Source organism: Sciurus vulgaris (assembly GCF_902686455.1).
Source record: "Sciurus vulgaris genome assembly, chromosome: 13".
NCBI classification, from domain to species: Eukaryota; Metazoa; Chordata; class Mammalia; order Rodentia; family Sciuridae; genus Sciurus; species Sciurus vulgaris.
The window spans coordinates 86,983,125-87,055,213 of record NC_136474.1 but is presented as its reverse complement, the minus strand read 5'-3'; the positions used below and the strand labels follow the sequence as shown (position 1 = coordinate 87,055,213).

The 72,089-nt window shown below is 39.1% G+C and overlaps 1 protein-coding gene and 1 long non-coding RNA gene across 4 annotated transcripts; one reads left to right on the top strand and one right to left on the bottom strand.

Annotated features, from left to right (window-relative positions):
- Positions 1-21,611: 21,611 nt before the first annotated feature.
- Positions 21,612-71,644, bottom strand: LOC306643055. Of its 3 annotated transcripts, none has more exons than XR_013758809.1 (4): positions 71,515-71,644; positions 61,043-61,117; positions 29,325-29,411; positions 21,612-21,731 (listed from the first exon to the last, which is right to left on the bottom strand). It is a non-coding gene; the product is annotated as an uncharacterized lncRNA (long non-coding RNA). The 3 variants fall into 3 exon arrangements; XR_013758810.1 differs by lacking the exon at positions 21,612-21,731 and adding an exon at positions 27,526-29,118; XR_013758811.1 differs by lacking the exons at positions 21,612-21,731; positions 29,325-29,411 and adding an exon at positions 47,280-47,378.
- LOC306642910 (lupus La protein homolog) lies at positions 54,265-55,584 on the top strand. The gene has a single exon (XM_079108712.1). The coding sequence runs from the start codon at positions 54,367-54,369 to the stop codon at positions 55,573-55,575; it is 1,209 nt and encodes a 402-aa protein (XP_078964838.1). The 5' UTR covers positions 54,265-54,366; the 3' UTR covers positions 55,576-55,584.
- Positions 71,645-72,089: the final 445 nt, after the last annotated feature.

Genomic DNA, 72,089 nt, shown 5'->3' with positions numbered 1-72,089 from the left:
CACATTTCAACAAATAAAGGTTAAAATACCAGTTTATACCCAATAATAACCTCCCACACTTCACAGGAAAATTAACCACTGGAGCCTCAAAGTCAAAAAACCTGTGTTGCAATCATTGCTGGGGTTTTATATCATCATCATATTTTTTTTAATCTCAAAAACATTTGAAAGCTCTGTTTTCTTATATCTTAGATGTTGATTACACTGGTCCTCCCTCCTCATAGAATCTGTAATACGATTTGTTATTCATTTATTCTGTAATTTCTATGTTCCAGATGTTTCTTTATATTTATTCAAATAAAGGTTAATCAGAAGCAGGTTTCCTTTTCTATAGATCATAGAAGGAGAGATACAACTTCTGAAAAGTTAAAAAGTCTTACTAATAAATGACAAGAGTTGGGATTTATCTCAGCCGTTTAATAGCATAAACATAATCCAAATTGTAGTCAGTTGACTGGTCGTGGGGGAGGGGACTCAAGTATTTTAAGTTTTATTTTGCTCTATCGTTCTTAGTCCATTCTATCTTTTGTCAAAAAAATGAATCTATTGACTATTAATAGAAATTTACTCAAACAATGAATACGTTGACTCATATTTTAATGTCAGAATTTCTTGTGCTACAGCCTGAAGTTCTTGCATGATTTCAGAGGGTTGGATTCGATCATGCGTTCTGCTGATTGCTTCCTTTGCAGTGGAAGCTTTCTCATTTGATATGATCCAGGTGTTTATTCTTGGTTCTGTTGCCTGTGCTTCTGTTGTCTTAGCCATGAAACCATTGTCGGGACCATCACGAAACTGTTGCCAAGTGTGAAGTGCTCCCCTTCATTTTTAAGAGTTTCACATTAAAGTCTTTAAGCCATTTTGACAGATTTCTGTGCCCCACCTAAGGATCCAGCTTCATTCCTTATGTGTACATATCTGTTTCCCATCACCACTTGCTGAGGAGACAACCCTTTCCCCTGTGTATTCCTGACATCGTATTGAAGATAAGACAACATCTGTGCAGGCTTGTTTCTGGGATCCTTATCCTGTTCCTTTGCTTTATATGTCTTGTCTTGATGTCAGTACCATACTGTTTTGATGACAGTGCATTTCTAATATGTTCTGACATCGAGAAGCATGATGTCTCTTGCCTTGTTCATCCCTCTCAAAATCTATTTAGTTATTTAGAAAACAATCAATGGAGTGAAAAAGCAACCTACAGACTGTGAGAAAATATTTACAAAATATGTATTTGATAAGGGATTAATCTCCAGAATATATAAGGAACTCTGACAACATAATAACAAAATACCCAATAATCTCATTAAAAATGAATTAAAGGTATGAATAGTCATCTCTCCAAAGAAGTCGCAAATGGTCAATTTTTCAACATGGTTAGTCATCAAGGAAATACAAATCAAAACCCCAATGAGATATCACCTCATCCTCTCAGAATGACTATTAGCTTTAAAAAGTAGCACAAGTAGTGGCAAGGATGTGAAGAAATTAGAATCCTTGAACACTGTTCCTGAGAGTATAATATACTGCAGCCACTGTGGAAAATAGTATAATGGGTCCTCAAAAAATTAAAACTAGAGCTATGATATAAGTGAGCAATCTCACTTACATGTATATAGCCAAAAGAATTAAAATCGGGACGTCAAGGAGATGTTTGTGCATTACAGCAATATTCAAAATAACCAATAGCCAAGATTTGGGAAAAGTATTCGCGGATGGGTGATTAGACAAGGAACACATTCACACCACACACACACATACACACACACACACACACACACACACACACTGCAAGATTCTACTTACAGAAGGTATTTAAAATAGTCAAGTTCATAGAATGAGCATAATGGTAGTTTCCGGGGTGGGAAGAATGGGGAAATGAGGAGTTAACTGTTAAGTTCCATAAAGTTCCAGCCAAGCAAGATGAACAAACTCTTGTGACCTACTGAAGAAGATTATCCCTGTAGTCTTAAAAAGTGTGCTGTACACTGAAACATTTCTCTAGAGAGATCTCATGTTAAGTGAATTTATTACAATGAAGAAAATTGAAAATGAGAGAAATGAAATACAATCCTTACTTCTGCCCCTCCTACAACAAAAATTTCTACCAGTTCATTGAAAACTAGGTCTTGCCAAAGATTTTGCTTCAATATCCATTCTCTAGTCACTAAACATTCACTTAATATCTACTACTGAAGTATATTCTAGTAATGTAAAATGTGGTCATGAGATATAAAGTTTGGAAACCAGAATGTTCTATGGCATCATTTAGCTCAACTGTTTCACTCAACAAATGACAAAACTGTTTTTAAAAGTAGGCATTCATTCAATGTCATCTAGGTTCTAAACCTACGTCTAGACACAGTCAGAGTCCACTGGTTTGTAAACCATTTGTCATCTAATGCATCTCCTTTAGAGCATTTAATAAATGGCCATCATGCCACACACTTGATTTAGAGGTAAAGAATCTCATGCCGGCCAGATGATTTGTCATGAATGAAGGCTACAGTATTTTAGATGCTCAAGGATAGAATGACATCTTTCTTGAAACATACCTTTCTTGACACACCTACATGAAAATATTAGGATATCAAAGAATATACAAATAACTATCAGACAGGTGTAGGACACAAGCCTGCAATACCAGCTATTCAGGAGGCTAAGGCAGGAGAATCACATGTTTTAAGCCAACGTGGACAACTATATAAGACCCTGTCTCAAAGTCAAATAAAATGGGCTGTGGGTATAACTTAGTGGTAGAATGCTATTGGGTTCAATTCTCATTACCACAACACACACGTGCACACACACACACACACACACACAAACTTTTCTTTTTAAATTTTGTGTATGTTTATTTCCTTGTTAAGTACTCTAATTCTTCTAAAAAATATAAATCACATGTGCTTAAATTCTGCATGCTTCACAGGAAGAGCTATTGTCTACTGAAATATGCTCCTGACACACTGCAGAGCTGGCTCATCCACTGACCTGAGCACCCGTGACTCACTCCCTGGAATATGGTTCTGGATGGGAACCTTAAACGTTACCTTAAACGTTCACCAGACAGTCTAGTATTGCATTAGTATCATATGTAAACAAATATATACTTATGTAATATCCATAAAGTGTCTTCTGGGCAAAAGTATGGGGGGATAAAACTAATTTTCTGTCAAAGAGAAAGGCTGGTACATAGCTGCATTACAGAAATATCAAGCTTTTCATAAAAAGACAAACAATTTTCTGGGAAAAGTTTTCCTGTTATTTGAAAGCTAAATACAATTTTTTAGAATTAAAGAGAATCAAATCAAGTTATTTTTATGAGTTGTTCTTACTTTGAGTTTGGTGCCTTAGGCATTCAAACGTGGCATTCCACAAATTGGTACTAGCTTTTTAACACTCTGATTAGGAAGGAGCTAGAGCGTGAAGAAAGCATAGAAAAGACCACACCTTTGGGCTCTCAGCTCCACCTAGGGCCCCTTAACCCCACCCAACACACTCCACTGAGGTCTTCCTGTGAGGGGAAACAGGGCCATCTTGAAGCCGGATGACTACAAGGGAATTCAAGACCCTGAAGGGAAAGTACCTTATCTTGGGTATACACAGTAGGCCAAGGGATCCACCTAGGTTAAACTAGGTTACTTGTTGCAAGTTAACATGTCATTAGCATTGCCATTTGCTCCCATTCTGCCCCTTTTCCAGGGGCAAAAAAGAAACTATGCATGAGCAGTAGAGAAGAACTTATGCAAATTCAACTGTCAATCAAGGTGCCAATCAACCTCAAATCCACTCAGGTGAGAAGGGGAAGAAGGCACAGCTGGATAGCAGTGAACCCCATGGTGTGGACACCTCACAGCTGGACGCACCTGCTCCCCCACAGGGTTTATTTTCCCTTTCAATCAGTCTCTGCCTTGCCTGCAACCTTGTCTGTCTCACTCAGTTCTTTACTTGGGAGCCAAGAACCTGGATCTGGGACCCCTCAAGACCCTTGCCCTGCTGCTGGTAACACTTGTTCCTCTGTTTTTAGCATTTTACTTATTACCCGCTAAATTTCACTTCTACTATCCTTAATACTTACATGTGACTTTTTTCTGTCCAAAATGATTTCATGACCCCCATTTCCTCCTGAAATGCAATACGACATATATTAGATATGGCCCTTTTTCAAGAAATGGGATGTTCTGGAATAAATGACTTACTGAAAGTTAAAATTTTCATTAGCAGCGAAGTACAGATCAGACCAAATGCTCTTCCATATGGATATCCTACCTGTTCATGCAATGCTATCTTTGTTTCCCTTGATTTCCACTTAATCTTTAATCTTTCTTTTTACAGAAAATCTTATTAATACATCTTTATTTTATCTTTATTATTGATCTTGATTATTTTGAGGAGTATGTAGCTAAAGTATAAGTTTCAAAAAGAGAAAATCAATCTCTCACACAATATAAAATAATAATTTATAAAATTTTTAATTTATTAAGCCAGTAAGGTGTCATGACTGGTTGAAAGAGCATTATAGAAACTGGAGTATTGATGGGATGATAGGAGTCCTGGGTTAGATACAAAAGTGATGCTCATCATGTAAGCTGTAAACTTTGGGACCGATTGGTTACATCAGAGAGAAATTATTTCTATCCCCACTTAACCCAAATACAAAAATAACCTTATAGCTATACGCAGCGCATGACCAGCTAGTGAGACTATCTAGACAGTTTTCAGGCATCCTTTCCCACTTCAGTGCACTTAACATTCGCCACCCTCTCTTCTGTCTTGTGTTCGATGTTCACATTTTTTTCTACTAAGTATAATTTTAAAAACTATGCAGCTGCCCACAAAATTCAGGATCTGATTTCATGTATAGTAAAAAGATATGTGATTTTCCATCTGAAACCAAGTCAATGTATTTCTAATTGAGATTCCCTATTCTTTTTAGCAATTCATCTCAGATTCCATAAGAAATAGGGTGGGCAACTGAATGAAGATAGTTATTAGGTTTCACAGCAATGTCTTTGACATGAACTTTACATGCCACTGATAAATCACACTTTCTTTCTAAATCACTGAGAAGCAAAATAGACAAGGAGTGAAAGACTCCCTGAGTTAGTAAGAGACGCCCCTCTTGAATCCCACAGGTGCAGTAGCAGTGATAACTACACAGGAAGACTTCCCAATGGCCCTCTTTAAAAAGCCATAAGATGAATTAAGAATGTATGTAATCATTTGTATTTCTCTGATAAAACTCAATTCCAAAAAAAAAAAAACTTAGAGGTAATTGCTTGAACATTTGAAATTTATGTAATAAATTACTGATTAAAATTCACTGACTTTCCCATGTCTGTTTTTTTTTTCCCATATCAGCATCTTTGAAGATGTATTGATGTTGATAAAATGATTCAAAGCTTTGAATGCAATTCAACACAGTGCATGCGATTTTCAGTTCATTGAAGCAGAATTGAGCTCAAATATGTGGACTGGTATTTATATCTATAGGCAAGGGAAGGTCTTCCCTTTTAAGTTTCTGTGTACAAAGTAGTTTGACTACTCAGATGCATTCGTTTTAATCAACTTTGAAGACAAATTAAATCAGGAATGTTTGTTAAAATTATTAGAAACTTTTTTTTTTCTTTCTTTTGGTAAATCACTTCTGATAAAGAACTCAAATTCCTAATGGGCATCGCCGTATAATAGAATTCTGGGGTTTCTTGGGGAAAAGTGGAAACTGGATATACAAACAACCATCCCTAGCAGTGATAAGTATCTGGCAACACATGAAGGAGATATATTTCAGGAATGCAATCTAGGAAAAAGCTAAATGGCTTTTCTGTCATTCTAATGAGTGGCCTGGCAGGGGAGACTTGGACACAGTAAAATCTCACAGAAAATCCTACCACTGCCCTTGCCACAGGGATCACTGTTATTCCGGAAACCTCTTGTCTCTCCCCATGCCACTCCCAAACGCTCCAAAGCCCTCACTTACACTGGTTGCTTTCCACTATTTTCCCTCCTTCAGGATTCCTGGATCTTAGTTTCTTTCTGTGACATTTCTTACCACTCTTTTTTTCCCTCGGTACATAGTGAGGGTAGGAGCCAAGAAGAGAGAGGAATTCCAAGTGACTGATGTCAGGACCCTTCCCAGAGAAAGGAGAAGGAGTAGGCTATGTTTAAATTTAAATTGCATCATATTATAGTGTACTGTATTAAACAATTACATTGCGATATTTTATTTACTGATGTTATAATTTCTTTTTTCTCCTGGTTACCCATGGAACTATTCCAAGTTATTTATTTCTGTATAGCCACCAAGAAACACAAAAGCAACCAGAACATTGAAATGACTTCACTCCATGCTTCACGCTTAGTGATCATGAATTATCTCTCATTCCTGCTGTGCTGCACAACGATTCATGGTCCTTATCTTGACTCAGGCTGCTCCTTGTGCCTGGAAGCCTGGAAAATGTGTCCTACTTGTTTTTGTTTTTGTTTTTGTTTTTTTCAGCTAGCAAATCCAAACTCATTCTTCAAGCCTCTGCCAAGTCCCTTCTTGAAGAGGCCTGTAGGGGGCAGCCTGAGCTAAGTGCCTCCCAGGATGCTTCCCCAGCACCATGTGCACCCTCATCTAAGGACACATCACATGGTATTAGCGCTAGCTCTGTGGGCATGTTAAAGGAAACCACAGGACTTGATTTTCCATGTATGCCCAGTTCTTCCTGCAGGGTCAGGTGCATAGTAGGGGCTCAATAAAGTTATGTTGATTAGAAGTGAACTGAACTGGAAAAAAAGAAAAGGAAAAGAAAAACAGGACTAGAAAACCTAAAAGCAGAGGATGCTCTATTCATCCAGGACTGGAGACACAGCTGGAGCAGTCTGCCTATACTGAGGCTCTGGCAGGGACCACTGCAGACTCCTAGGAGCCAACCTCACAGAAGAGAGAGGGACAGAAAACAAAGAAAAGAGTCCGGAAGAGAATCAAGCAAAAGAACAAGAGAACATGGTAAAGGAAGGGTAGGCAAAGAGAAGCAAGAGAAAAAAAGAGAGAAAAAAGGGAAATAAAAGGTAAGGAAGAGAACAGTGACAAGTTGTACTATGAAGAGGAAGCATCAAAAAGGTAAAGGTGACTTTATAAGAAAGCGTATTATAGAGGTTTCAGAAAGCACAACACATACCCATACACAAAGAAAAAATTCACCTGATGTTATAGTGTTAATTATAACATCCATTTCCTTGTTGAGTAGCAATAATCATAATCACCAACATTTATTAAAATCACTTGAGGCTGCACTGTCCTGGATGTTCACCTGCATTATCTCAATTTCTTATCACATGGATCTGGAGGCAGGCTTGGTCACTGAACCCATTTTGCACATGGAAACTGAAATGTAAAAGGCTTAGTCAACTTAGGTCAGAGCACTAGTAAGTGGTGGAAGAAGGACGTGAAGTAAGAAGGACTGGTGGCAATGGCTCAGCTAGTCCATCAGCCACTATGATACTATTGCAGATTTATTAAAAGGTAGGTAAAGAGTGCTCAGTATAAATGAATGAATGAATCAATCAATCAATCAATCAAATCCCTAACATTGCATTTATTTTTAGAGAAAACAGATTTAAATGATAATTTTACTAATAATACAACTAAAGCAATCTCATGGAGGAAGATAAGCAATGGTTAGATATGATGTTTTTGTTACTTAAAAGTTTACAAGGCACTTATACCAATCCTGTGTTGTTCCTTAAGAGTCAAGCAGGAATAAAGTTGAGGCTAGGAAAAAATTTCCAGTTTTCTCTGAAGGCAGAAAGCACAAAAGAATATTGATATATTTACAATCATAATTATTTTAAAGATCTCTATGTTAGAAAAAAAATTCTTCACAGTTAGGAGGTAAGGAATTGGAGAAACGTCATTTGCCACACCTGTGCATTGGCCTGTTAATTATCCAAAGGGGTTGATGCAAGGTACACCCACACTTTCTGACCAACCCACATTTGGGAATGGTCTCAAGGGTCCTTAAAAGTAGGTGTGTGTGTTTTCGAGTAGCTGTTCTCCCTGAGCAGGTGGGCAGTCTGAGGATGTGCACAGCTGGTGATGGTAATGGACAGTCTGCAATCCTGGGCCTACTGCTTCAGGACCACAACTTCACCTGCTCCTAAAAGAGAGGAAGGCAAGTGGCCAGCATATAACCAGTGTCACGAGAGCACAGAGGATGGGCACAGGACCTGCTACCAGAGCTCCCAGGGTGGAAACTTTGCCCCAGCTTCTCTCCAGGAGTACAACCTGCTCCTTCTTATTGCAGCTCCCTCAGGTATCACAAGCAAAGGTCTATTTCTTATTGAAGAGTGAATTCTTTCTTTCTAAAATCTTCTCTTCAGAAACTAGGGACTTTTTCCTTTTGGTTCAGCTGCTTTATTTCTATTTATTTTTAAATTTTGAGATGCTATTGTGTGTGTGTGTGTGTGTGTGTGTGTGTGTGTGTACATAATGTATCATAAATCTTGAGGTGCAAATAGCAAGTGATACGCTGTCATGTATTTCTCACTCAGTGCAAAATATTAAAAGAATTTTAAGAACTTCTGCTATGGTCAGAATGTTTGTGCCCCCACAAATTCATATGTTGCAAATTTATCCTCAGTAAAGTGGTGTTGGGAAGTGGGGCATCCAGGTGGCGATCAGGTCATGCAGGTGGTGCCCGAGTAGAGGAGTAGTGGGACTAGTGTCTTTAGAAAAGAAAACTGAAAGAGTTTGCTCATCACATCTAACACAGGAGAATAGAGCAACCAAATGCCAACTCTGAAGCAGAGGACTTTCGCCAGAGAAGTTGCCAGAATCTCCTGGCAACTTGATCTTGAATTCCCTGCATCCAGAACTGTGAGCAACAAATTTCTGTTGCTTATAAATTACCCCATCTAATGAATTTTGTTGTAGAATCCCAGGCAGACTGAGACAACCCCCTACAAAAGAAAAGGGTAATAACTTTTTACAAAGTAAAAATGTTGATAATGAATGGTATCAATTCTTTTAAAAGTTCTTATAAGCTAATATAAATAAGCTAAAATTAAGAAAATACACTAGGCATTGTGGTGGAGTACATCATTAATTCCAATACTTCAGGCTTCTCAAGTCTAGGATGTTGGATTATTTCAGATTTTATCCCATAGAAGTGGAATGCATTTCCTTACCTCTCACGTTCAACTACGTGACTTGCTTTGGGCCATAGAAAGAGGTCAAAGTGGCAGTGTGTTGTTGGGGTGTAGCTCTTAGTGGCCTTTTTACTTTTTCTTCTATTTTGCCCTTGCTATTGCCCTGGTGTATATTGGGGGAAAGCAAGCTGTGTTCCCCACTATACTCTAAAGACTCCATACAGAACACTTCCATGACTCTGTGTGGGAATTTACCCCATACCAAGTAATTCTGAGACACCAGATGTCCCACGATCCAACTCAATTCTGAGGCTCAGCAGTTGGGCCAGACCCCCACAGACTAAGAGCTTAGCCCAGTGGGCCTGCCACCGCACATTCAGCTGCCAAGAGCAAGCAAATGGCTCCCAGGTCATCTGAAACTGCTGTCTGACTTGGTTACCAATTGAAGGTTCTCATGACCCACTTCCAAGGTTTGAGCTTTTGCTAGAGCCTCTCACAGAACTGGGGAAAATACTTCCGTTTGCCAACTGAACATGTCACCTCGGGTACTCAGAGGGTGCCAAAGACAGCCAGATGAAGAGAGGTGTAAGGTGAGGTCCTGCAGGGCCCAGGGCTCAGGAGCTTCTGTACGCAGGGAGCTGGACACACTTCCCAGGGTGGATGTGCCCACCTACAGGAAGCTCTTCAAATCCTGCACTTTGGGGACTGTATTGGGGGCCTCATCACATAGACACGATTTATTATTAACTCAATTTCCAGCCCCTCTCCAGTTCTGGAAGAAAGCAGGGGGAGGAGGGGAGCTGAAAGTTCCAAGCCTAGTCTTGGCTTGGTCTTTTTAGCGACCAGTTCTCATCCAGGAGCCCATCCACAATTGCTTCATCAGAGCAGAAGGTGCTCCGCTCACCTGAGAAAAATCAAGGATTTAGGAGCTCTGAGTTAGGAAGTCGGAGCCAAGACCAAATATTAGAATAAAAAGATTTTTGTAGCCCCTTTATTGCTCAGGAAACTATAAGAGATTTTAAATCTCTGTTCCATGAATGTGGAGCAGAGACCAGTAAACACATTTCTTATTTTTTCATACCTGTCAAGTTATCTAAGCCAAGAAGGATGAGAGATACATGGAGCAGAGCTGCTCCAAATAGTGCCAACCAATCCCCAGTCCTACAGAGAGGAGTGGTAACATTCCATGGCCACAGTCCAAAGCCAAGCTGCCCAGTCAGGTCCAGCTGAGATATGCCAAGTCAACCCATGGTGTCATGAACAGTATAAACAACTCTGGTCTTAAGTTGCTGAGTTTGGGGGTCATTTGTTACATGGTGGAACAAACTAAAACAGTTATCAACAAGCAAGTCACTAAGGAAGGATGATCAACACATTTTTTAAACCATGAAAATATGTTCTACTTTGTTAGTTACCTAACCAAAGAAAATGTATGCAGTGAAACAAAGTATGGTTAACTACATATATTCTGGATGCATTCAGCAAGTGCATTCACTTAGACCCCAGCTCTGCCACTTGATAGCTGCAAGACCTTGTGTATGTGACCTATCAACCCTGAGTCTCAATTTCATTGTCTACCTAATGAAAAAATAGGTGCAATTATCTCAAAGGGTTACTGCAAAAATTGCAGGAGCTTACCATCATGCCTATTAAGCATCAAACACAAAATAAATGAGCAAGTTTTTATAAATCTTATAAGATGTCAAAGGAGATTGACACACTGTTGGTTAAAAGTGTGGCAAAAGGTCTTTATAAAAAGTAAAGGAGGGCCTTTTAAGACGGTGGCAGTGAGAGTGCTACACATCTGTGTAAGTTCTGGTCAAGGTTAGAAAACCAAGTGCATGCGTTCTGGACACTGTACACAGCAACAACCACAAACATCGAGTTAGAATGAATGACAGAGGTCATGAGCTCTAGGCTAAGTGGCAAGATGCTCTCAGGTCCACATCTGTCACTTCTGAGCTGTGGGATGTTAAGCAACAGATTAAAATCACTCCATGGTTTTCAAGTTCTAAATAGGGAAAATGCAGACATGTTACACATTTGCCATTAAGAGTGAATGTGAGCTGCCAACAAGCAGTAGGATACACATAGAATAATACAATTCACATAAAGTTTGGAACCATGCCAAGTGAGCATGCATATTTATATGTATGCACACACAAAACATGAAAGTTCAAAATACTTACCAAATTCAGGAACCAAGAGCTCATTTCCTGACACCTGAGAGTGTAAATGAATGACTGCGGTCCCCTCCCTGGCTCCCCAGAGTTAGCAGGCCATTGTCCATTAGAGCTCGCCTGCCTTCAAACATTTTCTGATTAACAGGAAAAAATCAGTGCTGTGTTATTTTTTAAGAGAAACATCCCGGTCGTCTTTTTCATCCCGGAAGTGCTCTTTTTCAGCCACTTGTACGCTGTTACAGGGACACCATCACTGCAAAGCGGAAGTGTTTATTCTTGACCTAAGGTGATTGGTATACATCTCCTATAAGATGATGAAATAATGAGAGCAAAAATGCTGTTTCCAATAAAAATATGGGTTGAGTTTTATATCCGTGTCCTGTCATTTGCAATTGCCTTTGTCTCCTTAACTGCTGCCTGAGTACCGTACAAAGTCCCTGTGGTGTCATAGCCCTTCCTGGCTGGCTTACACAAGGGACCTTTATTTATGAATCACTCACTGAGGAGTTCACTAAATAAAAACCAATGTGTTTGTGACACTTTGAAGTAAATGTTTATTCTGCTCTATGCCAGCTGTCCAAGCAGATACTGAACTCAAATTGATTTTAATGACAATGTTAGGTTTGGATTTATGTTATTTCACTGGAATTTACTTAAGTAATTCAATATTTATTAGAATGAAAATAAGTCAAGTGAACAAATTGCTTATTTTTCTCGTAGAAGTCTCTGTCTTTTCCTCAAAGATAAAAAGTTTTTTCTCACTTATTTCTCTGAAAATATTCTAATTTAAATTTTTATTGGCAAGAAAATTTCCTAAGCAATTTTCTTGTTAATCCATTAATGAACGTGCTTCTGACAGATGGAACTCTTCTCGCAATTAATGTTATTTTTGCCTACAAATAATATCAAGTCTTGTCTCTTCTCAAGACAAAATGTTCCTGTTGCTCACTTGGGCTGATAACCTCTTGACTTCTTTCATTACAAGATTTCTTATAAGAGTGGCCTCTAACCCTTCTTTGCCCTTGGATCAGTCATAATCCTAATGCTGTTTCCCCTTCAATTGGGTTAGCTCTGCTTGGGGTCCAGAAGGATTTGCAGGATAAAATAAAAGACTCTCAGCTGTTTTACAGTAACATTAACAATAATGTATTTCAAGCAGAGACAGGTGTGCTGGTTTCTGCCCCAACCATGGGAAGTCCCTGACCAGAGTAGGAAGCTCCTCAGACCGCACTTTTCATAAATTTATCATCCAGGGCCTCTGGGATACTCTCAAAGCAGTTGTAGGTACCAAATAAATTAGAATAAATGTAGTCTTTCCTTATCTCATTTTCTTCTTCATTGGAAACATTTTAAGCATATAGAAAACATAGGCAAATAAAAAAGCATTCAAGTGCTTATAATCCAGACTTCTTAAATCAACATTTTCCTATATTTTTATCCTTTTTTAAGGAAATGGTATGTCAGATATAGGCGAAGTTCACCATATGCTCTTAGATTCCCTTTTTTGCCCTTTCAGAGTTGACCTGGTTCCTGAATTTGGTGAGTATTTTGAACTTTCATGTTTTGTGTGTGTATAAATTTGAATATTCATGATCACCTTGCATGGTTCCAAACTTTATTTGAATCGTATTATTCTATATGTATCCTATTGCAACTTCAGTTGCTTAGTATTAGATATTTTTAGATTTACCTGTGAGCTTATTTCAAATCCTGATATTTCAGTGCTGTGTGGTATTTAAATGCTACATGGTTTGAACACAAAAAAATTAATATGCCCTTCTCCTGTTGCTGGGGATTTTGCTGGGGATTTTAGTAACATTAGGTTTTTGTTATGCTGATAAAGCTGTGGTGAACATTTTTTGTGCTCATCTCCACGTGTGCAGCATGAAAATTTCTCTAGGTTACTTTTCTGGAAGTAAAATTGTTAACATTTTTTATAAACAACCACAACCTCAAGAACTAGAGAGTTCTTTACAGCAGTCGTGTGAATCCGCCCTGTCCCCAGCTGAGTTTGGGTTTTATGCTTCCTTAACCACACACGGATTCTCAGATTTCTTCTGGCTTTTATTTTTCACCTTCATGCTTATGATTTGGTAGCTTAATGCATTTGCAATTATCATCTCTCTGATGATAATGATGTTCAGCATCTTTATTATTAACTGATTTGTATCTCCTCTAAAAACTTATCATATCCTTTGCCTATTTTTCTGTAGGAGTTTTTTTTAATATTTCAGGAATTCTTGATATGAATACCAATCCTAGTATGAGGCTGGACTCTTAGTTTTATCTTTTACATTGGTAAAACTGCCAATATTGGGAGTGTCAACAAAAATAGTACATTCTGTCCTATTTTCTCTGTTCCCCTTCCCTATTTCTATTTGCCTTAAAAAAAGAAGAAGAAGAAGAAGAAGAAGAGGGCAGAGAAGGAGAGAAGATGACTAGAATGAAATCACTGATCCATATTTGCTACCCCTGTCCTCACCTTCCTTCTGACTCATGAAAATTAAGAATACCTCAAAGGCTTCTGTAACAGCCTCTGGCTGAGTGCAGTGATTTTAAATGACAGAGATATAAGCCAGGCAGAGAAAGACAAATAACTGCATGCTCCTGTGTATATGTGGAATCCAAAAAACCTAACTTACAGGAGCAGAAAGTAGAATTGGGGTTACCAGAGACTGTGTGGGGTGGAGTTGGGGAGGTGGAAAATAGGGAGATGTTGAACTAAGGGGGTGAGGTTGTAAAAGCCACAGGGGTGTGTTTTTGATATCCAACGTATGGTATGGTGACCATAGTTCATAATGATGTTTTGCATATTTCAAATTTGGTAAAAGAGAGATTCTAACATTGGATATGTAAATTAACTTGATGTTAATCACTACACAATGTATGCATTCACCAAAACATCATATTGCACCCCTATAAATATATAATTTATCAATTAAAGATGGTATTTTAAATAAAAAATAAGAAGTAGACTAGTTTTTAAAAAATGACTGAGAATCTCCCAGAAGCACAAACTCTTATTTCCACCACTCTATCATCAAATCAGGAAATAATGGCAAGAAAGATCCCCGAGTTCATTTAGACTGAACAACCCAGAATTCTGATCTGCCTACACCCTTCCCTCTCCACCACTTTTATCTTTCTTTGTAATACTTACAGCTATTGTCATCTATATTTTAGTACATATTAAGTGACAATGGCTGTTTTCTGTCTCTTCTACTGCAGGATAAGCTTCATGAAGACCAGAGTACCATCTTGCTTTGTTCTGAATTCATTGAAAGTATTAGGGTGCTTGTTTCATAGTTGTTTAATATATTGGGAGCCTACTATGTGCCAGCTACAATGGTTAGAATAGGTAAATTAGTAAAAAGGAGTTCCCACCCATTGAAAACTATTAGTAACTTGTCTACTCTCATACAGTCAGGGATAGGAATTGTATTGCCCTTTCTCCTGACCCAGTGACTCCATCTGTGTTTGAGTGGTACCAGAATACAGTAGCAAAGTCTGGAATTCATAAATGCCAAGGGCTTAGAGCACTAGATAAAGTGTTAAAGGTTGCAGATTTATTCAGAAAATGACAAAGCTGGGGATTTCAGTATCCTAATTCATGGACTGCATTAGTAAGGATAAAGGAAAAAGTGGATTGACCACGTAGTTAAAGGAGCTTAAACTTCAGAGACCCTAACCTATTGATCTCTTCCAAATCCATTGGGTTGGGCCCAAGTGATGGATTTGCACTGCCATTTATTTGTGTAAATGTTGCAAAAGTCATTAGTTTAGACCAACACCTCTTCCCACAGTAACGTTATCTATTATTACATTCCCTAACCTTGGGTAAATTGGTAGCAGCTGCAGAAATTCTTGTAATCTATTCTGAAGATACTGAGTTCTGAATTTTTTATTTTGGAAATTAGGCAATCTTTTTGGTGGTCTATAGTCACTTTAGTGTCTAGTAAAATGATCAGGAGCTGCTCTTAGGTAGTAGGAAGACTCCCAGGAATACAACTACCTGTCTAAACTCTCCTGGCATAACCAGCCCAGGTATAGCACCCACAACAGACAACTGACTCATGATATGTCCAGAGTTAGCATCGCTCTGAATGTCATCATTTCAACCCTGTACAAGAAAATGTGGAAGGTGGCAATATTGCAGCTTGTATGGAAAAAAAACACTGTAGATGTTTTGCTAAATGTAACAGCAATCCTTAAAATTTATATGGCAATACCAATGAAGAAATTGTAAAGCTAAAGCAAACTTTCCTAAAGCATCAAAAATAATTTTAAGTCATTTATAGAAAAAAATCTTAATTACCTTTTCACTTTCTTTATACATCATGATATGAGAAAAGTACAGTCATATGAACACACAAACACCTAAGCCAAAATAGAAAATAATTCTATAAAGAAGATAAGAAGAATAAAATGCTTATTTTCTTGTTTAATGATGTTTTTTGCACTCAGGCTTTTCTGTGTTTTTATTATTATTACTATTATTATTATTATTATTATTTTCACAGTGCTACTGATCAAATCCGAGACCTGACATGCTGGGTCAGCACTCTATCACTAAGCTATACCCTACTGAAAATTTGCAAGTGTTGAAACTTCTCACACATAATTTTCCTTTGTACGTAATTCGGTATTTACAAGTTTGCAATCTTTTTCTCCCACTCCTGTGTTTCTGCCCATGCCTGAGGGCCAGGAGATCATCTGCATTGAGGAACAGTGTCCACACTGAGCTACACTTCACAGACATGTTAGGGGTCTCAAGGCACTGTCAAGAACTTTCTTCAAGGCAATCTGAGAATGCAATTCTCTCTACAAGACCATACTCTCATCTGTGAGTCTACTACTATTAAAATATTCTGTAATCCTACTAGTATTAGTAAGGGATTTCTAGAGGTAGGGGATTTATTAGATTGACTTACATGACTAGAAACTCATTAGTCCACAATGGCGTCTGCAGGCTGGACAGCTGGAAGAACCAAGTAGCTGCGCAGTACTAGAGGCAGAAGCCCCAGGGCAAAAAGGATCAACGGTGCTACCCAGTCTGAGACCAAGGATTCTGGAAATTACCTGGAGAATCACTGTCAGAGTTCACTTTGGAAGAGTGGAGAAGTGAGAATCAGATATCCTCAGATGAAGAAAGCAGCCATCAAGAACCCATTCAAGAAGAGCAGAGCTTGCATCTACATCGGCTTTCTTGTTCTTCCAACTTTTATTTCACCCTAGCCACTATCCTATTGGGTGGTGCTACCCACACTTAGGGAGGGTCTCTACTTCAGTTCACTATCCCACATGCCAATCATTCCTAGACATGCCCTCGTTGACACACCCAGAAACCTCTTAATTATAGGTATCTCTTAATCCAATCAAGTCCACAATTCAGATTAACCTTTACAAGTTCACCCCTTGTCAACTTGATATCTAACATGACTCTTTACTCCATCCATCATCTCCAAATCAACACAACAACAGTTCATAATTCCACCTAACATAACTATCCTTCCTACAACCGAAAACATATTAGTTTTCTCCCCAGAATAGAAGAAAAAACTGAAACATTACTGATGTTAACTCAATCAGTACCACGTTACATGATGAATAACAGGAGCGTAACAAACATTTCCTCCTAATGTGTGTGTAAGTATGCACAAACATAGTCTTAACAGAATAGAGAAAAAATATCCTTGGCAATTACAATCCTCATTCTGTAGCTGGTCACATGATCACGGTTGGTGTTTATGATTGACTCCCTTCTTCTACTACCCATTCTGTATTCCCTCCACCTTCAGCAAGCACCTCAGCAGGTCTTGGCTCTTTACCTGGAGGTGTGACCCACACCTTCCATTCCTGAAGGGACTGAGACATTTGTCATCTTGCCTGGATTGGGTTGTTGTAGTTTCCCATCAATCTTAATAACAGGACAGGGTAATACGAAGAGATGTCCTAAGGGATCTCCTGCACTACAGGGATCTCCTTACCTCCATTGTGGAGTCCAATGTCTCCTTGATAATCTGGGTCGATCACCCCTGCCAGCACTGTATCTCCCTTCTTCCTTTATTCTCATCTGTGAGTCTACTACTATGTATCTACCCTGTGATCCCTTTCCTACAGAAACATGAGTTCTGTGTGTATAACTGGAAGTGACACCATAAGTAAAACTTACTGTCAATGTCTTTCTTGTCCTTACTCTGTCACACCCCATATCCAATGGAACTTCGCTCCTAACACGTGGATAACAAACCCTCCCTGGTTATGAAGGACTCACTAATTCTTAGGAAAACTTTCTATCTCTACCAATGACTTTAAATTCCAGATTTGTACAACACTAAATTTCACAACTGTACTTCCTCAATAAAAAAGACATTGAGTAGCAAAGGATTACAGAAAGAAAATGCAAAGGGAAAAGAATAATGAGAAAGAATTAATGTTAATGCATTAAGAAATATTCCCAAAATACCTCTATCTTTGCTGAATAGTGAGTTATGGAAAGAAAGAAAAAAAGTACATATTTACCACCTAACATGTGCCAAAGGTTTTGTATCATGTAGTTGCCAAAAAAAAAAAAACAAAACAAAACAAAAAAAAAACACTAAAATACAGCAATTATTTTTGATGTTACAAATGAGGAAGATTAGGCTGAGACAGTTCAAGTATTTTTCCCTACATCATAAATGAGAAGATAGCAGTGTATCTACTGATCCACCCCAATTGTGTGACACTTTTATAAAAGGAATTGGGATCAGTCTGAGGATACAGTAAGGGCTCTCCAGGTGTCTTAATATCTTGATCTGTGAAAGTCTTGTGGCCACACAGGGGTAGAAGCAAGAAAACGGTGACCCTGGGTGGCTGGTTGGTCAAATGTTCCTCAACTAAATAGTGTCCACAGCGCAAGCTCATGGTGCCGCCTCTGTGTGTGTCCCTCAGGGCTCCACGCGAATCTGCACATACTCACAAGAGAACCCAAGTGCCGAACAGCGTTCCAAGCCAAACAGACCTAACAGAAGCCTGGAAATGCCCACTGGTGGCACGATCTTCTCCAGGGGACAGGGAGCAATCTCCAGCAAAACAGCATCTATGAGGCCACCACAGAGTCTCAATAAATGGATCAAAAACCTACAAAAATGTTGAACATTTTCCCATGTATTTGTTGAACACTCGTATTTCTTCTTCTGTGAAGTGCCTGTTCAGTTCCTGTGACCATTTATTGACTGGGTTACTTGTTTTTGTGAGTGTAAAGTTTTTGAGTTCTTTATATATCCTGGAAATTAATGCTCTATCCGAGGCACAGGTGGCAAAGATTTTTCTCCCGTTCTATAGACTCTCTCTTCTTGATTGTTTCCTTTGCTGTGAAGAAGCTTTTTAGTCTAATACCATCCTATTTATTGAGACCTGACTTGACTTCCTACACTTTAGGAGTCTTGTTGAGAAAGTCAGTTCCTAAAGCTGACATGATGGAGATGTGGGTGCACAGTTTCTTCTAGTAGGAGCAGGGGCTCTGATCTAATGCCTAGGTCTTTGATCCACTTTGAGTTTTGTGCAGGGTAAGAGATAGGATTTAAATTTCATTCTCCTATCTATGGATTTCCAGTTTTCCCAGCACCATTTGTTGAAGAGGGGATCTTTTCTGTAATGCATGTTTACGGCACCATTGTCTAACAGGAGATAACTATTTATGTGGGACTCTGTGTCTCCTATTCTGTTCCCTTGGTCTTCATGCCCGTTTTTGTGCCAACATCATGTGATTTTTTTCTACTATAGCTATGCAGTATGATTTCAGGTATGGTGTTTTGACGCCTCTTGCTTCACTTTTTTTGCTAAAGATTGCTTTGGCTATTCCAGGTCTCTTATTGTTCCAAATGAATCTCATAACTGCTTTCTCTATTTCTATGAAAAATGTCATTGGAATTTTTGTGCAAATTGCATTAAATCTGTATAGCACTTTTGGCAGAGTGACCTTTTTTGGTTTTAACTTTATAGGCTTTTTAAAAATTTATTTATTTTGATTCATTGTACACACATGGTGTACAGCTGTTGTTTCTCTTTGTGTTGTACACAAAGTAGAGTCCCACCATTTGTGTAATCATACATGTACATAGGGTAACATTGTTTGTCTCAACTGTTATTTTTCCTTCCCCTCCACCCCTCCACCCCTCCACCCCTCTTTTCCTCTACACAATCCATCCTTCCTCCATTCTTGCCTCCCTCCCACCCCTCATTATGTATCATCATCCGCTTATCAGCGAGATCATTTGTCCTTTTTTGGGATTGGCTTATCTCACTTAGCATGATATTCTCCAATTTCATCCATTTGCCTGCAAATGCCATAATTTTATTCTTCTTTATCACTCAGTAATATTCCATCATGTATATATACCAGAGTTTCTTTATCCATTCATCAATCAAAGGGCATTTAGGTTGGTTCCACAATCTGGCTATTGTGAATTGAGCAGCTATGTGTATGTGGCTGCATCTCTGTAGTATGCTGATTTTAAGTCCTTTGGGTACAGGCCAAAGAGTGGGATAGCTGGGTCAAATGGTGGCTCCATTCCAATTGGTAGAGGGGCCTTTTGATGATATTAATTCTGCCTATCCAGGAACATGGAATATCTTTCCATCTTCTAAGGTCTTCTTCAATTTCTTTCTTTAGTGTTCTGTAGATTTCATTGTAGAGGCCTCTCACCTCTTTTGTTAGATTGACCCTCAAGATTTTTTTGAGGCTATTGTGAATGGGATAGTTTTCCTAACTTCTCTTTCAGTTGATTCATCACTGATGTATAGGAATGAGGTTGATTCATGTGTTAATTTCATATCCTACTGATTCGCTGAATTCATGTATGAATTCACTAGTTTTCTAGTGGAATTTCGGAGTCTCATAAATATAGAATCATTGGCTAACATGGATACTCTGAGCTCTTCTTTTCCTATTCATATCCATTTAGTTTCTTTCTTTAGCCTGATTGCTCTGGCTAGAGTTTCCAGGACTATGTTGAATAGAAGTGGTGAAAAAATTATCAACATCTCTAGCAATTAGAAAAAATGCAAATTAAAACTACACTGAAATTCCATCTTATTCAAGTCAGAATGGCAATTATCAAGAGTATAAGTAACCATAAATGTTGGCAAAGATGTGGGGAGAAAGTTACACTCACACATTGCTGGTGAGACTGAAAATTGATGAGACAACTCTGGAGATTACTCAGAAAACTTGGAATGGAAACACCATTGGATCCAGTTATCCCACTCCTTGGTATACCCAAAGGACATAAAATCAGCATACTATAGAGACACAGCCACGTCAGTGTTTATACCAGCTCGATTCACAGTAGCTGAGCTATGGAACCAACCTAGGTGCCCTTCAATGGATAAATGTATAAAGAAACTGTGGTATACATACAAAATGGAATATCACTCAGTCATAAAGAAGAATGAAATTATGACATTTTCTGGTAAATGAATGGAACTGGTAAGTAAAATGCTAAGTAAAATTAGCCAATATCAAAAAACCAAAGGCTGAATGTTCTCTCTGACATGCAGCTGCTAATAAATAATAGGGGGGAGGATGATTAGAAGTTCATTCAATTAGACAAGGGGGGATGAAGTCAAGGGAGGAGGAATGGAAATAGGAAAGGCAGTAGAATGAATTGAACATAACTTTCCTATGTTCACATATGAATACATGACCAGTGTAACTCCACATCATGTACAACTGCAAGAATGAGAAATTGTACTCCATGTATGTATAATATGTCAAAATAAATTCTACTATCATATGTATCTAAAAAGAGCAAATTTTGAAAACTCACTAAATTTACTGAAAAAGCTACAAATCATGTTCTTGGACTACTCTGAAATGAAATTGGAAACCAGTAATGAAAGAAAATTTGGGAAAAGCACAAATGCGTAGAAATTAATCAGTGCATACCTAAGTAACTGATAGAAAAAAAAATCACAAAATAAGTGAGAAAAAGTAAGCTCAACAAAATTGATAGCTAGATGGATTGGGAAGGAAAGACCAAGATTAAAAATAAAACTTAAATTACTAAAATCAAGAGAGAAAAGTGGAACATTACTGTTGACCTTATGGAAGTTAAAGGAATAATGATTAAATGGAATATTTATAAAAAGTATTATCCCAGCAATTTAGATAATCCATGAGAAAGCAAATTTCTAGGAAGATGCCAAGTACCCAAACCAAATCAAGAAGAAATAGGATGTCTAAGAGGTCAATAGCAATAAAGAGACTGATGTAGTAATCAAGAATGTCTCACAGAGAAATACACAGGCTCAGCGGCACCACTTATAAACCATATAAAACATTTTCACAGTAATTCTTGATGTATTCTTCCAGGAAATGAGGGAGGTAACTTCTCAACTCATTTTGTGGAGTTGGTATCACTCTAATATCTAAAACAATGACATCAGAAGTAATGAAAACTAAATACAATATCTGTTATGAATATAATTGCAAAAATCCAAAAAGAAAATACTATCAAACCAAATGATGTGGCATATTTATGGAATTATATACATGGTCAAATGAGAATAATCTCAGGAATGAAACTTGCTGTAGCACATGAAAAATCAAGCAATGCACTGCCACGTATTAAAAGAGCATAGGACAAAAAACACAAAATTATCTCCATTGATGCAGAAAAATATTCATTATGGAAATGGGTATTTTTTTTAACAAAACAAAGAACAGGAAATAGACAAAACTTCCTCAGACTCATAAAGGGTATGAACAATATTCTTTCATGTAGCATGACCAATGTTGACAAACTAAAATTTTCTCCTTATGATAAAGAATAAGACAAGGATGTTTGTTCCCATCACTGCTATTTTACATTTAATTAGAAATCCTAGCCAAGGTAATTAAATAAGAAAAAATAAACAACAGGTATCAAAATTGGAAAGAAATGGGTAAAACTATCTTGATTTACAGATCTTATAATCTTGTCATCTATAATTCCTAAAATATCCGCAAAGATCTAAAGAGCTAAAAAATAATTTTAAGAAGGTTGAGGGTATAAGTTAAACACAACATACATCAGTTTTATTTCTTGGCATTAGCAACAAATGATCCCAAAATGAAACCAATCAAGAAAACACACCAATGACTTCTTAATGAAACACAACTCTCTGTCTAGCAGCTTGCTTGAGAAGTGCATGGGCTCACAGGCAGAGAGATCTGAAGCCCTGAGATGTGAGGTCCCTGAAAGTCATCCTCAACCATCAGTAAAGAGGAACTGGAGGATAAATATCCGTTTCCTTGCCCCTTTGGGCCAATTCAGAGGCATGTCCACACTCTTTCCCAGAAGTCTCCACCGGCATCAGTCCCTGGTTGCCCACATGGTAACTTGCTCAGTAGAACATCTGGAACCTCTTTCTTTCCTCATCCTTCCCAGTCTCCTATCCACTTCCTTCTTTGAACTCCCCCAATCACTTCTCAAATAAATGATGTACACATCAATCTTTGTCAAATAAATAGTCTGTTTCTGAAGGAATCAGAACCTAAGATACCCAGTGCCACACACCTGGCTTTTACCTCCTTGTCAAGTCTGACTGTTCCTTTCTATCAAGCACGCTGTGCTCATTTAGAGAGACAGAATTGTATGGGGGGAAAATGCGGAACTGAATTTGAGACTGCTAATTCAAATCTTTTATCAAATCTATTTGACTTTGAACATGCCACTGTCAAAGCAAATCTGAGTTTAGGCAAGGAGAGAATTTATTCTCTCTCCAGTGGGAGGGGAATATTGCCAATAGGGAGAGGAAACTAGCATTAAGGAGAATGCTCTGACCTTGAGATACACAGCATCTCAAAAGTCGGGCAGAGAAGAGCTTTTCTTTTATAAGGAAGAGTAAACAAGGTTGAAAAGGACAGATGTGGGGACCTGGAACAAACCACAAACGTGGACTGAGCTGACGCTAGATCAGAAAGTGTTTGCCCTGGCATCTCCCTATCCCTGAAATGGGCCCAGGGGAAGGTTGGCCCTCTCAGGCTCAAGGTGGATAAAATTCAGGGACCTGGGGGAAGGAGAGAAGATCAACCTTAGTTTGATTAGCAAATACTTTGTTCCAATTTATTGTGGGGACAAGAGTTCAGCTAATCATTTATAAGGCAAAGGAAATCTGATGGTTTGTGTCTGGCTTTGTCATTGATAAACAAGGGGGTCATCTGTCCTACCCAAGTCACAGGAAGAAGGGTGGTTCTTGCATCCAGTGGGTTCCTAAATACAAAGAATAGGTAGGTTTTCTTAACCTTCAAGGTTGTCCAGGAGCTCAGGGCTCAGGTAACGGTCAACAGTCTTTCCTGTTAGCCCCTCTCAGCTTTATTCACAAAAAATCTGAAAAATGGCCCATGATTGGTGGTCTCCAAACCTTCTTTAGCAAGGACAACTTTTCTTAAGAGAAAGTTTATAACAATTCCTACATGCAAAACTGTTCCAGAGAAAGTCTCTGCTCTGGAAGGAGAAGAAAGCGGGGGATTTGCTCTGTGCACTGGGCTCCTGACCTGAGCACTCTGCATCCCTGGAACAAGCGAGAGCTCTCCACCATATCTAGCAACGAGCAAGATGGCCTGAAAATTCCCCTCAGCTTGCCTGAACTTCAGAGGACACTTCTTGACTGTAGGCACGGCATTCCTCTTCTGAGAACATCTACTTGAGAAGATTTGGAATTGCAAATTCTTTCTCTGCCCATTATAAATGTAGATAAATATTTTCTGACTCTTGCCAGTTATGCAATCCAGTAATTTTTTTTTTCATTTTTTTCATTTACTTTTGAAAAGTAAACATTGAGGGAGATAGCTTCTCTGTCTTCCAGTCTCTGTGGGAAGATGGGAGTCTAAAACATCAATAAGCATCAATTAGCAAACACAGGTGGCCTAATCACTTGGATCAACCAGTCCCCTAATGTCCTCTGGTACATTTCTCCTGGTTCCCTCCAGCTCTTAAATCCCTCCTCCTTCTCTCTCAGTGTAATTGCCATCTATTGCTCTCCTACTGTCTTGAAGACAGTCTTCCAAGTTCGCTTAACTCTATCCAGTGCCATTTTCATTTGATACCAACTATAGTTTAAATTGCGTGTTTTCTTTTCGCTTTACATTCTATAAAACTTGATAAATCAGTGATACAGTATGAGTCTTAGATTCAGACAAATCTGCAAATAAAGATTATAAGTTATTTTTACTCATTAAAGAAATAAAATGACTCAAATTTAGTGAAGAGGCTTAACATGAACAGAGAATCACAGAGATATTTTCTTCTCTCTTCTGAAATTCCTAGAAGTCTGTCAGCTCATTGTCGTTTGCATCACAATCTCTGTTCATGATATCTCAGGGTCACTTTGTGTCTTGCTACACTAAGTGGAAACTGAATCCAGGTGCTCACTGTGATAGGATGAAGGTTAGGGAATTCCTTTTTAAGGTTACTTTAGAAATAGGAACATCCGCTAAGTGGGTCCTTTCTCCATCCTCCCCAGAGAGCACATTCATTAAGACACTGATATAACCACTACAAGTCTAGCGATAGGAAACAAACAAACACAACAACAAAAAGAGAATCAGTCAATCAAAATGAACTGAGGAAGCAACGGGCAGTCGCAAAACGTCCTCTGAATTCCCAGAAGGAAAAAAAAAAAAAGTGTTTTGGAGTGTATCTAAAATAATACTCTGTTTCCTATTCAGTCCTTTTTGCCCAGGGTCTCCCCACCCCCTCTCCATCTTTAAGGACATTTGCATATAAATAGCACTCTTCATTTTCTTCTGTGTTCATCAGCCCGGGGTTGCTATTCCCCTCCTGAAGTCTAAGCCTTACTTTGCAGCATCACAATTTGTTGCTGTGGAAATGATTATGTTGTCACAAACAGAGGATTAGAACTTCAGGTGGAGAATAAGCAGCAGGAGCAAATGAACTTTTAATAAATGAAGGTTCTGGTTTCATACAAATACACCTAAGTCATGGAGGGAAAGGGGAGAGAAATCCACACATGATAGCTAGGCATTTCCAAACTAGAAAATATTGGGAATTTAGAAGTGAGAAATCACTCTGCCATGAAATCATAACTTGGGGGCTAAAATAAACATTCTCCATACATTAGTAGGGAGACATTGAGTTCCTTTGGATTCGGAGACTCTAAATATAGATCAAAGAGGCGGGGGGGGGGGGGGGAATACAAGAAGGAAATTGAGAGGAACCCACAGGAACATTAGCAATGCTGATCCCTAAGATAATTTGCAAAAATTAAAAAAAAAAAAATTGTTAACCATTAGTGTCAAAAGGGTCAGTGTCATTTAACAATATCACTGGGAAAGTCACTGCCAAGGTCGAGCTGCAACTCCAAATCAAATGATTGCTGTCCATTCATGGAGGCCTAAGAGCTGCTCCTCTACCAGTGAAAGCGGTTCACTTACCAGCCAGCCCGACCAAGCAGAGAAGGAGGACGGGAAAGGGTACAGGGAGCTCAGTGGCTAGAGGGGGCAAAGTCAACCACACAAGCTGGTCTTGCTATAGAGCTGGGGTCTTCCGAGAAATCGAGGCAATGCCAAGATCCCCTTTAAACCCAGATTCTTGGAATCAAGTCAGAAAGATTTCAGACAGGTTGCTCAAAGTAACAGGAATGAGTTTATTGAAGAAATAGGAAAAGGGAAGGGGATATGCTTAAGGGAGAGAGTGGGTCCTCTCAGAGAGGGGTTGGACAATATGCCATCCTGCATTCCAATTTTAGTGGGGATTCCAGAGAAGTTTCCAGAGAATCCCACCCTGGTCCAACTCCTGACTTTCGACTGACAGCATCAGACTTCCAAGTTCATATTGCCATGACAATTCTAGGTCCCCTTGGCCCATGATGAGCAGTTCTAATTGGATTACTAATCACTTTTAAGGTCTTTAAGGTTAGGACGAATTAGCCTTATCTTCTGGAATCTGGTCTGTGAAAAGGATCACAAAAATCTGTCCCTTCAAAATAACTTAGGTTCCAATGATTATAGCAGCTCAATACACAATAGCAAAACTATGGAACCAATCTAGGTGCCCTTCAACAGATGAATGGATAAAGAAACTGTGGTATATATACACAATGGAATATTACTCAGCCTTAAAGAGGAATGAAATGATGGCATTTGCTGGTGGAGGGATAGAGTTGGATAATATCATACTAAGCAAAATAAACCAATCCCAAAGAACCAAAGGCCAAATGTTTTCTCTGATATGTGGATGCTAATGCACAATAATGGGAGGGGGGAGGATAGAAGTATTTTGGACTAGACAGAGGGGAGTGAAGGGTGGTGAGGACATGGGGGTAGAAATAATAGTAGAATTAATTGGACATTATTACCCAATTGCATATATGATTACACAACCTGTATGACTCTATATCATGTACAACCAGATGAGAAATTATACTCCATTTATGTATGATGTGTCAAAATGCATTGTACTGTCGTGTACATGTATAACTGATTAGGACAAATACAGAAATAACTTGGGTTCCTCTTCTCTGTGTTATTTCCTGCCTGCATGTCCTTGCAGATAACAGGGAGTTTGCTGAGGAATGTGACATATCCTACCCACTTAGGCCAGGCAGGGCTGCAGGTAAATTGCCTCTGGGCAAAGAAAGCATGTAGGTGTCAGAACAGTGGGCCCATTTTATAGAATTATTCTCTTCACCTCAAGTTCCAACCATCCTCACCTGTCTGTCCCCTAACAGTTTGAGAACCATAAACAGCAGGTGCCCTCAGTCTCTGCTGCACGTTGGAGAGAAGCTCTTGAAGAGATGGAGGGTGGCTCACGATAGTTGAAGTCTCTTTTCTTTTCCCTATTACTTTCCTAAACAGTGAGACCTTCTCACATTTCCACTAATTTTCCAAGTGTATCAGTTGTGCACTGCACAATTGCTTTTGTGGGTTGGTGCAGGATCCCTTCAGGGAGTGGTGCTGTTGGCCCTGAATCTTACAGGGAGACAGCCATCTCTCCTGGGCACATCTCTCCCTGTTTCCATAGAATATTCATCTCTCTTATGAAGTTGGTGTAAAATAACTCTTATTTTCTCCTATTTGAATAAAACTATAATGCTGTCATCCATTCAAAGATAAATTTTCAATACTCAGCTCAAAAGCTAAGTGAAGCTGTGTCAAGAGTTCTAAAATGACACTGAAGCCATCTAAAGATAGTGGCAATCAGAGATCCAAAGAATGGAAAATCACATTAATTATTGGCCTCATGCTGGAAAACACCCATTCTCTTCTTGTCTAAAATTCTATAATCTCTTTACATGTAAAATGTGTAGGATGGGTTAAGGAGAGGCACTCTTAATTAGTAATCAGACAGTATTTCTGGTTTTGTCTATATATTTTTGTTGCGTTTTATTTTTTAAGAGGGAGGAAGGAATGGAGAATGAGGAAATACTCTTGCTCTTGGCGAGTATCCCTGGTGTGCCTGGGTCTTCCAGCTGAGCATCTTCCCAATACTGAGAACTGAACAGAGGAAAAAACTGTGACCCTTGACCTTTGATTCTAGGCCCCAGAACCTAATGCCTCCAGGTCTGGGCACCTGGCACCTTCGACAGCTCAGGTCTGAGTCTAGGGGAAGGGAAGCTGCCAGGTACACCCAGTCTAGGGGCTGGGTTGGAACAGGTGGAGGAAAGAGAGCTGAGGGCAGGTGACCCCCACCTGACCTCTGCCAGCCTGCAGGGAACCTGCTCCGATGTCTCCCTTCCCAGAGTGTCCCACGTGGCTCCTGACATTGAGCGTCACTTCCCCGCACCCAGGGAGCCTTTCCTGAGAACTTTGAGAGTGGTTGTGCTCAGATGAACGTGTGGACTAGAGTCTGCATTTGTCAGACATTTGAGAAGAGAGAAGACAAGGACTTGGCAGCAGCAGAAGGTGAGGAGAGGAAGAGGAGCTGGTCTGGTGTCCATCACAGCAGGCTGTTTGTGAGGCAAGGAGAAGGTCTCTCCAGAGGTTGTAGGAAATCAGGAAAAATCCCTCGGTCTCCCGACACAGGAACATGAAGTACTGCTCAGGGCAGCGTAGATGACAGAAAAGTGACAGTTTCTATCCATGTGAAAAAGCAAGTTAAACTCATTTACAAGGGTCAGTCCACTTCTTTTCAAACCAATTCAGGAACTGTATCAAGGACTCTGGTTTCTCAGCTGGCTTATTAGCATTTTTAGCAGGGAATGTCAGTCAAATGCAAAGCTGGGCTTTTTGTCTCCCTGCCTTCTTTGTGTCCTTTCTGCTGAACATGAGCTTGAAACCCTGGAAACAGGAAGCCCCTTTCAATCATAAGAAACTTCAAGAGTCAGTTTAAAGTGTAGTTTCAAAAGTAGGCTCTTCCCTTACCGTTTATTTTACAGAACCTTCACTGGGAAGGTAGACAGTCAACAGTGGATACCAATGGTGTTCACTTGCTCTTTCAACAAGTGCTTCTGGAGAGCCCAGGGAAGTTGGCCATCCTTCCAGGTCCTGGGGGAGCAGGTGAGGAAAACAGAAGACCTGCCTCTGTAGATCTCCATTAGAGTCCAGGACACCAACAGCCAGAAATACACAGAGAACATGGGCATCAACTTGAGGGTGGAAAACCAAACACACTAACTGGGGACCGTCATAGGCACTATTGCAGTGCTTGGTGACATAAAGGCTACAATGCTAAGATGCAGATCTGGAAATGCAACTCACCACCCCAAGTGCACAGCATGGCTGTGGGCAAGAGCTCAGAACTCAGAGCCAGACTCCAATTCTGCTCCCAAGAAGATGAGTCCTATTGGATAAGCTGTTGAGGCTCTTCCTTGCCTGTGGAATAGGTGTAATTACAACCCCCCTCCCCCACACTGGACTGAAGACATCATAAGAAACGTGCCTAGCACACAACTGGTTCCACGCACATTATTTACTGTTTGATAAAGACATTCTCTCTAAGTGCTCCCAGGAATCAAGAAGAAATTGTCGCATGTCTTATGCCTCCCGCCACCTCACTCTCCCCCCACCTCCATGCTCACCTCGTTTCTTCAGGTCTTCACTCGACTCAGGAACTACCATACTTCCTTCCTCAGTCGTGTGCAGCTCGTTAAAGATTTGGTGATTTTCTGAGAAAGTGAAGTAAATTAAAAGATTTAAACTAATCTAGTTTGACTTTAAAATACCACTTATACTGTGAGTTATGGTTTAGAACGTTTGGATAGTTAATGTTAACTGCTTTAATCTTTGTTTTTCAAAATCCTGGGCAATCCAGAGTGGGAAAGCCTTGCAGATCACCCTGTTCTCCTGCAGGTCTCTCCAAATTATTTATAATCCAAGAGCAATTGCGCTTGCATTCCTTGGGAATGAAAGGCAGGAGGAAGCCTTCTGGGGTAAAATAAAGCATATCTCAAGTGGTTTCCTGGTGCTCTGCCTTTGTCAGTAAGGGATAATTGTGCCCTCTCTCCACTCTTTAATGGGTCTGTCCCTTATCCAATATGCCATCCATCAGTGTTCAAGGAGCTGGAGGAGGACCCTTGTCCCTCTTCCTGCTTCCACAAATAAGCAGGAATGAGCTTTGCAGCTTTTCCTTGGAGAGCCCAGGGGGATTCTTTTACTAAGAATCACATCACCACCTGCACTGGCCACAGATTAATCTGCTAATATTAGCAGTCTGTGTCTCCCTCTTCCACCAAAAAGAAATACTTCATGCACTCCTTTGTTTCTTCTTACACAAATAATTGAAGTTATTTTCCATCCTCCATCTGTTCTATGATATAATGCTCTTGCTTAAGACAAGACATTACATAATTGTTCAGCAGGATGGTGTTCAGTGCTGTGTGTGTGTGTGTGTGTGTGTGTGTACTCTTCTCGCACATTCACACATGGATAAGATTTCATTTGTAATGATCCCTTTATAAAGAGCATAAGAGACATCTAGAAAAATGATCTTTTGGGGGATCACCAATCTTCCAATAAACATTTCTCTCTATTTCTCTTCTTTTGTTCTTCATAATTGAAGGCATTAACATGAAAACCAGATCTCTCCCAGCCAGAGCTCTTATGGCCTATGTGGACCAGCTACTGTCTATCTGTCACTTTAAGGACCTAGCTAGAATCTGCATGGAGCTGCTCTTTTTATTTTAAAACACCTTCTTCTGAGTGGCAACTGAATTACAGGGCCCCAGCTCCTAGCTTCCCACAGATTCCAGGCACACATCAGGGAGGCAGAAGAAGCTCAGTGAGCAGGCTCACTCACCGAGTTACCTAGAACTCTGCAAATGTCTCAGTGAACTCTCTCTTGGATGGAATTCCTTTGTCACTCCAATTGACAAATAGTGGCTACCCACTTCTGACACACAAAGGCAAAAGGAGGTGGCTTTGGTGACCTCAGTCACTGCAGAATCCTAGGCAACATTCACACAGACTGGGATGCACACCATAATCTGAGGGAGTGCTACCAGTCCTGTCTCCCCTTCTGTGCTCTTTCGTTCCACAAATGGTGTCAGACAATCCACACACCTATCTCTCCTCTCTCCTTCCCTCTCATGATGCCTCTTCTTGCAGGAGGATCTGATATTAGCAAGTTTACTACAGTGAAAATATAAGCTTATATTAAATTACTCCATCATTTATAAAGCCCTCTAATTGTGAACTAAAAGTTGTTATTCACTCAACCAAATTATCACATTCCACTTAAGTGCCAGGCACTCTGCTCCATTCCAGAATTTTTACAAATTACCAAAACCCTTCCATTCAAAACACTGAGTCACAAGCTAATAGAAATGTGATCTCCTTGTTTGTTTTCTTTCATAATTTCAGTACAGTGATCCTTGTTCTATATTTGACAAAGGGGTTTAAAGTCATGAGTTTGACTCAACCAGATTTTCAATGCAAATAGTTTTGAAATGGACAAAAATAAACATTCTAACTTAACAGTGACTCTGTGAGCAAGAAAAAGCCTTCAAATCAACCATTCTGTAATAAGTGAAGTGAGGAAGGAAAAAAATTGGTGTTATCCATCAGATCAAAAATGATGACTTTTATATGAACAGTTCTTTTGCATCTAGCAATCTTACATGAGATCTTATCATACTGAACATAGCCTTCGAGAGAAATTTTGTTCACTATTTTCCAAGCACTGAGACAAGTGCCAAGAACATCAACTTAGGAAAGAAATTGTCCTGGATTTTTAGAAATTTAGTATATATATGTTGTTATTTGGTTTTATAGTAACATGCAATGCTGATTGACTGAAATCTTTATAAAGTATAATAAGCTCCCCAAATACCACCAGCAGTCTTCCCTGAGGAATGAGGAAAAACACCATTGTCCAAGGAGTAACTTAGGAATGTCTTGGAAGGAAGAAGTCTGCATGGGATAGGTGTTGGACTTTGGGATCTAGTTCAGATCGCATGAGGCATGTCTTTCAAAGCAGTAAACTACCTGGAAGTGAGTAAAAATTGTGATGTAAGAGTTTAAGACCAGTGGACACAAGACTAAGGAAGCAAATGTTGATAAGCAAACTGTTTGGTAAACGAAATTTTATATACCAGGATTCCAATAAATTGATCTGTAGGAATTTCCTGAAGCAAACACTGAAAAGATTTGCTGGTGTATAGTCTTATCTTGCCCAAGCAAAAGTCCCCTGGAGCAAACCACCAGATCATATTAATTAAATTGCTCTACAATCTCATCTATGCTATATTAACACAGGTGATCTCAACTCACAGGTGCCTTTTTGATGTTCAAAGACACAACTGTTAAAGTAATAGACAGTCTTTTTCTCCTTTGTATTTTTTTAACATTTATTTATACCTTCAAAAAGCATTATGGAGTTCTGCTTTGTGAAAGTCACCATGGTCTGTAATGTGGAGAATGCAAAGGTGAATAAAAAAAGACCCTAGCAACAAGAAGCCTACGCAATAAGAAACATCAAGTTTGATATAACACAGATAAAAAATATAGCATCAAAAAAGTATAGATGAATGCCTAAAAGGAGAAGTTTCTAAAGAGAAGGAGCTGATATTATCTGAATGATTCTGAAAAACATTTTTCAGAAAGGTGATGACTTTTGAGAGCAGTTAAGACTGGGGCATGTAGAGATGAAGGGATGGGTGTCCCAAACAGGCGAGTGAGCTAAGCAAAGGTACAGACTTTTGTGAGAAACACAGTAGAAAAAGGGAAAAATTAAAGCCATAGACAAATGTGGGAATTGTAGTATCATGTAATTTGAAAGCGAGGCTAAATTTATTACATGCTTTTGTTTGATGACAAATAAGAAACAAGGATATTTAACTCATAATTTTATAGGGTTCCACAAAGATATGTTCTATATGTTCCATAAAGATCAATCTGGAAGCAGTATCAAACAGGAAGCTCTCTCCTCTTTCCAGAAATATTGTATATTGGACGATCTGAAAATGTTTCTACTGCAAATTTCCTAAAGATGTTAAAAATTATATAACGAATTTTCCCTCGGTTACCCAACGTGCAAGAAAGTAAAGGGAATCCACATGGACCAATAATCGATGGAGCTGAAGTAGCACCTAAAAATTCCTTGAGGGGGTTCCATGCACCAAGGCTGTGCGGGGTGGGGAGATGTGTGGGGGTTAGGGAGATTGGTGGGGTTGGGGAGGTGGGCGGAAGCCTCGAAGGTCTTACAACATGGCCAGTTAGAGTCAAGAAACGTTTCATATACATGCACAGGAAACCTGGGAAGCAAAGGACTCATCTTCCTCTGAGACAGCAGAACAACAAAGAAAAACCATGAGTCAAAAGGAATCAATGACAAACAGGCATACCTGTGCAAACTCTTGTCATTTAACTCAAATGGACTGCATACCATGATATTTTCACTGATGTTTGTAAAACCTATATTTAAACTAGGTGAGTTTGGGGATATAGCTCAGTTGGTAGAGTGCTTGTCTCACAAGCACAAGGCCCTGGGTTCAAAACCCCAGCACAGCAAAACAAACCAAAAAAACCCTACATCTAAACTAGGTGAAATGTACACATATAGGTAATCATTAAACTATATTACTTCTGTTTATATACCTTCTTTTTTTTTTTAATTCCAGAAAAACATAAGCATATTACAAGTACAGGGAATGATATGATAAAGTCCCATGGAGCCATCTCCAACTTTCAACAATGATCAATAAGTGGTAAAATTAACTTTATCTAAAACCCTACTCACTCTCTCCAATCCAGATTATTTTATCCAGTTTTATTTCATAAATACTTCATTATGTGTCTACAAAGTTTAAACTTTAAAATGTTCAGATTGCCATTATAACATAGAAATTTTTAGTAATTATTTCTTATTATCAAATATTCAGTCATCTAAATCTCACCCCACCCCCATTTTACACCTTTGGTTTTGCTTTTTTTTTTTTTTTTTTTTTTTTTTTACTTAGGGTTGTTTGATTGAGTAGGAACACTTTGATCACTGAGCCTCTCAAAATTTGAGCTCATGGTTTTTAAACACCCTTTCTCTCCTTAAAATTTGTTTGTTATAAAAAGTGGCATATACAGTTTCCCACTTTCTAGAATTTGAGGATGGCATTGCTGTGATGTCATTTCAAGGTCACTTGTTTGTTTGGGGAAGGATATTCCATAAGCAGCATTGCGAACTTCCTACTGAATCACATCAGGGGTACGCAGTGTCTTGGGTGGCTTTTGCTAACATGAACAGTTGGTGTAAGAATTGTCAGCTTGATTTATTCATTACAAAAGTTCCCGCTGGTTTTTACTTTGTTGATCATTGCTAGGATCCATTTTTACATTATTATTCTTATAGTTTTTCTATGCAAAAGAGAAAGGCCAAACTTGGTCAGCAAAAGGTTTTCATCACTCTGAGACACAGTCCATTGAGTAAGATTAAATCACTTCTTTATTATTTCTATTTACTTCTGATTTTCATAACAGTAAGTTTGTTTCTAGGATCCTCCAAAGGTCACCCAAGAGATTTCTATGAGGTAGGATAAATCCCATTAAAGTACATGATTTTGATATTTTTGAAGTTTCAATTCATGGGCTCAAGAATTCTGATTTTATCTTTGATGACTTATTTATTCTTTTGGGTAAAATAAGATATTCTAGACTCATTTGCTATATTACTCTTCCAAAACCTGAAACCAAAAATTTTTTCCAGAGAATTTAGAGGCCAGTATCTAGACCTTAAGAATGGTTATTGTGGGCTGGGGAGATAGTTCAGCTGGTAGAGTGCTTGCCTCGTAAGCGCAAGGCCCTGAGTTCGATCCCCAGTACCGCAAAAAAAAAAAAAGAATGGTTATTATATGGATGTGTCCTTGATTCTTGGCCTTTTCAGTGAGCACAGCTAGCATATACACACATTATTCTGCATAAAATAAGTTCACAGTGATATTTTTAACTCAGCATTAGAATTCCATGGATTTTTATATAACTTTGATCTCTTTGTGTTGCATTCTATTACTAAAATATTTGGCTACTAATAAATGTTTGGAATTTTATCAACATACTCAAATATAAATAAAAGTGAATAAAGGAGGGAGACTATTGACTGTAAAATAATTGAGAATATTGTTCCTTAAATGTTTTTCAGTGTTTTATCCCATGCCAAAGTTTAACATGAACAAGACTTTCCTGTTATTTTACTGCCTTAATATTTTAAATAAATAGCTTATTTTAATGCAAAAAATAAAAAATATTGTTTAAGAAATAGTTATTTTAGCAGTAACACAATATAAATTGTAATCATGTACAAATTTAAGCAATGGATCTGCATACTAGGAGCAAGTTTCAGTTGGGGAAGGGTCTTTGTTTCCACATTTTTAAAATCCTTTTGGTAGACAATTCAAAGTACATGTATTTGTCAAATTTATTCAATTTGTACAATCATATAAATTTAAGCATAGAAAATGAAAAGATGAAATAAACAAGGCACCACAAAAATAAATAAATAAACATATTTCAAATATGCATTTACTACATCTATTGGTGGTCTAATAGAAAGTCATTTTTTAGCATCAAGCATTATATCCATGGGTCCACCTGAGTATGTGCAGTAACAGAGGCATGTAGCAACCAAGATAAACAATGTAGACATTGAAGACAGTACAATATCAATGATAAAAAGATTGAAAGGAGTTAGACTCTAAAATTTGGAAGAAGGGAGAGGGTACACAGTAACAGAAGGAAAATCAGGAAACAGAATAACGTCATCAGGACAAGAAAGAATTCCCACAAGAGGGTACTCAGTAATGTCTAATGCAAAAAATAAATAAATAAATAAAGTGTGAAAATTAATTATCCATATATTTGATACCTTCTCACTCTCTCCAATCCAGACTATTTTATCCAGTTTTATTTCATAAACACTTCATTATGTGTCTACAAAATTTAAACTTTAAAATGTTCAGATTGCCATTATACTATAGAAATTTTTAGTAATTATTTCTTATTATCAAATATTCAGTCATCTAAATCTCACCCCACTCCCACCCCCATTTTACACTACTTTATTTTTTTCTTCTTTGAGAGAAAAAGAGATTCCCAGACAGAGGTTGGTTTTCAAAGCAATAATCAGGAAGCAAAAAAGCATACGCAGATTTTTCTTTGAAGCATTTTGGCAGTGACAGGAAGAAAGGAGATGCACACAGGTTTGATTTTATTTGATGGTGGGAAGAACAGAACGAGATTTCATCAGATCTTTAGACTTAAGAAAGACCCAGTAGGTGCACAAATTAAAGATATGAAAAATAAAACATAGTTACTGATGGAGCACTGATAAAATATACTTATTTGGATAATTTCCAAATTATCATGCATATTTTCACATCAGACTCCTAAGAAGAAAAAGGCGCAGTTAATAAGTTTTTATTACTGGAAATTTTATTTTTTTCCTTAATTCATATTAATTGTACATATTAATAAGATTCAGCGAAGCTATCTCCACACATCCTGAAGGTGTTAATACATCCTAAGGGTTTTACAATCATGGTGGCTACCTATTTACCTTGAACTTCATGTGAGTCCTAGGAATGGTGCACAGGTTGAGAAGGCGGGCCTCTCCAAGTTCAGGGACACCCATGAGTTATGTCTCATCTGCTGCACTTTTGTCAGGTACTCAGTGGTATGAATCAAGGATAGCTCATATCTGGGGATGTGAGACCAAGTTTGGGAAAGAGTCGCCTGTAGCACAGGGTTGACTGGGAGACCCAGTGCATGCTCAGCCTCCCTTGGCTCAGCCCTGGTCTGGAGGTGCACCCTTTGACAGGTGGGTTGGCTTTTTGCCCTGGAGCAGAGCCTTGAGTGGCATTGCTTCTTCTGCACAATGTCTGCTCTGTAATGTCTGCTGGTGCTGTATGAACCTGCAAGTTGTGCATGGAAAAGCTCAAGCAAATGATTAAGCAAGATAGATATTGCAGGTATTTATTCACAAAATTAACTATCTTTCCTTGTTTCTACTTTCCAATTCTTAAAAACTAAGCATTTATATCAACCCCTGGGGTATAGAAAGGAAAGGTGGAATATTAATATATATATTAATATTAGGGTTATATATATTAATATTAGGGTTAGGGTTAGGATAGAATAGATGATAGATAGATGATATATAGATAGGTAGATAGATAGATGATAGAATAGATGATAGGTAGATAGATAGATAGGTAGAATAGATAGATGATAGATAGATAGATAGAAAGAATAGATGATAGATAGATAGATAGATAGATAGATGATAGATAGATAGAATAGATAGATGATAGATAGATAGATAGATAGATAGATAGATAGATGATAGATATATATAAATTGCAAGTCCAAAATACAGACCCCAAAGGTAAAGGCTTGAAGATTTGGATAGAAAATGAGAGACATTAATTAAATCATTGGCATTTTAGACCCAAAGTAAGAAACATAATTTAATCATAAAATCCCTGCATAGCAAATATTAATGGAATGTATGCTGGGATAAATGATGCGAGGAATTATGAATAGGACTTGATAATGTTATGTGAAATATAGAGAAACAAACAAATATGTGTATTTAGAAAATAGAATATATGACAGGCTGGTGATAAGACAATTTAATTGGGAACAAATTAAACCTACAAATAATAAACCTTACACATGCACATTTTAAGGAGGGTGATAATTTTGTGTGCTGCGAGCCTGCTCTTTAGGTTTTTATAACTATAGTAATTTTAATTGTTTTTCAGAGCTACAGACTCAGGCAACATGTTTCTGTGACTGGCATCCCCTGGGTATAAACATAAAACCTTGGAAAAATGAAAATCTTGAAAGAAAGATTCTATTGATTATAAGGGTTAGGAAGTCAGCCCACAGGTTCTTAAACAGGAAAAGACTGTGTTATGGGACTTACCATGATGTGCTAAGTAGTAAGATCCTTTCAGACACTCAAAGAACAATGTCCTTCTCTCCTGTTCTCTCCTCTTTCTTGCTGTTTTCATCCCTCATGTTCTCTCTGCCTTAGTCTCTGTTGCTCTCCATACCTTGAGGTCACTCAGTCCTTCAGCAGGAAGCTTCTGTTTCCTCCTTCTGGGAGGCAGGGTAAGAGACAGAGACTCTGTTCACTCCAGGTGCATATAATCTCATCCTGGAAGACACAGACACATTGTGATCCTACTGGTTTGAGTTTCATGACCACTTGTGGGCCAACCTCTGGGATCAGGTGAATAGCATCGATACTCACCAGAGGATGAAGATGTTCACTTAATCCATAATAAAATTTCTCTAAATACTATGAACTTCATACTACAGAGATACAGCCACATCAATGTTCACAGCTGCTCAATTCACAATAGCCAGACTATGGAACCAACCTAGATGCCCTTCAATTGATGAGTGGATAAAGAAACTGTGGTATATATACACAATGGAATATTACTCAGCCATAAAGAATGACAAAATTATGGCATTTGCAGGCAAATGGATGAAATTGGAGAATATCATGCTAAGTGAGATAAGCCAATCTCAAAAAGCCAAAGGACGAATGATATCGCTAATAAGTGGAGGATGACACATAAAGGGGGGGAGGGAAGGGTTAATGTTAGGGTTAGAGTTAGGGTTAGGGAGGGGGTCAAGTATGGAGGAAGAAAGTACTGTATAGAGGGTAAAGAGGGGTGGGAGGGGTGTGGGGAAGGGAAAAAATAACAGAATGAATCAAACAACATTACTCTATGTAAATTTATGAATATACAAATGGTATGCCTTTACGCCATGTACAAACAGAGAAACAACATGTATCCCATTTGTTTACAATAAAAAAAAAAAATACTATGAACTTCTATTTAAGCAATTTAGTGAGAAGTAGGTTACTCATCATTTCTGAGCAGTGGCATTTGTCATTGTCTTTTGCTAGCCTGGCTAGTCAGTACCCGCCGTGTGTTTTAACAAACCGTCTCCTTCAGGAGCAGCAACTTGTTCTCCTAGCCTCCTTTGCAGCTATGATGCTGTGCATTGACCGCTATTCCAGTTTTCCCAGAATCCAAGTGTCTCCTGGAATTCTGAACTTTCAGACCTTTATCACCTTTAAACTTTTAAACTTACCAACTTTAAAATTAGTACAGTTCTGGGACAGTCACTTTGTCTGGGAGCAGGCTGATGCAGCTTCTCACACATGCTTACAGAACACTGTGTCTAAGGTGAGTGTTTCGCAGCAGTGCGTGGGGATGGTGTGAACGCCCTGAGGGGAGATGGCCAGGCCTCCAGGAGAGTCGTCCTGTGCAAGGTCAGAGGTTTGAGTTCTGAGTCAGCATCCGTGACTAAGCTGTCACCTTCAGTGGGGTGGATCTCTGGTGTGATTGGGAAATATTCTGGTTACCTGGCCATGAAGCCTAGATCTTCAGCTACCACAGGCATTCCATGAACTATAAATATACTTTAATGCATTTCTTTCCTTCATAATAGAGAGATGAATTCTGATTTTTGCAACAAAGAATCATGATCAATATACTGTGAAAGTTGGAAAATCGGTTCACCCGTACCTCAATTCCATCATCTGCAATTTGAGAATAAGAATTCCCTCCCTAGTTATCTTGCGAAGTTTCTGTGAATCTCAAAAGGGACAATATACGTGAAAATACAATGCACTATAAAATTCTGTAAATATGTTAGATAATTATTTAAGAATTCACTATACACAATGGAAAGTTATTCAAGCAGTCTGAGGAATAAACGTCTTCACTCCTTTGCAAAACGGATCTTGAACATATTCTTGGGTTGCCTGGGTAACACGTTTCAACCTGATAAATAGGTTTTGGTATTTTGATTGCATCATCCCTTGTAAACTTATACTCAAAGAATAAGACATACTTAGAGAAAAAAGGGGAAAGTATGTTTACTTTCTGTTAAAGCAGCTAGAATAACCCCTGACTCCAGTAAGAAAAATGCCATCAATGCCATTATTTTATCATGAGATAGTGGCATACGGGTTATCTTCAAGCTAAAAATTTAACTGGTTTTGTTTATGTTACTTGTATAAGATAATGCTATAAAGAACGAGATAAAATAATTTTAATGCAATGGGGAAGCCCATTTTAATATTAGTACAGCTTATACGGGGGAGCTCTTTTGTAAAAATAGACCATTAAGAAATGCTTAAGGTCAGGTGTGTGCTTCAGACTGCTTTGGGCCATCGTATCTGCCTTCTCCATTCTGCAACTCCTGGTGATCCTACTGCATGCTGGCCCCACTGGTGATCCTGATTCAAGCTATGGAAATATGGTCCAAAAGAATTTTTAAATGGGAAGACAATGCATACAGTGGCTATTGGTGGAAAGGTTTGCCCCGTGTACCATCATTTCGTTTGTGGAAACTAGCTTTCTTTTTTTCTCCTCTCCTCTACTAAAGCATTATTGTTATACATAGGAGTTGGATTCATTTTGACAAAATCACACCTGCATGGAATTTGCTTTACTGCATCCCTGTTCTCCCCCTCTTTCCCTCCCTTCCCCCTCTTCTCCCTCTGCCTCTTCTCTTTCCTCTCCTCTACTGATTTTCCCTTGAACTCTGTAGAAACTAGTCTCCTTGCCATTTGCGTATTTGTTGAAGGCGATGTTCTATTAATTGGGTATGACCATGCCACCTAGACACTGGGACGGGCCTGAACAATGTGTTCAGCACAGTCCTTACCCTATTCTCTGGCTGAGATGAACACAGCACTTAAGCTAGACAATTATTATTCTTGCCACACAGATTTTTTGAAAGATTTATCCATTGAGAGTTTCTCAAATGACTGACAAAGTTAGACATGGAATCTGGGTGCTGCTGGAAGCTCTGACCACCATTGTTTGAGAAAGAGGGTTTTCAAGGAAAGAAAATGACTTGCACGTGTTGAAAGAAGCTGAGATAACCTGAGAGACTCCCGGCTGCTGGTTCCAGAGATCCCTGATGACCCACTGAAGCCCCATCCTTCCTGAGATTGTCTTGGGCATCAGGTTAATGACAGCTGAGTCTTCCCAAGCCCAGTGGGCGTTGGAGTCAAAAAGCTTGTCGTTCCAACATTGCCTGTTGCTGACCATATGAACACTCAATCCCCAGGACTCATCCCCTCATCTGTACAACAGGGTCAGTATGTCCTCGTTAGAATATTATGATTGAAATGTGGTGTGAGTCCAATGTCTAGTATGGTGACTTTCCTAGCAGATTCCTAACCCGCCTTTGTTCCCTTTTCATCAAAATTACTTCAACTGGTTCTCAGCTTAGCTCCCTACCAAGGCATGCCCTCTCCCCCTTCAATCTTGTATCCCTTAACTAGATCGGACTCCTGAATCCAGGGGACTCTGAACATGTCATTCACCGGAACAAATATCATTAGTGTACTTCCCTGGATTTCCAAAACAACCAAACTTCTCAGTGTGGAATTTAAGACCACTCAACTTCCCTCTCCAGACTTCTCAACAGCCTTCCCCAACATCAGGCTGTACCTTTCAAATAAAACCAATGTCTGGGTAACACATAAGCATCTGTCATACTGCCTAACATTTCATAGAATTTATTAGCCTAAAATCCACTCACCTCTTTCTCTTCCCCTGTCAGAAATGGTCCTATCCCTCAACAGCAATCCCCCAAACCAGCAAACACATAAAGATAGTTGGATCATCTATGCAGCACATGACATGGTGCGGGTGACCTCTCCTCCACACTGTCGGAGTCCTCAGTTTGATTCTCCTTTTATATCTAGTCACATGTATATGTCTTCATTCTCTTTACTAGAGTGTGATCCTTGACATTAAACTTTACTCCACATAACGTACTGATCATTATTAGGACTTCAGCACAAGCTTCAAATCATAATTTTGCTACTTCCTACTTCATTTAACTTTACAATGTAATAATGATTTGCATTTTGTAAGTTTCTTATGAAAGATACATTAGGGTATACTCTACAATGCCTGTGAATATAAACTGTTCCACATTGAAAGATTTAAAATTTTTTAAAAAGATGCTTCAGTGAATGGTGTGTCTTTGTCTTACCAGAGCATGGCAGCTGCTGGGAGGATCTGCAGGAATGATGGAGTCCGTCAGAGCCAGGTGCTTGAAGAGCATGCACACAGTTTGCACCACTTCATTCATTCACCCCCTGACCCTGCATTCCTCCAACAGTCACTTGTTCGTAGGAACCAGGCGTCAACCAGACATTACGTTATAAGATAATCAAAACCACTTTAGAAAACCAGAATTTTCTGCCACGACCTGGGGATTATGATTCAGAAACTTGTTGACAGATTGAGTAAATCGATGGAGTATGCTAAACTCCATTTATTACCATTTATCAATAGGTACACTTGATTTCTTTATATACATTATCTCAACTTTTATAACAGATCTTCAGTTTGGTACAAATATCTTTATTTTGCAAAGGATGAAACGAGGTGGGCATAACAAAAACTTGTGCCGTGCTGTTGAGTGAAGCAGTCAGCTGACATCTGGGGAAGGGGCCATTGCCTCCAGGGACTGGCTCCTTCCTTCCTACAGTGCACCTTCTCAATGTGGGTCACAGTTTTTCAGAAACAAAGAGGCCAGGAAGCTAAAAACACCAGTTTTTTATTTGGTATGATGAGAAAAACAAGTTCTAGTAAAGTTGATAGAGTTGCCCGAGGTCTTCTGCTAGTGGGTAGAACTCCAAAATGACAGGGCCACTCTATGTGGAGTAATAGTGTTGGCATATGGATAAATAATGAATCGATGTCTGGATCAGCTCCAACTTTCTCTAATAAGTATGAACCGTTTGCTGACCTCGCTGTCTGCATTTTCTCATAAGCCACCATCTTCAGTCATCTGCATGCACCCAGGAAAACACAAAGGAGCTTCCATCTGCATGGAACATAGGAGCCCAGTGACCTTAGCCTGCACGAGGACATCACACCTGCAAGGCCCTCTAAAAGGCAAGTACAGGATCCATCTGTACCTGACAAAGCTTTAAGTGGCTTGACCTTTATAAAGTAGAGCTTAACTTTCTCTTTTAGCCTTTCCCTAAGAGGTCTTTCCTCTGGACTTGGAAGAATTATTCATTTGAAGGCTTAAGACTCCTATGGCCTCAACAGTAGTTAGGTTTTGAAATGTTTAAATATGAGCAATAGGTACAGAGAGCGACTGGAATAGCTAGCCGTTTGATGTTTTAAAAGGAGCCTGGAAGTTGTTTCTGGTCCTGTTCCCCAGCTACTCGTGTAACACTAGGCCATCTCATCAGAGCCTCTCTCTACTTAACAGGGTAATGACAGGGAGCCACTTAACCAGTAGGAACCGTTTTATTACTGCTTTCTTCCTTTCGTCCCTAACCTGAGGATTGCAAGTCAATGCAGACCTCTCCCGCGATGCAGACCATCTCCCTGGTCCGGGGGGAGTGATTACACAGAAAATGTCCTATCATTTCAGAATTACTGGCAAATTTCTTATTTAGACGATAGGGTAGAAGTTAAAGACACCTTGTAAAGTAACTGACACAATTTTCCAAACAGGAATGGTCATCAACAGAAGTTTCAAACAGACATGGAGAGACTTGAGAGAGCTTAACTACATAGTTATTATTTTCAAAAAGAAAATTTAGCCACTCAGTGGCAAACATCTGACCTTGGGTGTCTTTGTTTTACTCTCAGTGGTTTTTCCAGGGAAAAAAAGAAAGAAAGAAAGAAAGAAAGTCTTCATCAAAGGTAAATAGCAGCTCAGAGCTCTAAAATTGTCACACCCCTCCCCCATTTTTATTTGGTTTCTATATGTAAAGGTTTAAAAAAGGAATTAGACACAAAGCACCCTATTGGACATGAATGAGGGCTGATTTATTAGTGAATAATTAGCAGAGGGAGGGTTATGATTCATAAGACCCATTACAAGGATTGTTTTAAGTGACTTAACACACAATATATTAAGAAGAAATGGTTTGTACCGCCCAGGCACTGTGGTACAATACTACACGTTCAGAAACTCCTTTATTCAACAAGCAAATGTTCTGTAATGTCTCACACAGCATGGCATTTGGGGCAAGGGGTCTGCAGCCAGACTGCATTGGATTCCTCGTTCTGCACTGTGACCCTGAGTGCGATGCAATGACGTGCTGGGGTGCAGTTTCCTCATCAGCTACACAGGAAAGAAACAGCCCCATCACCTCACAGGCTGTGATGAGGATTAATTGTGTGTATTGGTCTCCTAGGGCAGCCGGAACAAGAGCCACAGATTGGGAGACTGAAAACAGAAACCTATGCTCTCACAGTTCTCAAGCCTTGAAGTCAAAAACGAGGGGTTTGGGGGGCCATGCTCCTCTAGAGCTGGGGAGGGTCCTGCTCTGTGACTTCCAGCCTCAGTGGGCCTGGCACTCTCTGTCCTCTGAATGCAGCCCTTCAATCTCCGCTCCCATACTCACATGCTGTTCTTGTGTACGTCTTCCCTGTCCACCTTCCCTCTGCGTCGCTGACTCATGGACACCAGTCATATTGGCCTAAGGGATTCCCATGCTCCACCATGACTTTCATCTTAACCAAATTGCAACAACTGTCTTCAAAGAAGGGCACATTCTGAGGTACCAGGACTTAAGACTTCACCTTTTATCTTTGGGAGACACAATTCAACCCTTAACCTTTTGTTAATAACTGAACCTGGAAAGTAGAGTAGTTAGCATGGGTGGAAGTCAATGACTTCTAGACCCAACCTGCATAAGTGTGTCTTAACCCTAAGTTTGAGCAGTGGAGGCCTAGAAAGGGATTGTGTGCCGCCCCTGATGGAAGTCTACGTTCTCATACATACAGTTTGGCTTACTCCACTTGCCTCACACAGGAGAGGGAGAAGCCTGTAAAAAGAAGAAGTAAAACCTTAAATTATTCCTTTCTTTTTTCAGTCTTAGCTGTGCGAGGATTACTTTTGATCCTGGGCCAAACCCTTTCTGTACATGCTCTGGGTCATCTCGGGGGTTTTATTCAATCCCAGCATTCTGTGCCGGCAGTGTGATGAATAGCATGCATGTTCCATGGATCTGCAAACTTTCTAAGTCATGTTCGTTGTGTTTGCTAATTTTGTTTTCCTTACTGTTCTTGGTTCCATACTGCCTTAACTTGCATAAGAACAATTATATTCTATATATTCAACCTCAATAAAATTAAACCTTTATTAATGTTTGTATGCTAATGACATCTATGAAAAACAAATGACCTTTGAAAATAATCATTTTTCTTCTTACTGAATAAATCCTAGCTGAAAATTATAAGACTCTTTTGGGTAAAAATAGATATAAAACGAAAAACCTCAAGTTTGACTTTTCCTGCTCTCTTGTATTGTAGAACAGATTCTACCTAAAGAATTATGATTTCTACTTAGGTGAATGAAATAATGCATTATTCTTAAGATATATTCTCAAATTTTATATCTCTTAGCTCAAGGGACATAATATTTCCACTTAAAATTTGCTAAGATGAAAACAAATTGAAGCATCCATCAAGATTGTTCTAAAGGTAAATTCTAAATGATGTGACTAAATTATTGCAGAAATGATGAGTTTCTATAAGTTTTTATATTGCAATTTAAAGTTTATGTTACTTGGTTTTTCATCCAGAAACTTGTTTCACACCCCTCCCTTTTCTTTCTTTAAAAAATATAAACATGCTAGAAATAAATAATATGCTTGCAATGTCACTCTTTGTCAAGACCCAATCAAATCTTCTTTTGTATTATTTAAATAGCTCTGAAAATATACCGTCTACCAAAAAAGTGGCCTTAATTGAGTTAAATTCAATGGATATTGTTGATTGAGTTAAATTCAATGGATATTGTTGACCACTTGTTAATTTTCAGGCAGCATGTTTGAACACTGAAAATACAAAGAAATACAATGAACGTCCTAGTCTGTCCAGGAGACAGAGGGAAACATAAAAGAAAAAACACTAACAACTTAGCTGGTCTATTTCCAGCTATAGCATCCTGTGTCTAAAATAGCTCATCCATGTCTAGGACCTTAAACTCTTATTTAGCAGCTTTAAAGTGGCAGAACCAGAAAAACCAAGAAATAAATGATAATCTTGCAGTTATTAAGGACAAGATACTTTAATACATAACAGATGAGTAACAAAATAAGACACCACTGTTGAAGTCCCAGATGGGTACTAAACACACACACACACACACACACACACACACACACACACACACACACACACACGGCAGGATTTCAGGGAGAGAAGGTACTAAGAGGAACTAAAGCAATTAAGAAAGCAGAGCTCAAAGGTAAAATTCTAGAGGGAGTGTAAAAAAACTCAGGGTTGGGCAAGTCTCAGGACAAGAGGAAACAGGGCAACAAGGTGAGATGCAGGAGACCCCAGGTAGAGCCGTGGGGATTCTGGTCTGACTCAGGTTGGAAGTTCACAGACAGGAGACAACTTGGCAGGTGTCATTGATATGAGCTGTCTCCCCAAAGCTTCTGTGTTATTTCTGGAATGTTCTGAGGTAAAATGATTGGATTATGAGAGCTGTAACCTAGTCATCCAGCCAGGTTTGAGTGGCCTCCCTGGGTGTAACTTCAGGCAGGCGGGTGTGGCTGAAGGAGCCTGGCCGCTGGGTCCATGCCCTGGGAGGGTGACCCTTCCCTGGTGCCTCTTCCATCCTCTCTGTGCTTCCTGATCCCACCATGATCAGAGCAATTTTCCTCCATGACGTGCTACTACGACTTTACCTCGGACCCAGAGCAGGCCACCTGTGAACTTGAGACCTCTGAAACCATGAGCCCCAAATAAACATTCCCTCCCCTAAAAGAGGTATTCAAGTCAGGTATTTTGGTCATAGTGACACAAAAGCCAATTAGCACAGGGGTATAAGAGGCTTAAAACCCTCAAGGGAGAAAATATTAATGAGCTGTTGAACAGAGGAAGAAAAAGATGACCTGGTGATTTCAGGATATTCATTATCTCTTTATATCAATAAAAGTGAATTTAACTATGTTATACCCACTTAATGTAAACACTTTACTTCCTTTAAAAGTACTTATGAGCAAAGAAATGTGGTAAACATAAATAAGGGAATTTTGGGGACCTATGGGCCTCCATTCGAATCTTTACTCCACCACTCAAGCTGTGTGATATTGTTGTAATTATATAATCCTTCATGTAATTATATCTGCACTTTAATTGTGTGTTAATTGGATGCAATGTGCCTACATCACAGAGTTGTCAGTGGGTTTAGCAATACCACCATGACATCTAACACACTCTATGGGACAGAGATAGCGCTCCAAGAATTATTAACAGTTGTGTAACTACCTACTCAATGGAGGTGGACACTGCACAGCTATCCAAAGACAGTGGAACCTATGGTTTTCAAAAAAAATTATTCTGAAGAGAAAAATGATCTTAAAATCTTTGCAAAAGAAAGGAAGAGTTGAAATTGTCATAACCTTACCCTGTGACATCAATACTACAGTATTGCTTGGTCCAGATATTTTTCCTAAATGCATGAAATATTTTTTAAATGCTGCAGTGGAGGTTGTTGGGTTGGTTCGACATGCACACAAACCTTGTGAACTCCTGAAAGGCTGTGAAGTAACAGAGCTGTATGCACCAGCACCAGCAAAATAAGTGGCAGCTCAAGGCCAGGTAACACTGAGGAGGCTAAGAGAATAAGCCAAAAAGAAGAAAGCCAGAACTGCAGAAACCATGTGTGGAAACAGCCTGCGTGAAGCACCACAGGGAGAGAGTTGTGGCGCAGAACTTGTCACAGTTGGTTTGCAAGGGAAGTGGCTTACTTAGCCATAATTTAGTTATTTGTTTGAATCCAAAACCTAGCTTGTACTACTGACCAAACAGTAGAAGACTTGATTTCTGTCCCTGGAGAGTAGGGGAAAAATGTTGAGTAGCAGGAAAAATAACATCCCTGAAAGAAGGGGTATGATCAAAACCAGAATAAAACAATAAGTGGAAATGGCATACAATGTTTTATGCCTCAGTGTGGGACGCAGACTTCGGCATCCAGAGTGTCTCAGCTACCCAGAGTGAATGTTGCTGAATTTCTTCACAGAGCAAACCAGCATGGTTGTGCAACTGCACTGATGTAACTAGACAGACAGTGAGAATGTGCTCTGGGCTGCTGACAAATCAACAATATTATTGAGCAATTTCGGTGTCCTAGGCACCCAACATAGTCCTCAGTGTACAGCAATGTGTGACTTGAATTGTGTGCCCCCAAAGGATATGTTTAAGTCCTAACCCCTGGAACCTTCACATGTGACATTATCTGGAAATAGAGTCTTCGCAGATGTAACCAAGTTAAGAAGAGACCATATGAATTAGGGTGAGTCCTAATTCCAGTGACTAATGTCCTTACAAGGAGAGAGAGATTTGGAGGGAGACAGGTACACAGGAAAGGCCAAGAGAACACAGAGGCAGCAAGTGTAAGGAAGGAAGACCAAGCCAAGGGAGTACCAGCCCAGCAAGACCAAAGAGTGTCAGGAAATCAGAAACGACGAAAGGCAAGAGAGGATTCTTCTTCAGAGTTCTCAGAGGGAGACATCCCTGTTGACACCTGAATTTCTGCTTCTAGCCTCCTGAACTGGGGGAGAATCCCTATCTGTTGTTTTAAGCCATCACCCAATTTGTGGTCCTTTGTTAGGGCACCCAAGGAAGCTAAAACAATTCTTGACAGAGCTTGCATTTAAATGGTGAGGAGAGGAATAGATAGTAAGCATGTAAATAATAAATATACTACATAACTTATTTCTGGCATTGGTGAAGCTTTTGAACAAAGAAAGAAAAGCAATGTCACAGAGGGCTCCTTGTACTGTCTTGATAGCTTGTCCTAGGATGGCATTTTTTTGGCATCAGGCACGAGACCATGAGAGGGAAGCTCTTTCCAAAAGAAAAAAGTAAATTCAAAATCTTACTGCCTTTGAAAAAGAGGAGGAAGACTGAGCTTGGGCCATCTGTGGATCAGAAACAAGGCCCACGTGGCTGGAGTGTGCTGAGGGGAGGTGGAAAGAGATGGAGTTTAAGAAGAATCTGGGGCCAGGCCACCAAGATCATAGGAAGGAGTTTGGCATCTGTATTGACTGCAATGGGACAGCATGGAAATGTTCAAACAGGGGAGATTTATGCTCTGTGAGATGATTTTGGCTGCAAGGTGGAAAATGGATTTAGGGGAAGAAAAGAAAAAAACAGAAGAGCCACACAGAGCAGTAGATGTGGTGTAAGCAGGACATTATGGAGACCTGCCTCAGACTGCTGCAGCTGTGGCTGATTTGTGAGACCAGCAAGGGAGATAGATGCCCAGGAGCACTTGGCTATAAAGCCCACGTGTGAGAGAGAAGGAGGGGGAGGGAGATAACATTTTAGAGTCAGTGATGTGGAGTTCGTATTTAATTCATGAGATTAGGTGAGATTTTCAAGATGCATGCAGGGAGAAAAGAAAGATATGCTAGAGCCAGGGTCTTCCAAACCATGGCTTGAGATCAAGAAGAGCCAGAGAATAAGAAAAGAGAAAAGAAAAATAAGGGGAATGTAGACAACAGAACCAGAAGCAGGGTGTGGGCATTTCAAATAGGAGATGGGAAGTAATCCCAGCAAATGCACTTGAAAAGCTGAGTATTATTTCTGGCCTTGGGAAGAGTTTCAGGAGAGGGACACTGTGAATGCCTGATGGGAGAGGTTGGAAAAGAGAAAGGGAGGTTAAGAAGTGGGGCCGGGCTGAGGAAAGGCCAGGACCCAGAGGCCTCATGTTAAAAATAAACTTTGGGAAGCTTTAGAGAAAGTAAATAATGCATCAGAATCGGAAGAGCAGCTCTGGAATCACAGGTCATACAGCCAGAGCCTAAGAGGGAAATCACACCCTCTGCCATCACCCCAACACCCTGCCCTGTGTCTCCCTAGTTTAGAAATTATACAGGCACCCAACCACATCCTGTCATCTCCTAGCAATTAAACAAAGCCACTCAGGAACAACCCAGCGTTTCAGAAAGCTTTCCCTTTACATTTCCCTGCCTGATGTAGTATCTATGTAATTGTGGCCTTTATTTGTCTATTAATATCGACCATGAGGACAAGCTCCTTTAGGAGTAACAAGAGCAGTGACCTCAGGCAAATGCCTTGTTTCAGGGTCCTAATGACTCAGGAAGTAGATGAAGATTCTCGTGATGATGCAAGATTACTTGAATTACGGATGAAGTTTGCCATCATGATATCGTCTTACATATCTCCCAAATCCCATTCCTACTATTGTCAGGGATCCAAAAGGCGGATCATGAAACAGTGCAGGGGAAGAGAAGATTGCCATGACCCCTGTAAACCTCAGTGCATGTATACCTTTGTGATGTTGTATTATTTTTTCCAAGTTTCTCTTAGGTTTATTGGTGCTAAAAAGACTCAAATCATTACCAATGGGATTGCCTATCACAACTTCAAGAACTATTACCCCTGCAGACAGTCCCAATGTAGACACCAAAACATTTCTTTTTTTCTAATTATAAAAGATACGTATCATTATTACCAAAATAGTTCATGAAAACTCCAAACATTTATTGACTTATTCCTATGGATAGTCATTGTTCTTAATGCCTATATTTAACAACTTTAATAAACCTAAGAAATTCGTAATTATAATTTATAAGGGAGAAAAGGGAGACACCAGGTGGGGGGTGGTTAAGGAACTTTCCTGGAATGGCTAATTTTATGTGTCAACTTGACTGAGCTTTGATATAAACATTACTTGGGTGTTTTTCTGAAAGTGTATTTGGATGAAGTTAACATTTAAATTGGTAGAATTTGACTAAATTATATCACTATCTGTAATGAGTGGGCCTCATGTAATCTGTTGAAGACCTGAACAGAAAAAAATGACCTCCCAGAAGACAAAAGGAATCCTCCAGCACATGAGCTTCAGACTTGAACTGTATCATTGGATCTTCCATTGGTATCCAGGCTCCTGCGCACCCTGTGGATCCTGGACTTGGCAACCCCCACGTTGTATGAGCCACGTCCTTAAGATATATGATTGATAGATAGATAGATGATAGATGGATAGATAGATAGAATAGATAGATGATAGATAGATAGAAAGAATAGATGATAGATAGATAGATGATAGATAGACATATAGATAGATAGAAAGAATAGATAGATGATAGATAGATAGATAGAATAAATGATAGATAGATAGATAGATAGATAGATGATAGATAGATATATGATAGATAGATAGAATAGATGATAGATAGATAGAATAGATGATAGAATAAATGATAGATAGATAGATAGATGATAGATAGATAGATATATGATAGATAGAATAGATGATAGAATAGATGATAGATAGATAGAATAAATGATAGATAGATGATAGATAGATATATGATAGATAGAAAGAATAGATATAGATAGATGATAGATAGATAGATAGATAGATAGATAGATAGATAGATAGATAGATAGATGATAGATAGATTTGATTTCACATATTCTATTGGTTCTATTTTTCTGGAAAACTTTAATGCATTGTTCAAAGTCACATAACTACATAACTAGTCTACAGTGGCAGTGGGCTTTTGACAAGGCGCTCCCTCTCTCTCTCTCTCTCTCGCTCTCTCTCTCTCTCCTCTCTCTTTCACACACACACACACACACACACTTCCTTTTTTATGACCAATATCCCAAGTGCACTGCAATCATGTACCCTTCCTCTCTATGCAGCTTTAGAGAATGCTGCTCTCCTCCAGCTGAGAGTTTGCTTAGGATGCAATTTAAGCAAAGAAGACTTTGTCCTTGAATGCAAATTCCTGCCCTCCATAAGGATGTATATTGATTGGAAGTGACTCATTTCAACAGCACCAGACTAAAAAGCTGTCCATTGGTTCCTCCTCTGAGGGCTCCACTTCCCCTGGAGTTTTCCTTAAATTATATAAGTTTCTCCATATTTCATCAATAAATTCCCTTTTGTGCTTAATTTTATCAGAATGTCTCTTCTACTGTTTTTTGGTTGTTGCAACCAGGGAGCCATAAATGACATAGGCATATATTAAGACTATTCTGCATAATAAAGGATTCCCTGCAGAACATGACTCTGTGGCTTTATAAATTGTATCATGGATACATAATATATTTAAGCCCTTCTCTAGCATAAGCCATTCAGGTTGTTTTTACTTTTTCCTTCTTTGTACACACAACCTCTTCCCAGATATTGCCAATATAAACATACAAATGATAAATGAAGAGATTGCATTAACTGACACCTTCTCTCCTATCTTTATATGCTCATGCAGGGTCACCTGAGCTTGGAAATCTGCCTCTGTCCTAAACCCTGGTGGTCACGAGGGTAACCCTCACATACTTACGAAGCATCGATACTGCTCTGGGCACAAGCATCGTTTGGGTTTCCACCTGCCATGCTCTGCTCTGACTCCACCATGCGGAATCTCTGCATGCCAAGTCCTTGCCCCATCGTCCCCACCGTGGGCGAAGCCACCTCTCAGAACACCATTGCGCGTCACGAGAGTGTTCAGTCCTTGTGCTCTCAAAGCCATCCGTTGCTGACTGACTTGCCAGAGCAATCGTGGTGTCCATGCTGGAGTGAAGACACTACGCAAATCTAGAAATGGAAAAATCCTACTTCTCATGCTCGGTCCCAGAGTCTCCTAAAGTTCACACTGAACAAGTTCAAGATTTTGGTGAATTTGGGGGGGGGGGGTGGTATTTTTGTGCCAATGACTCATTTATTCTCAAGCTAAAGGAGACCAGGAAGGGAGGACAAAACATTTTAGGTCTCCAGGGGGAAGAGTTGTGTGCACTTGGAAGAGCATATTTGATATTATGCACATGATTTTATATTTTGGGAGTCAACATGATGCCCCATTATCTTCTAAAATCATATCATAAAGAACAAAGCTGATAAAAAGGAGATTTCTTGGTTGTTGTTTAAATAGAAGTTATACTGATTTGTACCAGGAGGCATAATCTGAGCAGCACCAGGAAATACCGGCGCTCACAGCCACACCATGCACCCACTGCTCCAACCCACTCCTTTGCCTCTCCTCAAAATGAAGAGTCTGTATTTGTATCAACACATTTTTAAAAATTCCAAAAGATCAGGCCTGCAAATCCAGGAAATTGTTAAATTCCAAGAAAAAGAAACAATAAATTTTCAAATATATCTTATTATATCACAAAAGCACTTATATATTTAAATTCCCAGAATACAAAGACATCTGCAAACAATAAGAGAAAGTCTACATCTACTCCCCAGAATACCTTATTAATATCTTATTATATATTGTACAAGTACACTTTTATCCTTTTTCCCCTTTTCCAATCCAGAAGGAAGTACACTGCACATGTATTTGCATCTTGGATTTTTCACTTAATAGTCTATCTTGAAGGTTTTTCCATATCAGTACATATTCTTCTTTTATGGCTAGGTTTTCCCTAAATTAAAGTTGTATGCTAACTTTGTCTTTTTAATGATTCCAAACCTTGCACTAATATACTATCTGTAAGATACATGAGTACTGGGCTCCAAGGTATCTTCATATGTGATTGTGATATAATATTCCCTCTGTAGAGATTGTACCAAATCCATGCCAATCACGCTTATAACAGTGGACCTATCTTCCAATGAGTTCACCACATTGAGTTTCACTGAGTTTCAATTTCTCTTTCCAACCTGTCTAGATGAAAAATACACAATATCATTTTAATCTTAACTTGTATCTCTATTATGAATGTAGTTGACCTTCTTTTCCTATTTTAAGTACTATTTTAATTTCTCTTTCTGTGATTGATCTGTTTAGACACTTTTTGTAAAATTGGATAGTGAGAAATCTTTCTTTTGGGGATCAAACCCAGGGTCTAACGCATGCTAAGCAAGTATCTACCACTCTTTACATATTCGGGATATAAATTCTTTGTGATATAAATTGCAAATAGTATTTTCCAGTTTGTCCTTTAACTTTTGACTTGGTCTGCAGTATTTTGCTTTGGTTCTGCTTGTTTGTGTGTTTGTTCTACCTGAAGCTATTTTTTGAGGACTGCTGCCCACCAGGTCCTATCTCTATAGACATTTGAGGGTGACCTTCCTACCTCCCACTGAGTCAATTGCTGTTTCATCATCTACCTTCTCTCCACATACTGTGAATTGGGGTGACAGGTGTTTCCAAGGTTCATGGAACATGAGATTCTTTTTTGATTTTTTGTTCATGTCATTTCTGAACAGGTTTCAAGAAGTCAAGGGAGAGAGACTCCCCTCACCTAAAGGGTCTTTTTGGCTGATGGAAATATGATGCTTAACCCAAGATCTGTTCATCAAACAAAAAGAAATGTTATGTTTGTTTTCTAGAGGTCTTGTTTAAGATGTTCTTCCATTCTCTGAGGAAATTACATCAACTCTGGAACAATTTCCTTTATGAGAAATTGGTTTTAAACTCAGCTGTTAATATCCAAAGCTCTTAAAGAAGCTTACATTAGAAATGTTAGCACATTTTAGTAAAAAGATAATCCCCTCAAAGGAAAGTGGTCTTAGAGTGCGTTAGGCCAGCCGGCGGCGCTGCGAAGTGGAGACATCTGGTCGTTGTTAGTGAGCTTGTGGCGCGCTTGCAGGGCCCGGATCTTAAAGATAGCCACAATGGCTGAAAATGGTGATAATGAAAAAATGGCTGCTCTGGAGGCCAAAATCTGTCATCAAATCGAGTATTATTTTGGAGACTTCAATTTACCACGAGACAAATTTTTAAAGGAACAGATCAAGTTGGATGAAGGCTGGGTACCTTTGGAAATAATGATAAAATTCAACAGGTCAAACCGCCTAACAACAGACTTTAATGTAATTGTGGAAGCACTGAGCAAATCTAAGGCAGAACTTATGGAAATTAGTGAAGACAAAACTAAAATCAGAAGATCTCCAAGCAAACCCCTCCCAGAAGTGACTGATGAGTATAAAAATGATGTAAAAAACAGATCTGTTTATATTAAAGGCTTCCCAACTGATGTAACCCTTGATGACATAAAAGAATGGCTAGAAGATAAAGGTCAGGTACTGAATATTCAGATGAGAAGGACATTGCACAAAGCATTTAAGGGATCAATATTTGCTGTGTTTGATAGCATTGACTCTGCTAAGAAGTTTGTAGAGACCCCTGGCCAAAAGTACAAAGACACAGATCTGCTAATACTTTTTAAGGAAGATTACTTTGCAAAGAAAAATGAAGAAAGAAAGCAAAATAAAGTGAAAGCTAAGTTAAGAGCTAAGCAAGAGCAAGAAGAAAAACAAAAGTTAGCAGAAGATGCTGAAATGAAATCTCTAGAAGAAAAGATTGGATGTTTGCTGAAATTTTCAGATGACTTAGATGATCAGACCTGTAGAGAAGATCTGCACATCCTTTTTTCAAATCATGGTGAAATAAAATGGATAGACTTTGTCAGAGGAGCAAAAGAGGGAATTATTCTCTTTAAAGAAAAAGCCAAGGAAGCACTGGATAAAGCCAAAGATGCAAACAATGGTAACCTACAATTAAGGAACAAAGAAGTGACTTGGAAAGTACTAGAAGGAGACATGGAAAAAGCTGCTTTGAAAAAAATCATACAAGACCAACAAGAATCCCCAAACAAATGGAAGTCAAAAGGTCGCAGGTTTAAAGGAAAAAAGGGTAATAAACCTGCCCAGCCTGGGTCTAAAGGAAAAGTACAGTTTCAGGGCAAGAAAACGAAATTTGATAGTGATGAAGACCGTGATGAAAATGGTGCAGCAGGAACAGTGAAAAGAGCAAGAGAAGAAACAGACGGAGAAGAGGCTGCATCAAAGCAGCAGGAAACAGAACATGGGGCCGGAGACTAGTAGTTTAGTGATTTTTTTTTTTTTAATTCATTGTAGTTAGGTTTTAAGCTGCTTTTTGTCTTTGGAACCTTTTAAAAAGAAAACTGAATTAGGTCCACTTCAATGTCCACCTGTGAAAAAAGGAAAAATTTTTGTTTAACTTGTCTTTTCTTCTGATATCCAAGTGAGGGTATTTTGTTTTGTTTTATTTTTTAATGTATAGTTTTGTTTGTGTTCAGAAGATTCAAATATCAAAAGGAAGATTCTTCCACTAAATTGCCTTTGTAATATGAGACTGTATTAGTACAAACTAATAAAATATATACTATATAAAAAGACCAAAAAAAAAAGAAAGAAAGAAAGAAAGTGGTCTTAATCATGTTATGTTCTTTTACACCTGGACATGGAAAAGTGACCCATGCTCCCAAATGGGAATAGAACAATTCCATTACAGTAGCACTGAGGTGGGAAATTAAGTTGCATGTGCATTATGAAAATTTACCTCCTATGACCACTGAAGGAAAAAGAAAGATTATTTTGTATTCAAGTTTGAAAATCTTGCTTATCATTTTCTTTTTGGATACAAATAGTTCATTCCAAGGAAAGTCTGTCTATCTTGTAATAAGTCTCATGCAAAGTAACTTATAGGAATGTCTGATGAGCTTCATTGGACAGGATATAAAAATTAAAACTAAGCTCCATAAACCACAAAATTAGCTGCAATAATCACTAATATGTGGCCTCGTTGTTGCTTCTTATACAAACTGCCTTCAGTTGTAAAAATTAATACTGCACATCAAAGTTGGCTTTTTTCCAGGTATATGTCTCAGTTCTATTAATAAATAGAATTTTATCAGTCCTATTTAAAATTGTTTTGAAGATGACAACAAAGACATTTTAGAGAATGAGCAGAATATTTTACATCACTTCCTAAGTGCCACAAATAAGTAATTTGCTCTGCTTACAGGTGCATAGACTGAGACGGAATTATTCCCTGGCATGAGCATCAAACGGGTAGTCCAGTAAGAGCTGTGATTCAGGGAAATCTGCAGCCTAATACATGCATTAACCAGCTCGCCTTTTTCTAATAGATGTTACATCACTTAACACACCGTAAGGTTTATTCGCCGTTTAGCACTTATGGGCTTTTCATGGGCAATTCCCTCCAGCCTGTGTAGGAGTCACAGAGGACACTGCCCCACCTGCAGCGAGGATAAGGGACTCTAAACACAGCCATCTACAGACTCACTTGAGCGTTAATCGGCAATGCTTCTCCTCGTTCATCAGGTTCTCCTATTTTCAGGAAAGAGATCTTGTGACCAAAGTGGATGAGTATGATAAATAAAGGCGAGAGAGGTGAGGATGGGTTTCAAAGGGACACGTCCCAGTCAAAACAGCGCAGGACCGGAGTGGGCGGCACGTTGCTGGGTATGGTTTGAGCACCACTTGACCCTCCCATCTGCTTTGCTCAAAAGCTCAAAGGTCAAGACTTAAGAAAGGATGATTTCTGTGCAAGTTTAAAGAATGCTTGATGGATGCTAACTGTACCTGTGTTTAAGCTCTGAATTGGTCTATTTGGAGCTGGAATTGAATTGGAACAGAAAACCAAGCAGCTCCTTAGAATCATCAAAACCTAAGTGGTGGTTTAAGACAAGTAAATGACCTTGCCTTGACCTAATGACCCAAATCACGTGACAAGACACATTTTTCCATCTCTCTCTCTCTTTTTTTCCCTCCAGTAGGAAGGCAACAGTCTAGTCCCATGAGCTAAGTAGTATCAAATTAAATGTCTGAATTTTAATTATATTTTAAGCCCATTTCTGGCAGGCCTTGTAATAACAGTAATAATCATATTTTAGGGATTGAATTCGACTAGATTTTGGAAAGACTGTTTTCCTATCTCATATAACTTCTCTCTCCCAACAATGACAAAGCCTCCTGAGTATAAGGAAGATAATAAGAAAGGCAGAGGCTTCCCTAGAAACAGCCTGATAAGAATGCAGACAGGCAGCAGCATCCAGTAATTGTCCTCGTAGTCAAGACCTCATGGTCAAGTCCTCGGTCAAGACCGAGTGTCGCAAGGTTTAAAAATAACAGCGGTGGTCAGAGCAAGGGCTGTCAGCTTCAGAGAAGAAAGGGCAGCTAAATCTGGAAGGACAACTTGCTCTGGAAAAGACAGTGCGTGGAGAAGACGAGAGAGTGAGAAGGGCTGAGTTTCCTACAGAACACGGTCCTGCACGCCAGAGCCACCGACAGGCAACGCTGTGAAGTGCCAGGGGCCCCTGTGTGTGGAGAGGCGGTCCAGGATGTGCTGCTCCTGCCGCTGCCCCCACGGCGGGCCAAGGCCGCTTGGGAAGGTTGCCTCTAGTTCTAAGCCAACCAAACATTCGCAAATCCAACCACATAATGGACCTTGGGATTCCTCCTCCAGCTTCAAGAGCAGAACTCTACTCATAAAGATCAGAATTCACGTGCATACAGGCACACGTGTGTGTGTGTGTGTATCTGCATGTGTTCTAATATAAATACTATTGTTCATCTATAATATATATGCATACATACACATAAATACGCACACACACCTTGTTTTAGCCTCAGAAAAATAGAACTATTAATGTTCCCTCATGAAATGCGAGTGTAAGTGGTTTGTTAATGTAGTTATTAAAATATAGCATATGTGAGGTTTATTCAGGAAAAATAAGTCTAATTTGTTTTTTCAAGTTGCTCTTATGTTTTATTCTGTTAAGTGTCTCCTTAGGTTTGTGTATTCATATGTTTTCTCAAATCTTTCTGAAGTGTATTATTCCACTCTATCACTATGTAGACTTAAAAACAATACATAGAATCATTATCACATTCATAATATATGATAAAGTTTTAAAATAAAGTAATGAAATAACTTGATGTTTTAAATACACTTACCCCCTTCATCTGCTTGGAAATAGGTATTTTAAAATATAAAAATAAAAATAAATTTCTAAAAAACAAGAATTTCTTCCAATTGGATAAGTGACTATTACTTAAGTTTTCTGCACTTGAACTCAATATTAGACATAAGTGGAGAGATCTCGTCTCAGGTAATGATATACTGATACTGTACATTTACATATCACCATATATTTTCAAACATTACCAAATCCCATAATGCATATAGGAAAAGCATTACTCTCTCCAATTTTGCCATGAAGAAATAGAGGTCAGAGAAATTAAATGATTTACTAAAAGTTACAGAATGAGGCTGCAAAGAACAGGTATCCTAATTAATGTCTCCTGAAAGCCCTCTTCCTAAATACGATCATTCTATCATTTAAAACAAAACTCATGTTCCAAAACCACATATTAATGTCTAATACATGTAATTTTCTTATGATGATAGTTCACAGCAAGACTGAAGTCCAGAGTAATTGAGTATTTTGCTAAAATCTTATAAGTAGAGTATGTAGCATCGTATTCACTGATTTTTTTTTTTTTTTTTTTTTTTTTGGTAGAACGAAAGAGAAAGAGAGAGAGAGACCATCTAGGTATAATAAATAAATAATTACCAAATGAAACTATTGTTAGTGAAGTGAATAATACCTTCTTCACACCCTCCAGTTCTATAATCTTTAGTATTTACTTTATTCCTTGAACTTTTTACCTCATGATCTAACAGTAGATGCTGCATTTCCAAGCATTATGACAATATCTGAAGTCAGGAAATGGAGAAGATGATTGGTAAAGGAAGATGGCAGGAGAGTCAAAGTTCAGAGCTTTCTCCATTTATTTAGGGAGAAATAGATATTTCCCAGAAACTTCCCTAAGACATCCAGAAAATGATCTAAAGACTTATTTCTAGTACTACAAGGAAGATGTGAAAGGTGAATGTCTTTTTCCTTTTGTGCTGCTATAACAGAATACCTGAGACTAGGCAATTTATAAAGAACAGAATTTTTTTTCTCATGGTTATGGAGGTTGGGAAGTTCAAGACCTGGGCATCTAATGAGCAAGCAGGCTCTGCCTCCAAGATGGCACCATGAATGCTGTGTCTTCTGAAGAAGAGAAATTTTGTTCCTCACAGGGCAAAAGCGGAAAGACAAAAAGCTCCATCATTCAGTCCTTGACCCAGGCATTAATCCATGGAACTAAACACCTCCCATCAAGGCTATCTCCCAACTGCTGAAACTGGCGATTAATTCTCCAACACACAAATTTAGGGAAACATATTCAGACTACACCATGAAAACATTTTATAGTCCCAGTTTCATACTGGCAAATAAACAAGAGACTCAGGTTGGGAATGGTGTCCAGGTTTGGAACTTGTTATTGTCTCTTTGTTGTTATTGTTATTGTCTGTTTGTTTTGGTTTTTTGACGAAGTCTTGCTAAATTGCCCAGGCTGACCTCAAACTCATGATACTCCTGCCCCAGCCTCCTAAGCAGCTGGGATTATAGGAATGTGCCACTGCATCTGTCTCGTTCCTTCTCTTGTTCCTACTTTATCCCTTACATCTTGATGTGAGTTATTTCCTTCTGAGACACCTCTTAGCTCTTGGTTAAGAATTTCATTCCTCCACAATGTCTCGTACCTCAGTGACTAAACTCACCTCTATTTGACAGACTACAGAATTCCCTGACACTTGAGACTTCACATGGACCACCTGGGGCAATGGATTCTCATGTTTCTTCACAGATATTTCACTCAGAGTTTAGAGATACACTTCAAAATTAAATTCCCACAGTACACGATATGGACCCTTAATGGAGATCCTAATGAGATGATGAAAAGGAGACACTTGAGCTTCTTCAGGAATCCAAACACAGCCAACATCCATTCAAGCTAATATGGACCTAGTGCACTGGTACAAGCCTTGCATGAGTGCAAGAGAGCAAAGCTCACACTTTTACAGTCTGCAGGCTGTCCTCACACTCCAATTAGAAAATCTTAGTCAATAATGTCTTCCCATCTGGGCATAGCCTTTCCCCCCAAACTGAACTCATTCTGAGAGTTAGTTCCTCCAGTCACGTTTAAAGTAGACTATAAATATCTCTGTATCACCACACCACAGACCAGTGACCTGCATAAGAGAGACAGGGAGAAGAGCTATTACTGAGAGCTCTGACAGACTGTATAAAATAAGACATTTCCAGAATAATAACCACTGGATATTTGCCAAAGTACTTAGAAGTCAAGTAGACCTCCTTGATTTCATTATTCAGTCAGCAATTATTTAGTGCCTTCTATCTGCTGGGCACTGATTCATAATTGAATTATATCTAATCCCTGCACTTAAAAAGCTTAATCTGATAGAGATATATACTTAAATAAAAATACTTATTTGATCCTCACCATGACCTTTAACCCTGAGATCTGAGAAGGAGATACTTGGGTAGACTCAGAGAAAGCTGGTAATACAGAACCTTTGGACTTCCCTTGCCAATGGAAGCAGCCTGCCCTCCTAATGTCTTCCAGACTTTGTCTTCTTCTCACTCAGAGATGCTGCAGTAACGACCTCAGGGAAGTTTTCTTACAAGTGGATACTTATTCTTCTCAAGAGTTACCCCATTCATGCCGTTTTCCTTTGAACCTATAATGAGGATTAGATATCAGTGTGCTTCAGGGTGAGAAGTTCAAGGACTTATCTAGGAATAAATAACTCATCCAGTAAAAGAACTACAAGATTTTCTTAATTTATATTAGCTTATTTTGTTAATTAGGGTTGATGTGAACCCACAAAATATGTGTGGAAATAAATTCTAAGAGAATTAGACTTTGGAAGACAGAATATTTATTGATCAAATTTACTGGTATGTGCACATTTATAAGAGCTTCTGAGTTTAATGTGTTGATCGATGTGTCTGCTTGTGACAGTTCTCTTGGCTGGTTGACTAAAACCTGGACTTATCAGTGAGTTAAAATTAATGAGGCTGAGATGCCAGATCATTCCTGGAATAATACAGATAGAGGAGGGATCTAGGGGTTTAAGGAGATAGGAATGTAGAAGTGGACATACCAAACGAAATCATACACACACACACACACACACACACACACACACACACACACTTTCCTAGCAGACCCTGAGGACACTTCTTCCATTAGTGCATTGAGAAACATATTAGTGAAGGAACATAAGCATTTCTACAAAACTCTCTATTCTGCCTTCTGTAGGCCAAGTGCTGTGGTATGGAATTACCAGCAATTCCATCAGTGACATATCTCCCTGAGTAGCACAGAAGGAGTGCTTATCCAAGGTGGAGTACACAAAAGACAAAAAATAATAGTAACCACATCTCAGCATGTAAGGATCAGCAATAGTAGCCCACTGATCAGAGGGCCCGAGAAATGTGGTAGGTGAAGAGCCCACTAAAGTGTTGATCTACCGAACCTGGTGACCTCAACACCAGTGACCAACTATTTACTGAATGACGACGTGGACTGATACATAGGGGCAGCAGTGGGAAGAAGGTCTCCACGTCATATTGAAAAAATAACTGAATTTTGAGGTCAAGAGACCTGAGTTTTCATTTCAGCTCTGCCACCTGCTGGTGGCATGCCCATGGACAAATCACTTTGCTTCTCATACCTGTGATTTTTGACTTAAAAATTGAGAATTTAACCAGATGCTACCTAGCTCTAAATCTCTGTATGAAATGAAGTGCTTCTTAGTCCTGTGCATTAAACACTTGAAGTTGCTCTTTCTTAAAAGGAACCTGATATTTTAAGATTGGTTTGTTTGTGTGTCAGTCACTAGCAATCCTCTTTGTCCCCAGCCCTGTGAAAGATGGGCATATTTGGGACAAGATGTATGTCTTCTGGCTGTCTTAATCTCAGGTAGGTAGGTAGCTGGGTGCTTCTTCTCGTAAATCTCACTGTGGCTCTTGTGATCTTTCTTGGCTGACTTTTTCTGAGCTCAAAATTTGCTTTGGGGACAATTCAGGGACATCATGACTGTATCTCCTCAGTGAGCCCTTCTCCTTTTCGGTCCCCCTTGGAACTGCAAGGGCCTGTGTTTTCTCTGGCTAGAATTTCCATGTGGTACCTGATCTTTGTTCCTAACACTATAACAGCATGTTCTACTAGCATTGCACAGGTTGGTATTATAATAATTTACAATTTCGCCCTCCTTTCAAATGATGTATGGAGGATTTCCTGAATGAACAGTGACTGTAATTGCTGAGGATATTGAGCTTTATCAGCCAATTACTGAGCACAGATGATTGCTTTCAAGTATTCCTCGCAGCATACTTGAAATAAAAAGCAACTGGCCCAGTTATGTCAGTGAATTTCATTGCTTCCACCCGTGGGCTTGAGGGGGAGAGAAGCAAAAAAACCTTCGCACCAGAGAAGATAAATTCAGCCCGTACAGCCTTTGCTTTCCAATTCCTGTTCCCCATCACCAGCGTTTTTACGGAACCTCCAGGGCTGGCGTGTTCTGCTCTTTTATAATCCATTTCTTTAATGGCAATGTCAGGCAAAGGTCTTAGTAAGGAAGTCTTTCGCTTGTGCTCTTTAAAAGGGCAAAAGCAACAAAATAGTTTTCAGAGAAAGAAGAAAATAAGTAACCCCTTTCTATCATTTCTTTGTTCCCAGTCAGAAGAGTGTGGAGGTTTCTCAGCCTTTACTATCAGTGCTTAACAATGGACTAACTCCGTGTGTTTGCCGAAGGGCTTTTCCTGGTCCTGTTGATGTGGCTTAATCGTTCATCTGTAGTCTGGCTGTAACGACTGTAAGCACGGTGACTGAAATCAGTAGATGCTGTACTTTATTACTAGACAGGCATGCATCATGCTCAGTCAGCTTATCATCTGATCTTAGAACATCCTGGAAAATATGAAACTAGGAGACTCAGTACAGGGGGAGATGAGGAGTGTATGATTAACAGGGAGTTTACCCAGATCCAATCATCTAAGCCACATATGGCAAGTAAACATTCCCTTATTGGAAATTCAGATATCTACGAGGGGAGCTAAAAAGCACAGGAAGTGCAATGAGAGGGGACTGAAGTATTCACCAGGAGCTCTCCAAGATGTCTGTGGTCTTGGAAGTGAGTCCCTAGGAGGCACTTGCATGGAGGCGAAAGCCTCAAGATGCATGTTACAGCAACTGAGTGTTAGTGAACTGCCTTCGGCAAGAGTACGGACTGCAGATCCAGCAGGAGAAGAACGTCCTCTGAGTAGCAGGCCTCTCCCTGGTTCCCCCGACTCTTATGGATAGCTTCATGAAACACTAAGGAATGTAATTCTGAAGAGGACCAGATGATAGCCCTATCAGCTGTTTTGGTCTAACCTGATTTTCAAGACATCTGTAGCCTTATGTGAGTTTTCATTGATTTAAGGAAATTCTGCATCTTACCAAAAGAGTCAATAAGAACTGTTCAATTTTGAAAGAATAGTTTAAAAGAAAGTAAGAAATATTTATCTGATGTAGAAGTCTTTTAATCTCACATGTGTGTATGCATAAATACACATTTGCACATCCCACTAATGGACAGATCTCCCATATTCCTGTTGAAGTCAAGCACCTTGAAAAAGGTATACCAGCTGTTTCTGCATCTTTTCTTCCTATTTAGACCTCAGCCAGCACATTTAAGCATCTTCCATCCCATTATCTTTTGAAATTCTTCTGGAAACAGTGACCAAATGTCTCCTAATTGCCTCACACAAAGGCTGTATTTCATGATCATGCCGTAGCCCCCTTAGCAATTGCTTACGGTATATTATATAATTAAAGAATATGCGAAGTTCATAAACTCAAGAAATATTAATACACTTATTCACGAATCCACTATTGTCAATCAAATAAACTTTGTCCTGAGGTGGACAACTGGATCTACCTTCTTTATATCAACACAGTGTCTTCACCTCAACTTCAGACTGTCAACATCTGTAACCAACAGCTCACCTTGTATACAACTGGGAGAACCATTTTTCCTACCAACAAGAAAAGAATCAACTCCAAAGCTGGCATTATAAATTCAAATAGCATTTACATCTCCCTCTGCATATACAAATATCACCATCCTAAGACCAATCTGCTTTCCAAACTGCTTACACAGTTTTACTCTTAAATATATTGTGCTTTATGGAATTGCCCAATAGATCTCTTAAGGATAGTAACATGCACGATACATGTATTTGTTTCTTAACAATGCTGAGAGTGTATCCATTCCTGGCTTCCTCCACGGGGCAGGCTCACAGCTCAGCACATTTTATCTTACACACAATACATTCTTGGCTCGTCTCTGCAGCCCTTTTTATAACCACCATTTCTGTTTTATCTCTGCCTCTTCACCCTATAAGCCACTTTCTTCACATTTTTCATTGCAGACCTCTCCCAGGGGTCAGCCCATACCTGGTTGAAGCCCCAAATCTGCCTCCCAGATTTTTTTATTCTACCTTCTCTTATAGAGCTTAAGGAATCTCCTGAAAATTAGGACTTTTTTCTTAAAATTTTCTTCACCCAGGGCTTTCACATTTTCCCTCTCTGGAAAATTTCCTCCAGGCCCTCTCTTCATTGTTCTCTTTTGGTTCCCTGTTCCTCTCTCCCTGGTTCCTCTTCTTAATCCTCACTGTTACACAGAGAACTACCGTCCTCTGGCCCCAGTGACGTCTGCTCTCCATTATAGAATTAAAATCAAGATTTTTCATATTGTACAGGCAGTATATGCTTATTATGAAGTACAGAAAATGAAGGATAAAAGTATAAATCGAATCAAATACAGTTTTATTGCCCAAGAATGATGCCTATAAATATGGAACCTGATTTACAGACATAGTATCTTTCTTATAAACATAGCATTACTTGGCTTCGATGTGGCAATATATCAAGAGCTCAGTGAATGTCCATGGAGCCGCCCACATTTCTCAGCCTCCTTGTAGCTCTGTGGGACCACATGATAGCTTAGTTCTGTGTCACTTCCAGGCTGATGCATCAGATGCAGTGCATGACCCTCTAGCTTTCCCATTTACAGATGGAAAAAGCTCCCATCGGCTCAGCAGCTTGGATCTTTGAGTAATTATGTGAAGCACAGGGGCTCCACTTCATTCCTTCCCCCAGACCTACAACGTCTACGAAACTGGAGCCCACTGAGACATTCAGCTGGGGAATAAACTTTGGAGACACATGGATGGTATCTTGAGTCATAAGACGAGATGAAGGAGAATAAGGGAAGAAAGGAGGACTGAGGATCCCAGGGCTAATATTAAGGTCAAGTAAATGTCATAGAAGTCAGAAAAGAAGAATAATAAGCAGTGAGGGTAAAGTAGGAAGAAAATCAAGGCAGCAGTGTCCACAAAGCCAAATGAAGGACACATATCAGGAAGGAAGGAATTTTAGTACGAAATGCTGCTGATGCACCAGGTAAGATGAAAGTCAAAACCAGTCCATTAGCTCTAGCAGGGTGGAAACCATTAGCTGCCTGGCAAGAGCAGTTTGTTACAGCTTGGTGGAGCAAAAGCCTGAGCAGAGGGTGGTCAAGAGACAACCGAATGGATTCAGAGGAAGATTGTAAGCAGCATCCTTGTGGAAAATTTTGTTGCAAAGAAAGAAAATAACTTTTTTTTTTCTCTTTAAGATGGGAAAGCAATAACATGAATTTATGTTGATCTGAATTTTTCAATATAGAACAATGAAACTGGTGATGTAAGAGAAAGAGAGGAAAATTCTGATAATGAGGTTTGTGAGTGGGAAAGAGAGAAGGAGACCTAATGAATATGTAATAAATTCCTTTTAGGGAAATAGAGGCTGAGTCTGAAGGAGAGGCGGTGCCCAGGGGAGGGTCATGGCCGGGACTCGGTGGCAGCCACGGTTTCGCTCGGTTAGCCAGGTTCGCCTGCACAGAAACAAGTGTTGATAATGGTGTGACCCCACTTGGCAGGGGCGAGAGAGAAGCCATTGTCACCAAACTCTAGTATCAGAAGGAGAACACAAGTATCCAAACCAAATGGGTGACTTTTGTGGTATTCCATCATTTTCTCAAAATCAGATGGTTTTTTCTTTGTTTGTTTACTTCAAATTAGACGGATAAGCAAGACTCAACTATAGGAAACTCACTTGAAACATAATGACTTAGAAAAGGTATTTCTACATGTGTTTATATGATTTAGATTTTCTGTTTACAGACACTGAATTTCTCTGTAAGTACTGCTTTAGAATTGTTCAACACATGTGGGTATACTATGTCTTCATTTACATTAAGATCAGCATACTTTCTTGACTTCTCTGGATTCCTTCTTTTAAACCCCAAATTTTAAGAGTAAAATGACAAGAAAAATACATAATGCTAACACTAATCCAAAAACTCTACATATCATGCCTATATGAAGATAAGAAAAGTCAATTTCATGGAAAAAGGAATACCAGAGCTAAAGATGGTCTTTTGAAAATAATGAACAATTCAAATCACCAAAAGTACAGAAGTCATTAACATTGAAAATTCTCATATCAGAGTTTCAAAGTACATGAGGCAAAACTAAAAGAACTGCAAAGAGAAACAAAAGATTGACACTAGTACCCAGAGATTTTAGCAGTCGTCTTTCAAACATTGATAGAACAGGTGAATAGAAAACTACTAAAGTAGAAGTGTTAAAACAGTACTAGACACAGGTAGACTATTCCAATCACCAACAGCTGAACATTCTTTTAAAGTGCTGAGAACATATTTACCAACATTAACCATATTTTGAATGATGAGACAATTTTCAATAAAATTGAAAAGGATTCAACTCATAGCAAGTATGTTGTCTGACACTAATGGAATTCAGTTCAAAATAAAATTAAATATCAATAATACAAAAATAACTGAAAAATTCCTAAATATTTTGAAATTATCCCATTTGTAAGTAACCTATGGATTAAAGAAGAAAGTTAAAGGAAAATTAGAAAGTATTCTGAACCTAATAGAATTGAAAATAGAATATCAAAAGGGGTGGGTTAGGTGTAAAGCAGTCATAAGAGGGAAATTCATTGAGTGCTTACATGAGAAAAAATGTTCTCCAATCAAGGACCCAGCATCCACCATAAGAATCCAGAATATGAAAGGCAAATGAAATGCAAATTATGTCCTTGAATTTTTCCCAGGAATGAGATATGGGTCTAACATCCCCACATCAATCATTATAAAGGCAAGTATGTCCAATTAGGTCATTCTACTGTTCCAGGGACAGACACAGAGCAATGAGTAAAGCCCTTGTTTCATTTCAGGAGATAATATTTCCATGAAGCAAAAGCAGAATGTACAGTTTGACCTAAAAGATATATATGATTTTCTCAACCCAGATCCATTTACCATATGATAATAGAAAATCCATTCTGGAATGTAGCATCAGGTGGGTGAGAATCTTAGCTTTGGGATGGTTTTCATCCTTTCCCGTGTCCTCACAGATATTGTTGTAGAAAACTGGGCTAGCTGCCTCTGGCCAGTTGACCCACTGACCATATTAAATCAAAATTCACTTATCACCAATTCTAAATCATTTATTCGAATTTCTGTTTCATCACAAACAGACCAAAATAAGGACCATATTCTATACATATGTTGGTGCCATTAGCATCCCACCCATCACCTGGACAAATAGCAGTCACACAATATTTTTTTTTAAGCAACCAAATTGTTTTGTTAAGTTCAGGTAACAGTGTGCTACGCAACAGTCAGGTTGAAACACTAGAGCCAGATGAAGCTGAAAATCCCCAAAACTAAAGCACAAAATAGAAACCACTAATCCCCTGAAATTTGACAGAAGGCAGAAAAGGTTTCTTTTTTCTCATAGCTTGAAATAAACCAAGAGGCTGCTGTGATCGTTGACCAGTAGCAAATGTGACCCTTTAGTAGGAGAGACCTAAGAGGCCCCCAGAGCCACTTTCAAACCTATTGCTGTGGCCTTGCTCACCACATTGGTGACAGATTGACCACACAGCTCAGTAATTCGACCATGGGTTGGCCATTTGAGCAATCATTTAGCCAATAATCAAAATGCATGGGGGAAGGATCTTCCCGACGCCCTCCGTTACGTGAGAAGTGAGGCTATGGCTAATGAGAGGAGGCAATGCCTGGGGCGGACAAGGCAAGATGAGTTTATTTCCTAATGCAGCTAAGTCTTACCTTTATGGGCATGCACCAAAGAGGAATAGAAAATAGAGAGCACATAATTTTGCGATTTTGTAATAAGTTTGAAACTAAACACTAGGAAACCTTGTCAGCCCCTGCTAAGCTGATTCCAATTAAGGCTTCTGGCAGGGTTCCAGCTGTTTTACTCCTCAAATAGCACAGAGCATAACAAGGTTTATGAAGCATTCAAAAGTCAAATACCCTATTAACATAAACATGTAGTGAAATCAACTCTTCTACCAATTTTCAGCTTGCCTTCTTTCTTTCATTTGGGGCGGGCTGACAGAAGAGGAAATCCATTTCCTCCGTGAAGGCTTTTGTGTGTTTGCCAGGATGCAAAGCAAGTTCTTGTTCTCATGCAGGGTGGACTAGCCACAGGCCCCGACCTAGGAGAGCACATTCCTTAGAAGGAATTCCTTCTGATACTAACTCTGGTACCAAGGCTTGGGCTGTTACTTTCTGTTTCCGTGCTGAATCTGAAGAACAAAGAAAAAAGAGCCAGTGATGTTGGCTCCCACATGTGGTTTTGATTCCTGTGCCCCTCCTGATCTGTTTGAAAATGGATTTGTTAACTCAGACTGCCACCACCAAGATTTAATGTAAAAAGGGGTCATTTCCTTGACCATGGAAGTCAAATAAGCTCCAAATTGAAGAATATAAGCAGGTAAAATGTTCAAAGTGAAAGAAAAACAAGCAAAAAATTGAAGCAATAAATTTTTGTAGAGGGTGAGCTTAAGAAATAGGAAGAAGGCTATTTTGTCAAAAGCCAGCACCCTTTTTGTCAACCTCCTTAAAAGGCGATAAGTTAAATGGAACTATGTCTCCCTCAGACAGCATCGAAGATATATCTTCCTCTCACCATACAGTTCAATAACTTAGAAGAGGAACTAACTAGGCAAAAGTAGTATTTTTTTTCCTAAAAGTGACTCACAGAAAGGTTCTTTTTTATCGAACATGAAAATGGATTTTCTAATGAAAATAAAAGATACATATATGTGTACGCAGGTGTGCATTTGTAAAACAAACAAATAAATCCATGTGGGTGTTTAACGTGTTGTAGGGATGTTTATAATCATCAAAATATTGTGATCAAATATTAACTCCTTTGGTTAACAAAAATAAAATGAAAATACAATTCTGGATTTGTAATGCACTTCAATCAAAATACTAATAAATTTTCATGAAAACTATTGAAAGAGTATATACAAATAAACACAGAAGAGTAGTTTATGCATCTTTACTCAATCATTTGGTATTCTCATTGAAATACAAATGAAACAAAATAATGGTTTTCTCCTCTGTTTCTATACTGAATTTTTTCAGAATACTTAAGTCTTTTAAGAGCCAATTATACATCCCAATGAAATCTATATTCTATAGTCTCATGAATAATGCATTAAATAAATATTCTCAATTCCAACTCTGTACGGGGCAATTCACTAGAAAGTAAGTATTCCATAGTACTTCAAGAAACACATAGATGGGAGAGGGAGACAACCACAGATCTCTTCAGAGTGTGATAACCACAGCAAAATCACATGCAAAGCTCAACAGAGACACTGGAGGTGTGTCCCAGGTAGTGACAGAGCTGCTTGGTTAGACATGCTGACTTGTCAGTTACACAGCCAGCCCATCTCCATTCTCATTTAAAAATTGACTTTGTCTAAGTTTCCTTCCCCTCTAGTATGGTGTCCCCTCATTGATAAAATGAGGATGACCACACCTACCTCATTGGATACCTTGAGGGTTCAAGTGTTTAGCACTCATGAGGTGCTTTTAGCATGTTCCCTGGTACTCAGTAAACACTAGTGGATTTTTATTGCTTTTTTTTTTTTTTTTTGGTCTATTTTTCATTACTACAATTAAATACTTGAGGCTAGCAACTTTTGAAGAAGGGAGGGTTATTTAGCTCTTAATTTGGGAAGTTCAAAGTCCAAACAGCACAATGCTACTTCCCACAAGGAACCCCCTTAAGAGTGGGAGATCACATCACTACCAGATCACAGTTTAGGGGATGGGCTTACTCTTATAACAAGTCCATCTTAGGAGAGCTCAGCGCCCCAGTAGAGGTACCCCAATCAATGGATTCCCAGGGCAGCTCCCCCAATAACCTAAGGCCCTCCCACTAGGCTCCACCTCTTAAAAGTCCCAACACCTGTCAGCACTAGAGACCAAGCTCCCGATACAAACCACATCCAAACCATAGCACTGCTAAAGGGACAGTGGGACTCCTCACAGAGGTGGCTGTGTTCATAGCAAGTCTTAGAGGAGGAGGTGAAGTCATCACGTAGACAAGAGGAGAACTGCAGACAGAGAAGAAAAAGCAGTAGTTACCCAGAGGATGAGGACTGGGAAGGTTGGGACACACTGGAGGACAAAAACGGACACAGATTTGTGTCACTGTGGGAAATTGTTAGTCATGGGTTGCCACCAACTGCTGAGCCAACGCTGAGATTTTTCCCTCCTATTAAAAATAAAGAGAGTGATGCGAAAAGCTCTGACCTTGTTTTGTTAATGAAATGTTTTGTTTGGTAGGATATACTATTTTCCCAGGCCAAACACAGTTTGTAACTAATTTTTTATTGCTTGTAAAATATCTATTATTCTCTATGTTCTAATAAAATTTATCTTAATTGTTTTAAGCGGAATCTGGATAAAGCAGTATTTCCCTATTATATTGAATTTCTTTTGTATTTTTATACGATTAGGCATATAATGACTAGAAAATTATATAATGTATACCCAGATAACCAAACACACACCCCAACTTGGGAAACTGTGTTTAGTAGATTGCATTTCAGGTTGAAGGCTCTTGTGGACTCACGGCATTCCCAGCCCCATTCCTACCCCTGCAGGGCCATGCAGGACAGGGTTACTTCAGCAGGCCTGTGATGCTGAAATCCTGCACTGCTGTGTCTTCGGGTCTGGCTCTCAGGATGCTCCTGGGTCATAAACTCTGAGTTCTTGGTATAAGCTACCTGGTAACAGTGCCTGACTGAGCTTGGAACCAAGTAGTACCAGTTGAAGAGAAAGTTCACATACTGTGATCTATGATGAGGACTTGGTTTTATCTGGGTAGTTGAGGTCATTCTTGCCGGACCTCAGGCACATATCAAGGATCAAGTGAGCTACCCTGGTTGGCAGTGCTTCAAACAGTTATCACACATCACTGATGAGAGAATCAAGGACACACCTGTGACCCCACTGGGAGAGGACCCCAGGAAGCTTGTGCCTGGTTTCTCCTGGGTTCTTCACGTGCCAGGTCTCTGCTGAACTTAATCTGTGTCCTTTATAAGAAACCATAACCATAAATACAGAAGCTTTTCTGAGTTCCAAGTTTTTGTATAAAATCAAGACCAATAATTGTTTCTGGGTCCTCCAGAACCACTACCCTGAATTTGGGTTTATCATTTTCATGCATTTATGATAAATATGTTGGTATTCATATAAA

Coding starts and splice junctions, on each gene's coding strand:
- LOC306642910 (XM_079108712.1), top strand. CDS start 54,367: ATGGCTGAAAATGGTGATAATGAAAAAATGGCTGCTCTGGAGGCCAAA.